The sequence below is a fragment of the Euprymna scolopes genome, chromosome 5 (genome assembly GCF_053919585.1).
Source record: "Euprymna scolopes isolate OS-2025 chromosome 5, ASM5391958v1, whole genome shotgun sequence".
Lineage (NCBI taxonomy): Eukaryota > Metazoa > Mollusca > Cephalopoda > Sepiida > Sepiolidae > Euprymna > Euprymna scolopes.
The window spans coordinates 131276850-131348938 of record NC_136486.1 but is presented as its reverse complement, the minus strand read 5'-3'; positions in this window follow the sequence as shown (position 1 = coordinate 131348938).

The window sequence follows — 72089 nt, the reverse complement described above, 5'->3', positions numbered from 1 at the left end:
TTATCAAGACAATAAGGATTTTGATTGGATAACGTACGGTTTTATTCAACAGAATTAAGGAGGTAATGGTGGCTCAGTGGTTAATGACACGGACTTAAAACCTAGTTGTACCAGGTTTGAATCCAGTTTGTCCCACAGAAGCACATATACCTAGAGATGTTGGAAATATTTTCAAGTCTCTCACGTAAGTACCCTATGTCTTTATAGAAAGAATTCTAACTAAAAAGATATCGGAAAAAGAAATGTCAACAAAATTATTTGATTCATACGAAATTAACAGATAATACACAATAAAAATACGTAAATAGCAGTATTTGAAACGGTCAAACAGTGTTTTTACTTTTCTCGCAACTCATCTTTAATCGAATTAGAACACAGGCATTAACTTCAATCTCTAATATTCTGAATGTAATGTATAAAAGTAGCTATTCGTTTGCCTTAATAATAGGTTTAAGGTGTTTAATATACAATGTATCAAGGTTGATCCAACGTGTCACATGTAGTCCTGTATAGAATAACGTTAATTACAAAGTGTTAGATATGCTAATGGACGATAAAATTGCACGTAAAGATAAAATAATATACATGTTATAAATAGTTTCTTTTTGCAAACAAAATTATTTTAGCTAATAAAGACTGAAAAAAGTTGCAGCACATCGAAACGCTGATTGGTCTAACAAGATGTCATTAGAGAGGTTAATTTATAACAGGTAACTATTAAGTTACGCAGTTGAAGGCAGTGTCAGTGACATGTAAAGGGGTATTGCCAGTAAGATGTAAGGGGATACTATCTCAGATCATGTCTAATAGGAGATTGTGGGGAGTTGAGTAGCGAGATGTCTGTTAATATTACATTTAAACTTCTGCATCGCAGTCAGTATAATCGGATCAGGAAATAAGGAAAAGTCCAAAGTCTAGCAATCCAACGGAGGAAACTTTTAGAGTAGAAGGCTTTTCGGCATCTACAAGCTTCAACAGTAAATGGCTTCGATTTTGCTGCTTATCGGCTTGGACACGACTATATCCGTCGAGGGAGTACAACTACTATGAGTCCATCAGCGCACATTCCATTAAAATACTTTTATTATGTCTAAAGTTTCCCTTTATTGTACATAGTCCCCAAAAGTCTCCAATTTAATAGATGTTGCACCGTAAAACACGCCTAAACACTAACGCTGTTGTTTCAATGTTGAATCCATGTGTTTGTTTTACAAGTACTTCAATGGAATGTGTTTCGACAAACTCGCAACACTAGCGACTCTTGACGTAAATACCAATGACTAGTCCGTGAAACAAAATAATCACACATATTTACTGCAAAGGTGTCGATGAAGAGGTGTAATAAAGTCTTTCTGCGAAATGATACACTTTGAAATTGCTAAATAACATGCAAAAGTTTAAATATAATATGAAAAAACATCTCGTTGCTCAACTTCCTATTAAGACTGTCCTGCAGGTACAGTCCCTATTTCACAAGAGCTTTCTTACGTCTCGCTAGCAATATGCCTTGTTTGGAGTGAACACGAATAAAAAGTAGGATTGAAACCACTATCTTCCGACAATACTGATCTGGAACCACACAGATTCAACGCCTCTATCCACCACGCCACGGACCCGAAAGGGGGATCAAGGTTGTTTTATTTTATCTTATAAATCCAATTTTTTTGTTCTTATCTGCTCTTCCATCGTCAGGTTCGGACCGACTTGTATTATATTGTGGTTTACAAGTGTATTAAGGAAAGGTACAAGGATATAGAAGAGAATAGTGGTAGTTGCAGGTATCAGTAAGATCTCATTCCCCAAGGTACAATATTCGGTGAGATCTCGCTCCACCGTACCAGCCTTAGGAACTGATCATATAGGATCTGGATGAGTCCATTATGGGATGAGATCCGGCCTCAAAACACTATTGCATATTCCTGAACATTCTAGAACCTTCTAAACATTTTACCATGGTAAACCGTCATAAAATTTTTGTAGAAATCTAATGAATTTGATATGTGTTGTAAACTTTTGCGGTGCTAATTATTGATTTTTCTTTTCGCGTTGTGTTAAATTGTTATTTTTCCCACTGTTCTTATTTTAGTTTCAATACATTTTCCATGTTTATAAAAAGTTTCATTACTATTTGGAAGCTAGAAATACAAAAAGTGACAGTTTCAAATGTGTATTGTAAACTTTTGCGGAGCACTGTATATATATATATATATATATATATATATATATATATATATATATATATAAAACTCCTGCTGATAATTCAATTCTTAAATAATAACTTGTAAATGTCAGTTGATCTCTTTTTTGCTTAAAATTTTTGGCGCCTTTAACGTTATCTTGTCTTGGTCATTTTGACATTGATTTTTTCTATCTTAAAATTATTCCAATCACAATGCAACTTTTTTCCCTCCCTTCTTTTTCATTCTTCTTCAGCCATTCAATCTTGCCTCGACAGCCGAGCTGTATATTTGTTCCATTTCTTTTTTACGCACATTTTATCTTTCTTTTAATAATATATTGGAATTCTTTCCCATTTCCTTGTACCTATTTGTGAATTATTCCACGGATTTCTGCCTTTTGGATTACTTTTGATCATCTTCTAATTACGTGGTTCCCTTGGATTTTACTTGTGCGAATGGAAATTTAACTAACCTTCTTGGATTCTGCATCTTTGAATTTTACCGTCATTGGAAATTTTACCCTTCACCAGACTTTCCATTCACGTGAAATCACTTTTTATTCATTCTATTCCCTCTGCTTCACTTTCTGTTATCAAGTAAGATCTATGACTTAGTTGTAGTTTCATTTAATACTTTTGCAAGCAAAATCCGATCCCGCATTTTGCTAAATCCTACCCTTTGATGAGAAGGAAAGTATTTCTTCGAAACTCCGCGGATTAAGGACTATCCATGTATTTAGTGTTTCCCTTTTAAAATTAAATATGTTTTAACTCTTTTTAAGGTGTTTAACATGTTTTATTAACTACTTGTTCTTATTATAAGCTCTATCTCCTATTTAGTTTTATCGAGCTTTTACAAACCGGTTGAGATTACTTTATAAATATTAATTCTTTAATATTTATAATTTACTTTAGTTTTGCCATCTTGGATTATTTTGGTAAACTTAATTGTAATTCTTATTTTATATATATATATATATATATATATATATATATATATATATATTATTGGAATAATTGAATTATTTGCATATTTATTATTTGCGCACTGTTATCCTCATCTTCATAGTTCTTGTTGTTTCTCCACGTTTCGGCAAACTATTCTACTAGCCTTTAATATATATATATATATATATATATATATATATATATATATATATATATATATATATATATAACGGTACTGATCCGATAATGGAAAACCAGATAAGAACGAAAAACTTGGATTTATAAAATCCAACCTTAATCGAACTTTGGAGGCCGTGGAGCAGTGATGGGAAGGTTGAATCTCTACGGTTCTAGGTGAGCATTGTCTGAAGATAGCGGTTTTAATCTTACCCAAAGAACACCAGAAAATTAGTTGGCTAAAACGTGGTAAGACAACAACTATGGAAGACAACAGTTACTGAGAATACAGTTAAGAAACTCAGTATTCCTATCTCATCGCGGTTAACCACCTGAAGAAGGCCAAAGGAATAGTTGGCCGAAATGTAGTGAAAAAACCCCAATAACTATTAAGATGGGGATAAGAGTCCACAGATAAATAAATAAATATACAAATTACTCATCCCAAACGATTTCAATAAAAATAATAAAATATTAAAATTTTGTTTCAAGTGTTTAGACGAGCGAACTTTGCATAGTAATAATGAGTTGGCCAAATCAACTTGCTCGCCATATTTTACATATTTGGAAACTCTTCTTGGACACTTCATAAGCACTTAATGTCTCATTATACACACTTTTAGACACCTAGATATTACTCGTATGCAGCCTACGTCGCAAAGGAGAACAAGGCAAACATAACTCGAACTCACTTTTTCGTGCAAAAACAACATTTATTTCGTTACGGCTAAGACGTCACCTACGTGATCGTTTTCTCTAACGTGCTCTTTCCTTACTGTGACATCATTTTGCTCACGACTCAGCATGTGCATATAGCCGTCCGCGCTAAGTAACAGTAAGTCTTTTACGTCAAAAAAGGTTAATCTTGCATTAAACTCTGCACGATAAATATAACAATAGATCACCCATGAGATACAAGAGAAAAAGATAATTTATTTTGATTTATTGATATCAGACCCGCTGGGACAAAGATTTCGTAGGCCATGAATTTGATCCTCGTAATTTATCGAATAACCTTTAATTTAGAACCAAATGACAAGTAGCAAACAATGATACATATATTAGTTCCGAGCGCTCTATAGGGATGCCCATCACTTAATGTCATTTCGATATATAATGACTTTAACATATTATCTATCAGCGTTGTCGCTATTACCCACATATTTACGTATTTACTTACATATCTATAAACATACGTAAAAGACGAGGATAAAGATGCTTAACAAACATATTCTTCACAAAGGTTCATGAAAAATCCAGTCAGATCGGCCCAATAGTCCGCGAAATCTTCCAGAGTAAATGCTGTATTATGGTGAATAATGCCTATTAAGTCCTAATTGGGTATCAAAGAAATACCATAATGTTTAGTTCGTTACACCTTGTAATAAAAAGTTCTATACACAATTTCATTCAAATTGTCCTCGTAGTTTCTGAGAAAACGTGGAACGGACAGAGAGAGAGAGTCGGACCAAAAGTAATATAATACAGATATGTTTTTATTCCATTTTCACCCCAAACAAGGCACAGTGCTACTTTGATGTAGGGGGCTACTATCGGGATTATAAGTTGCAGGGTTGCTATGTAGGGAGTTGAGAAGCAAGATATCTGTTCACATTATACTTGAACCTCTGCATGTCAGTACAGTTGAGAAAATAGGAACCCGGAAGAGCGTTCCAAAGTCTAGCAGTTCTGGGAAGGAAACTTTTAGAGTGGAAGGCTTTCTAACATCTAGGAATCTCTACTGTGCAGGGGTGGGATTTTGCTGCTTGTCGGGTTTGCCAAGGGTATTTACGCCGAGTGGATAATAGGGCTTGTAGTTCGTCGGAGCATCCACCATTAAAATATTTTAGAAAAGGCAGAGGGATGCAACATTTCGTTGATGAGACAGAGACTGAAGCCTACATAACAGTTCAGGACCTATCAGGTTGGCGACTCTCTTTTGAACCCTGTCCAGGAGTGAAAGACTAGTAGCGGGTGCGTCAGCCCAAATGTGACAACAATACTCCATACATGAGCGAATTGTGGCCTTGTAGAGGTATAGGATATTTTCAGGCGTTAGTAACTTTCTAGCACGAGAGAGAGAGAGAGAGAGAGAGAGAGAGAGAGAGAGAGAGAGAGAGAGAGAGAGAGAGAACGAACGAACGAACCCACCCACCCACTTCCCTCGCAGCAGCCTCGCAATGCTCTTAATGTATCTGTTCCAATTCATGTTCCTATGTTTTTATTTTTAATATTTATACCTCTACACCAGTGGTTCTCAATCTTTTTTTACTCATGGACCCCTTTTCCCTTCTTTTTATCTTGGTGAACCCCTTCATAACAATTGGTCATAAGACAATCTTCTATTTCTCACTAATTTAAATTTTGAGGTTTTAATAATCTAAGAAATATGATATAATTAAGCTTTATGTTTAAATGAAAATTAATTTAATGCAAATAAAGTATTCTACAACAACTATAATAATTATGATAATTTTGTTATAGTTTGCCTGTGGACCCCCAGAAATATTCCATGGACCCCGGTTGAGAACCACTGCTCTAGACACTAGTATTTCATAGTTATGCAATGTTCAGTAGTTCAGTATAGGAAGTTATAATTACTGAAGGACTCTAGAGTAACAAAGTCTTCTCTGCAATCTGGTTTAAAAATGCCAGGCTATTATCAGTTAACAATAAAAGGATTTATGGCCAATATTATGTTAAATTAGCTGACATATACGGCAAGCGTAGTCATAGAGTATTCAAGAGAACACCCCTTTAAAGGATTCACTTATACTAGTATTCTGAATGAGTTACTAAACTATAACGCATGGTCTAAATCCTGACAAGCAAGTGCTTTTGAGCGGTTCGTTGGTTTGAAAAAATGATTCCGCGAATACGACATGTTAAAAATAATATTTAAAACAGACGGGGTTACGCAATAATAACATTCTATCTGACACTTGACAGTGATATTTTCATAAGTCCTATGCAGAAGATATATATATATATATATATATATATGTATATATGTATGTATATCTATCTATATCTATATATATATATGCACATACACACACACACATATATATATATATGTATATATATATATATATATATATATATATATATATATAATATCTGGGTAGTTTTGTGTTTATATCCATTAGAAGCGTTGAGTGAAATTTAAAAATAAAAGTAAGATACGTATTGAACACGTTTGAAGCCAAATAACTGCAACGCGAAATTTTAAAAAAATGAACAAGTGTTTATTTTTAAGAACTATATTTCGGAGATATACTCCTTTGTCAATCTAGATATATATATTATTTTTTTCCACGTAACGTCTTTTTCTTAACGCTAAAAAAATGTAAATTTTGAAGTCAAATGAAAAAACTCACACCTTTCAATCAAGTTCTTTTTGTAACAACGTAAAATTCTCTTTTTGAGAAAAAACACAATGGATAGAAACTAAACAAGATTTCATATTTTAATAAAAAAAAAAAACATGGCTGTTCTGTATCAAACAGATTACCCGTTAAACAATCTTCTTTTTTTGTTTTTATATTTAAAAAACGCAACACTTCAGAATCTTGAAGAGTTCAGTGAAACTTTAAGAGTTGATCCCTAGTCCTTAAAACGTTTAGCAGTACCGACTCTGTGAATGATTCAGTGCTAGTTATTTTGAGACACTATCTTGCTCGGTCGAATATTTCATCGCAAAGTCGATGTTATTGAGGTGGGTCATTTGAATACCACATTGTTAGTTCTAATTCGCGATCGTTAGTTCTTGTGGCTCTAGAGAATGATTCGAACAAACGAGGTCAGTTAGAAAAGAATGTATTGTACAAGCAAGTGATTACAAAGAAAAGGTTAGCATTGTCACATGTTAGTTAGACAGTCTGTAGTCTAGCGTTGGATAGCGATAATTGTTTATGAGACTCGTTTTGTTTTAACTGAAAAAAAGGGCGTAAAGTACAAGTGCATAGGTAAATCTCGATAATACAAACTATACCATAAAATAAGGAGAAACCTTTTAATCGTAAGCTAATGTAATATTTAATATTTGTATCCATTGGTGAACGGGTATCCTACTAGTATATATATATATATATATATATATATATATATATATATATATATATAAATTTATAAAATATATATGGCGATTAAGCTACACTGAATATTCTGCGTTTCATTCACTATAGGATTCGTCAGGCTTATGCGGATCCTATAGTGGATGAAACGCAGAATATTCAGTGTAGCTTAATTGCCATATATATTTTATAAATTACTAACTAGCTCTACCTACGTATTGAGCACTTTTGAAGTAAATACTTAAAGTTTACGCATAAATCTATACTTTCGTATATTAAATTTATGTGAGTAAATGAAGTAGTTATATATATATATATATATACTCCTATAGATTTGGGTTATTTGTGTATTGATATTTATATCAAAAACCCTTTTGTCTATTTACAAAGAAAATACAACATTGTTATATATGGGTCGTGGAATTGATTTCATCTGCAAAGGATCGAGCTAATTTGCATGTTCTTTTAGACATTCATTTTAATTAATTCCCTATTAGTTCTTTCGGGGTTCTTATGGGACGATCATCTTTAGTTAACTATAACGTGTAATAATATTAATGCAGATATTCTACATGATTTATACTTTCATAAACGGTTATAGTAAACACAAACCTCCTTTTGTATATATTTATGCATATATATATATATATATATATATATATATATATATATATATGTTTAAAAAAAATTGCTTACCAAACGCCTCTGTTAGTTTTTGGTCTACAGATATGAAACTTAATATCTAGAGTTTTCGAACCTGTGTGAAACTTTATATTTAGGTTTTAGCTGAGGAAAATAGGTGCAAAGGTGTGAAAATTAAAGAAATTGCCAGCTTACGGCCGAACGAAGGTATTACAAATACGCATGCGTAGTGTAATAGCTATTGGTTCATGTTTAAATTTTTAGCCTTGCAGCAAACTTTCTTCATAGCTGAGACATTAACGTCAAAGACAAAAAGTAAATCGTAAAATAAGAGTTTTGGTTTCACTTTTCGGTGTTGGCGCACGAGTCATTTAAAAAAAAACTTTTTGAATCATTACTATGTATTGGGTCTAATATAATATAACAATAAATATGAAATCTGCATTTATCAAAATATCATATTTAAGCGTATTTTACGATCGGGCAATGCCGGGCGGCTTGTTAAGCCCCCCTTTTCTAGCCATATCATTCAATAGACAAATTATTTAATTTTCTAACTTCTTTTGGTTTTGTAAATGTTCTGAACAGGAAGACAGCCTTTTCATTTAGGATATCAGTACTTGCATTTCACTCTGTAACAAAAGTACATGTTTGTCTTGCAAATATCGCACACCATTTCAATGAATGCAGCGTTTCCAGAACGAGAAATACTCAAAGGCTTAATTCTTTATGTTTATTTTAGTAATGACATTTTAAAAATCTTTTTTCTTCCCTACCGCCTCATTCTATGATGTGCTTTAAAACGTGAAGGGGAAACCGTTTTACGACTAGTTATTTTTTTAATATACTTCATGAATGCGTTTTTAAAGAAAACAGAAAGTACAACGTTTGAGCTATACATAAAGACACACACACACACACACACACGGGCACACACACACAGGCGCACACACATACACACATGCACACACATACACACACACACACACACACACACACATATATATATATATATAGTAAATTATGAAAAAAAAATATATATGGAAATTAAGCGACACAGAATATTCCGCGTTTCAGTTCAGTGAGAATTCGTCACGACGAATTCTCACGAGAATGAAACGTGGAATATAATGTAGCTTAATTGCCATATATATTTTCATAACTTACTATCTAGCTCCACCTATGTATTGAGCACTCTTGAAGTAAATACTTAAAATTTTACTCATGAAAGTATATCTTCGTATATTAGTTTATGCAATTAAATGAAGTAAGCATATATATATATATATATATATATATATATATATATATATATATATATATATATACTAGTAGGGAGACCTGAGGATTCCCGGGATCGAATGAGGATAAACGAATGTTCTAGAGTTTTAACACTTTTATTCTCATCGAAATTAAGACATAATATTCGAAACTAATTGTTAGTGAACGATATAGTCCTCTTTAATTGGATGAATTTTAATCAGCTAAGTCTTGATTGATGTTGGATTCTTACTTTGCGATTGACTAGAGATACAGGATAAGTGGAGTGTTTGTTTCTACATAGTTCATCGCCATATACCGTAATTGTTATGCAGCTTCCACGGTTATGTTATTTACTTTCAAATACGCTCATCAAGAGAAAAACAAAATATGTTCCTTACTAAATTCAATTTATTTTACATTGAAAACAAATACAATTCGTTATTAAAAGGACATTTTCTTGCGTGCTGAGAAGCTCTTGTATATTCGGCTCTCACTTCTGTGGACGACCGTGGCTGGCGGCAGTTTGGGATAAAAAACACTATCAAATACAATCTATGGAATCTATGGATCTTGGACGGGATAAAACGTAATATAAGCGATTACTAAAAAGTTTTGTAGGACGTAAGTCAAAATCATAATGGAAACGCGCGATTGTCCCAGATTGCAAGTGTAACGTCACACATAAGCATGACCCTATCATGTCTCTAAACAAAACGACACACACACACACACACACACACACACACACACACACACACACACACACACACACACACACACACACACACATATATATAATTCAAACACTAATGTGTTTGAATATATGGTTAAGAGGCAGTTTTAGTAATTTAGAACTGCTTCACTGCTTCATTAATTTTCTGACCAAATTTCAAACATTTATTACAGTTTATATATCACCTTCTTAATTTTATTGTGAACAAAAACTATTTTCAATTTTCGTTCAGTAAAACAAAAGTTATGATGAATTTCATGTGTTTAAAATGGTAAAAACTGTAAGGAAGTGAGCGACATGTTTTATGACTTGTTTTCAGAGCAACTAAGTCGCTTCAGCGATTACTGTTGCTACTAATTCGAAAAGAGAAGTAAAAAATGAAACAGAGAGAAATAAAGCATGAAAGAGGGATAATTGGGTGGAATTTGATTGAAAGCAAACGAATGCAGTGCATAGTTATTAGATATGTGTTTATAGGGGCAAAAAATAAGACTGAAATTAAACAGAAAACAAGTGAATTTATTGGAAGCCTGGAAAAATCATGGATTGCAACATAAAATGCGAGCGTGAAAAGTAATATGGTTAAGCTTAAGCATTGCAAAGTAACAGACTTGTTGTTAAAACTGGAAAGAAAAAGGATATTACAACATTCAGATTTTTTTAAAAATTCACTTTATATAATATATAAATGTATTATATATATATATAATCAATTCTTAATGCTACAATATTTTAATTTATAAATTCATATTTTTACTAGAATATCTTATCCTATTCTTTTCCAATTTTAACAACTTTTCCAGTTTTAACAACTTAACCTTTACTTGTCTATGTTTAAGCTTAACCATATTACTTCTCATGCTCGCATTTTTCTATTGTAATATATATATATATATATATATATATATATATATATCAGAATAATAAGATGAATTATATCACAGATTAACAAACTTTGTGAAATCACGTCATACACAATATTTTGAGAAGGTAATATTTTATATAAGACACACCTAACCAAATGAAATTGCCCAACATACTGGATAGAGCAAATTTAATATTTACAGTTTTTTTCATATTTAAATTTAATCCAGAAAAATATAACTTAACAAAATATTATTTGAACAAAGAATACAATATTCAAAGCAATTCCTTTAATCTATGAATTTTCGATGTTGACTTACCTCCTAAGAGGAAAGTCATTAGCTAAATAATTAATATAAGTTTCCTATTCAGCACATACATAGAAAATATAATGAAGATGAAATCTTTTAAAGGGAAGGAAAGTAAAGGTTGAAACACAAAAAAAAAAAGGCTATGAGATTTTGGTATCCAAATAGAATAGCAATCCCTGAATAGAATGGGACGATGTTATTAGGTTTACAATTGGTTGAACATTTCTCCATTGAAGGTGAATTCAAATTCTTGTAAATAGATTATCCAGATTAACAGGTAATAATCCTTAAGGAATGGAGAATTTTAGATCTATTCTGCCTCATTTTTTAGGGGCGCAAGAACCGTAAAAAGACGTTCTCTTTTATAAAGTTAAATCAAACTGTTCAAAATGAATATTCCAATTAGTTAAAATAAATAAATAGATATCCAGATTAACAGGTAATAATCCTTAAGGAATGGAGAATTTTAGATCTATTCTGCCTCATTTTTTAGGGGCGCAAGAACCGTAAAAAGACGTTCTCTTTTATAAAGTAAAATCAAACTGTTCAAAATGAATATTCCAATTAGTTAAAATATCCATGATACAATCACGATAATTGGAATTTAAAACAAATTAAATCTGTAATTTTAAGAGTGGAATTTAAAATAAAGATAAAAGATAGAAACTTTAAAAATAAACGGTAAGTTAAAACTAAAAACTCTTGGACAAAGTTTTCGAGTATCTGATTAAATGAACAGAAAAAACATCGTCCCATTTTATTCAAGGATTACTATTCCATTCAGATACCAAAATCTCATATGCTTTTTTTTCGTTCTCTATATCCATTAAAAGACTTAATCTTTAATATGTATGTGCTGAATAGCAAAATTATATCTAACTAGATTTAATATTTTGCCAATGATTTTGGTACTTCTATAGTTTATCACCGAAAATGAATAGGAAAATTATATTTAATATTTTGCTAATGACTTTCCTTTGAAGAGATAATTCTACATCGAAAGTCCACGGATTAAAGGAATTACTCTGAATATTGTATTCTTTGTTTAAATAATAATTGTTTGTTTTTAAAATTATATTTTTCTGAATGGAATTTAAATGTAAAAACCGTAAATATATATATATCTGTGTAAAACTATATACATGCAACTTCGTGTGTGTATGTGTGTGTGAATTCATTCCTGATAGACTCTGAAACGGCTTAACAGATTTTCTTTAAAATTTATAGGACTTTGGTGTCATGTCTCAAAATACCCCCGATAATTAACGGTAATCGATAATCGAAATCGTTATTTTAATTTATCTATCATCGGTAGAGCCATTTTTTCCATGTCGCCGCTTACCAACAATTGTAGAACAACGGGCCGTGAAAATTCTATCATGGTTAAGTTGATAGCTTGTTTTTTTTGCATGACGTGGGCTGTAGGTTCAAAGTCTGCCCGTAAATTTCTTATTTTTTTCACATTAACCGCAAAAAATTTTATAAGACTTGAAAATTTACGTGTTTTTATTTTAATTTTTTTTTGCATGAAGTGGTCAATAGGATCAAACCCTGCACGTAAATTTCTGATTTAAAAAATGTTTCGTTAACTGGAAAGAAGTTTATATAAAATAACTTTATGAAAGAAACAGTAGGTTATCTAAAGTGCAATGTAGAATAACATATTTTTTTAAACTAAGTAACTGCATAGGGGCACATGAAGCTTCCTGCCGGGCGATTGCACGGATTTCGATGACAATAAAAGTATAGGAGTGTGAAATATTCGTGGTCATCATTCAATCTCGGGCAACGTCGCATTTCCCTGCTAGTATATATATATATATATATATATATATATATATATATATATATATATATATATATATAAGAAAACTCAGTTGTTTTATAATTATCTATGTGACGTCAGTTTGTTTTGGTTGTTTTGTTTCACAGGATACCAACTCTTTTATAAGTAATTTATGTTGAATCTAGTAGTTTTTAAAATAAAAATGTGTGGTTGTTTCTTTTAGAGGAAAAGTGTTGTTTTTGATTTCGACTTTGCAGAGCATTGTTGAGTTTTGCAAGTAGAAAAGAAAAGCAAAACAAAACAAAATCAATGTTTATTTTCTATTTTTCGTCAGGAAGCAAATATGCTGAGACAGACATATGGTCGTACCATACATTAGCAAGCATATGATGCTGATTATGTGCATATGTCGGGAAGCATGTGCATATGATAGCATTTACGAGCGTCAGACATTCTCCCACGCAAGCCGAAATCGGTCAATGGTGACATCTTCCAGCATCGAGCATGTGGGCAGTAATTGAAATGAACGAGAACGAAGCATAAAGAAGAAAAAGACAAACAATGAAACCTCGAAATAACAAAACACAAAGGAAAACTTGTGAACTCTTGTGCACAGAATTATTTACCCTGACGGGCGGAGGCACCTGACATTTGCTCTTGAAACTTGTTTATCTATATTTGATAAGCGCTGTTTGTTTTCATTTTCCTTTTGTCCAACTTGCACTTTTTGATCAGTTTTTAATGGTTTTTGACATTTACAAATGCGCTTTGTCATTCGTGGTTAACAAATACTTTAGCTAAGTCTTTGACCACAAAAATGTGCACATCTGTTAAGCCGTCTGAGTCTTATTCTTTGCTACGATTTCACTTACATTTCTTTTTAATGATTTAGTTGTTTGCATTCGTCGCCTTATCCGGTTTGGTGGCCGTGCCACTAAAGGATTTTTCAGCCATAACAAAGTTAACGCGCCAGTTCGAGTCAAAGAGTGCACTTTACTACATAGACACATGCACATACAACAGTTGATACAAGCACAAACAACTCTCTAAGACATACACGTACATATATATATATATGTATGTATATATATATATATATATGTATATATATATATATATATATATATATATGATTAAATAAAAAAGATGCGGTGTTTACCTGATATAATCAATGGTAAATTTCTAATCTAATATAAATACAGTATATTTTAATCCCAACCAAATAAAAAAGCTCAATACACACAATAGAGTATATATATAGTTGTTATATATATATTTATGTATATATATATATATATATATAGCAAGAAAAATGAGAAAGCTTTCACCTATGCATACACATCTATCTATCAATCTCTCTCTCTCTCTCTCTCTCTCTCTCTTTCTCTCTCTCTCTCTCTCTCTCTATATATATATATATATATACTCGAATCGAATCTTACAACTGACAGCAATTGTTACAATACACTAATGATTGCGTTAGCATGAAACACCAGTGACTGTTGGTAAAAATGAATGATTACTATTTAATTATAATTATCAAGGCTCTTTCAAGATATTTACGTATGGGCGCTCTCTGCATCTATACAACGTTCACGACTTCTACTTGTTCAAACACTCCTGATTATCTAATGTACTATCTCGAATACGGCGTTTAATAGTTCTTTATTCCCTTCATTCCCATATTAATTGTTTGGTGGCCCTGAGGTAGAGACTCACCAAATTGATTAAAGGTAGCTTCGTGGCTGGGTTCTAATCTCATGACCTACAGGAATTGTTACCTTACACTGATGATTGCGTAAGCATGAGTCACAAGTGTCTGTAGGTTAAAATGAATAATAATTATATATTCAGAATAAAATTTAGCAGTTTACAAGATCAAACGCAGGTGGCCATTATTGCGTAGATAGGGTGACAACATGATCATTTATGGTTGAAGTTGGGTAGGTCATACATTATTTTAGAGGACGGATTAATAGGAATTTATTCATATTAGATTTGAAGACGACGATGTCATAGTCAGTCAGTCGGGAAGCAGACACACGGCATTGTGTTCTAAAGAATCACTCCCTATAGAATTTTAAGAACCAATATGGTGTGAGGGAAGTTGATGGCAGTTGGTGCAGCCAAGGGAGTATTTTTTACAAACATTTTACATAGAGGAACTATACATGGGAGCTTAGCCGAGCACATACCATAAAAGTAATGATAGAGCAGAGACAGAATCGCAAGGTCAATTCTGTGAGAAAAAGGAAGTAGGAAGGCAAAATGGTCATTGCTCACCAAATTCCATAGACGATTTTGTACCCTGTCAAGGGAGGAAAGGGGACTCTTAGAAGCGTCACCCCAGCAGTGGCGGTAGTACTCTATGTTGGAATCTATTTGACTAATGCAGGTAGATTGTGTCAGGAGTGAGATACTTTCTGGAGTAGAAAAACGGTCCCATCATTTTTTCAGTGATTTTGGCAACGGGTCAGATGTAGGTCTTCCATTATAACTCAGGAATAAAGAACAATCACAAAAGTTTATCGAAGCAGTGTGACTCTTCAAAATGTGTGCCGTTCATTTTAACTGGGGTCAAATGGATACCAGAGCGCTGATGGTGAAAAGATAGAAGTTTTGTTTTGGATGCTTATTTCATTGCACCACTTGTTCAAGGCCGAAGGAGAGAGAATCAGAAAGATCTTGATCTTTGAGGCCTTAGATGTGCTGCTATAAATGGTGATATCATCTGCATAGATATCGGCGAATGAACGAAGAATGTGGTTTGGGAGATTGTTAATGGAGATGAGGAAGAGAGTTGGGCGCAGGATGAATCCTGAAGACACACCAGTATTCTGACCATCAACGACTACTTTAATAAACCTTTAGGAGAGAAATGATTTTATGATTGAGACGACACTTCTAGCTATGAACATTATATCATCTTATATATTTATTTCATTTACCTCCGTTCAATATGGTAAGGAATAAGGTGCAAGTATTTCTGTAGGGCGAACTAAATTCGAAGTTGGCACATCCAGGATTTCAGTCTGTGTCGTTAACAACTCACCAAGCGTCACCACCCCTATTATATTACATAATTCTATGTAGAAATTCACAAATAAACTATTTCGCTATATCACGACTCGTCAATGCAACTGAACTAGCACCCGCCATAAGCTAACATCGGAGCTACAATCATGTAATTTATTCTCGAATATTTTAACCACGGAACTACGAGCTGGACGCTGCTAGCAAGTATGATCTCAATGATTATGCATCAACATTTCAATTATCAAAATGTTCTGTTTGTTCATTCATAAAGACATTTGCATTGTGCTAATAGTAGTTGGCGATATCACTTAGCACAGTGTACAGCACAACAGGGAGACTATATAGTCATTCGTAGATAGACTGCATCATTTTTTTTCTTCTAAAAGTTCCATAAATATCAGCAAGAAACAAAGTTTTTATCAATATATGGATGGAAGCAAAAGATACCTACCCATATAACTTACATATGAGAAGAGAGATCGTGTTATTGAACTACGATTATAAAATGGAGTATTTCCTATGAAAATATTTCAAAATATATTTAGGTAAACATCGCATATAACACCTCTTATAACAAACTATACGTACGTGTCATAAATTGAATGGGATATTGATAAAATAGTAAAAACCTTCCAAATTTGTGCTTTTGTAGCGAAATTCTTACCATTAGACTTTCAACCGTAGCCTGAAACTGATACGCAGTGATTTAAACTACGCATAGATTTTAATATACCGTTTATAGGTTATTCACTCTGGTGTGACAGATAGCTATACAGACAAGGCTGAATTATTAAAATACAGAAGGTTTTGTGACTCAAAAGCAATTGTAAGTGTCAAAGGAACCCGATTCATTGGGCGGATAAAAAAACAAAACAATGGAAATTGCAAATGTCACGAGGCATAAAACTTCGTCAGCACCTTCAAAAGAGTTCTTGAAAACTCCAACAGTATGGTAAGAGAAGAAAAAGTAGGATATAACAATTTTGAGTGTTTAGAAATTAATAAACACTTCGAACGTAATCTCATGTACGCTGTTTACCACACACATATATTCTAAATTTGAATTAGTAAAAATTAGGATAATACAAATAAAGTTCAAATAGTATCAGTAGCCAAACCAAATATTTCAGTTCTGGTGATAAAATTTGGAAAAGACTGCAATATTAAAACATCAATGTACAGTGACGCAAAAAAGTAAGCTCGCACTTGTCATTTTTTCAAAAACCGCAAATTAAAGCTGAATTAAATGTCAAAATATGTCAAGGATGAACAGCTAAAATTATAAAATAAATCAAATATGAACATGGAAAAATTATAGAGGAATAAAAGGCTATAGGTTGTTTAAACAGTTACATTCAATTTAGTTTAAATTTGTGGTTTTTGAAAAAATGACAAGTGTGGACTTTCTTTTGGCGCCACTGTATATGATATGTTTTAAACACTAGAAGTACGGACATAGTCATCAGTTGAGGCCAAATTTACATGAAAATTTGTATGAAAAGAAAAATTGTTTGGCGTATTTTATATTTTCAAGATCCGATCCTAAGCAGTTATTTATTTATTAATTACGTATGAATCAGACGATTCTATTGTTGGCATCGCTTTCCACGTTTTATTTCTAGTTAGAATTTTATTGAAGAAGGCACCGAATACTGACAGGAGGGACCACGTGAAAATTGCTAATTTCCTAAGTGAGCATGTTTTTTGGAACGAATTGTATTCGATCTTGAGACACCCAACTTGTCAGTTCGTATTGTTAACCATTTAGCCATCGACACATACCGACGACTTTTTAAATTGTTGTTCTAAGACGGATTAGTTACAGAATAAGAACGCGCGAAAATATATTAATTCCCGAGGAAAATATCTTGGGTAAGGTGACAAATAAATCCATTATAATGTACCATTCCATATTGTATATAATCATTTACTTATTAAACTGAATAATCAGTTCCTAAGAATTCAAAATTACTGATTTGCTGACTGTTTTCATACTTTATGATTAGTCTTCTTAGCGATGAAGTATGAGTTCATCTCGGTTAATTTCATACTTGACCGGAGTGTCTATTCAAGCGAGCTGGTTGTCTTTTATTTTCAGTTGGTGTCATATTTTGTCGCAGTATAAAAAAGTAAATCGATACCATTATATCACAACAACCGCTACAACTATTTAGCGTAAAGACCTATTCGTATGTTTCTATTAATAAACCATTCATAGTAGAAAACAGACAAGAAAATCAAAGAATAGAATATGACATACATTTATGGTTAAATTAATTAAGTGAAATTATAACAAATATAAATAGTGGCTGAATTAGTAGATCATATAAGCATAATGATAAGACAGGAAAGAATCTACGTTGTATCATAGCACTAAAGTTAAATAACGTGATAATAAAGTAAATTCGCGAGATAATGGATAACTACTTTTAAAATAGCATAGGGGGGAAGAGATTTTATTATAAATCAAGAGTTGCGCAATCCTACACCACGCATATCTATTACTAGTTCTGTTTGAATCCAATTACAAAAAGAAGTTCAAAACAAATAGAAAAAAAATTCCGGTCTAAGCAGAGAGACATCGGCATACTGATATCCACTTTAGACCATGACCATGATCTATGTTGCTTAACTTCGGTGATCAATGGGATCTAATGTAAATATATATTTCCTCAATACGCTATGATAACGTTTAAATATTTTTGTAGTCATTTAAAATATAATGCAAAAATAAATAAAAAAATTCAAATCGTCTTAGAAACAATCGTACGTCAAATATTTATGCTGTCTAAATTCTTACAATTGACATCAATAATATGCTAATTATATTTATGTCAACCAACTTTCGTTATATATATGTATATACATATTTATACATACGCACACACAGACACACACACACACACATATATATTATATATACAAAGAAGGTAAGGATAATAAAAATCCTATTATCAGTTTCAATAATTAAAACAGGACAATATGCGAACCTTTCTGGCTGGATAATTGATATTTCCGACTTTCGATATAAACACACGTCCACCAATGATTGCACATTTTCGCTTTCTTTTCATTTCTTCTTCCTAAAGATAATGTATGTCCTGAAAATTTGAGAACTTAACGCCACATTACTATCCTGATGTGACAGACTAGGTTTTTAAATAAATTTATATCATAGGAAATGATTGAAACCTTTCAACATCAGTGTTGATGAGAGATGACGAAAACAAGTGTCGATTTACAAATCAATAAGTACATACATATATGTCTGTATATACATATATTTATTCAGTTGTATTAAATACAAATGTCTTACTTGTTATGTCTGTGACAATATCCATAATATATTTCGGAAAAAAATCCCTTTTCAAATGGTGGACGTGACAGATCGATTCAAAACATGCTAGATGATGGATCGGAAAATTAATTGAATGGCTGTGTGGAGCCTCGGAGCAGATTTTAAATTTTTAAATTTTTTATTTGCATACTTTGTGGACCAGGCGCTTACGCAGACCCCACACGTTTAATGAATCATCTTTATGCCAGATCAAACATACCCATTCCTGTGTCTCGATACATCTTCTATCATTATATGTGATCAGTTTTCTATAATAGTCAACCATATAGGAGCCTATTCGTGACCATACACACACAGACGTTCGGCTTTATATTATAGATATGTATATATATATTAGGGTGGTGCATGAATAATATCTTTTTAAGACGTTCAACTTCAGGTCTAAAAACGATATTATTTTTGCACCAACCTAATATATATATATATATATATATATATATATATATATATATATATATATATATATATATATATACCGTTCCAACAACCTCTGCAAGACTTCATGGATCTCCCTTTTCTGTGAGCGTGTCAGTGACCCTCATCATAACCTTTTCATTTCCTGAATTGTCTTATAACAACAGCTTCTAAGGTATCCCTTGAGCTTAGGTAATAACCAGGAGTCACAGAGAGCAAGGTCTAGACTATAGGAAGTGTGAGGAACTGTCTTGACGCCCATCTGGTCAAATAGTCTGTGACAAGGATGGAGTTGTGCATAGGTGCATTCACACAAATCTTTCGCATGTTCATTTCCTCGTGAATAATTGTGTGTATAGTTCCCACACTGACATCAAACTGTGCATTTATTATTTCTATAGACACACGACGGTCCTTATCCATGTTCTAACTTCCTTACATTTTCCATACCTCTCATCATTCCTTAATACTCTCTTGCATCCTGGAATCTGCTATGCCACTCCGAACCTGATGCTCAATTCATGCAAGATGGTCTAAAATAAATTCGAAACATTCCATACGTTTCTGTGGCATTTTATCCAAGTTTACAAAAGAATATTATTGCATATCGTTCTTCAACAGTGTCCTCACGTCCCGACTACGTTTTTGAAATCAACCAGCTGTGACAATCAGGCTTTAGTAAGGATATTCCAATTCCTGCTGTAGCTGCTCATTTCAACCCGAAATCATAAAAATTGGCCACACAGCTCATAAAATATATAGCAATAACGTACTTAATTTTCAAGAGTCTACGACAATTTTAAATGCCTGTACAAAAAAGTGTGGCAACTTATTGAAGGCACCTCGTATATATGTATCTACAGAGAGAGGGAGAGAGAGATAGAGAAAGAGATAGAGAGAGAGAGAGAGAGGGGGGAAGAAAGAGAGAGAGAGAGAGAGGGAAGAAATAGGAGAAATAGATGATGAAAATAAAAATGAATAAATTATCCAATAAATTATGATTCTTGCCCAAAAGTTTCTTATATATTTTAATATACTTTCAAAGTTATGTTAATCCAGCGATGCCCTTTTTTTTATTAATGCTTCAATATTTGCTCGAGTGGCTCGATTTATATATATATATATATATATATATATATATATATATATATATATATATATATATAATATATATATAATATATATATATAATATATATATATATATATATATATATATATATATATATATATATATATTTCAAGATACTCATACGTATGTACACTAACGTGGTCCGTTCCGCTAGATAAAGTATATACACATATAATTGCAAGTCAAGATTCAAGGTCAAGCAAGCTAAAGTAATTCTCAAGTGGGCTTTCCTTAAGTATTTGCAATATTACAACATATCCCAAGACCGATTATATATGCATCATATATATGAACTGTATATGTTTTTCTTGTTCTTATCTTCACTATTGTGGTTGCATGGGAGAAGGAAAACATAGTATTTACTTTCGTGAACAACTTCTTAATCCTCCAAAAGACATAGATATAAACATGTGCACACTCTTACTACATTAATGGGCTGATTACTGGAGTATTGGCAAGGTGTGTTGTCACTTGAAGTTTGGTAGCTTTCGTCAGTTTTTGCAGTTTATGCAAATAATCTAAAATAAGAATCAGAATAATAATAAAGTCAACATGTGGAAAGAAAGTGTGAGAGACAACGGCAGATGTTTTATAAAAGAACACATTTTCTTTGCATGCAAATATAAATAACAAAGAATAATATTCACGTTCTTTTAATAATCTTATTGCAAGTAAATGCAAAATAAAAAACGCACGTATTAACGTAACAGCTATATAGTACAGAGTATATGTTGCAAGTATATTTGAACCTTGGTGAAATCAAATGCTGTAGATAATGTTTGAGAGTAAAGGTAGCTTTTTGTTTTGTTTTTTCTGTGCATGGAAAGAGAGTAAATGCTAAGATAGTTACGGTTCTGTAAATTTGAAATGAGGATATTAAATTCGTATTATTTGTATTCTTCTGACAGCTGTTTTTCTCGTGAATGTTATCTGCATAACGTTTCCGTCGAAGAACCCTCCGAACTTCTTCAGATGTATCTTGTTAAACTAGGGAATATCTCCGCCGAGCTCGAGGATCTGCACGGAATTTGGAACATAGACCTTCATTAAATCCGCGAGGGTACCAAACTATTGCTCCGTAAGCCATGACATATATATATATATATATATATATATATATATATATATATATATATATATATATATATATATATATATGCACGTTTCATTAAATAGCACAGATAAATATTGCTTGTTTTTTTTTCTTGTAATCCTCCTTTTCTGGTTGTCGGACCATTTTTCGAACGTTTTTTTCCGAGTGAAAAAAGAACTTTCCCATAATTGCGAACGTTTTCGACCTCCATTGGTCATCATCAGGCGAGTAGTAAAAAATAAAAAAATGAAATTGAAAAATGAAAGTAGCGAGATGAAATTAAAAGACGATGAAAAGATTGTTAAAAGACTATTAAAATCGCTTAAAATCATTAAAATACTCAAAAGCACTTGAGCGTGTCCTCCGTTTCGTTTTGAGTCTGGTTAATCGTTGGTTTTTTAATGTGGATTAACAATGCCTCAAAGATCAGGAGACAGTTAAAATGGCCGTGTTATTTATTAATATGTCTCTAAACTCATTGTTAGGGGTGTGGAGTGCTATGAGATGCCGATAGATTGAACTATTCGTGGAAGACAGGTGACATGTTAAACGACGGGAGATGCTGGTTCGAGTCATGCCAATGTACGAATTATTTTTGGAGACGTATTCTCCTATGGGACATTTAAAGATGTACACGGCATTTCAAATTTTCAGCATACTGCCATCAGATGTAGGGTTATTTTTTTTTATTAGTAATTGGCTATTTTTAAATTTTTTGTAATAAATAATAAATCTTATATATATATATATATATATATATATATATTTATATATATATATATATATATATATATATATATATATATATATATATATATATATATATATATATATATATATGTTCCACATCTTGTGTTGAGCATACTTGGGAGTGCAATAACAATACCGCTAGCGTATAAAACAATGCTCTTTGCGTAAACAAATAGAGCTTCGGCGTTTAAGCAATGTTCGAACATTGCAATCCAATAGAAATCCTATTTCGCAATTTTTATTTTAAGCCGCGCGTACGTATGATTTGATCCATTATATATCCACTCTATTCAGTACGTCACGAGTCTTTGCAAGTACCCGTGTCGTATGTGATAGAATACATGGAAAAATACATTTATAAAATTTACATTCTCTTGGAGGTCGAAAGTTCAATCCTCAGTGACCCAAAATATAATTGCGAAATACTAATGACTTCTATCCAGTCATGGCTGATGGGACGACAGCTCATTACCCTCGTGCATTTAGAAAATGGTTCCGTTCGAAATTCAGTAAATTAGTAATCTAATAGAAGTCTATGTCTTTCGCAATTGTGTTTAAAGTCGTACGTACTGATGATTTGATCAATCATATATCCACTCTATCCAGTCCTTGCAAGTACCCATGCTGTATGTGATAAACTACATGGAAAATATAGTTCAATCCTCAGTGACCCAAAATATAATTGCGAAATACTAATGACTGCTACCCAGTCATGTTTGATTGGGACGACAGCTCATTACCCTCGTGCATTTAGAAAATGGTTCCGTTCGAAATTCAGTAAATTAGTAATCTAATAGAAGTCTATGTCTTTCGCAATTGTGTTTAAAGTCGTACGTACTGATCATTTGATCAATCATATATCCACTCTATCCAGTCCTTGCAAGTACCCATGCTGTATGTGATAAACTACATGGAAAATATAGTTCAATCCTCAGTGACCCAAAATATAATTGCGAAATACTAATGACTGCTACCCAGTCATGTTTGATTGGGATGACAGCTCATTACCCTGGTGGATTGAGAAAATGGTTCCGTTCTAAATTCATGCAGATTTTCAAGATCGAGAGGAAAATTCCCGAGTTCGACAAAATACAACTAAAGAAGGTCAGAGGTTTCATCATCCTAAATGTTGCGAAAATAACATCCAAGATGAGAATAGTAGTCAGAATAAAAATACTAAGCCATTATTAGAATCGAATTGCATTTATCGTGAGAAACTCGAGAGATGTTTACACGAAAATTTTGGCATTACTCAAAAATAGTATTTTGCAACTCAGAATGATCTGACCTGCAAGGTAGTTTGAAAGATCTGTAAAAAAAATCCTATATTTAAAATATTAAATGCATATAATGTAAGGCTTAAGCTTATAGGGTCTTTGTAAAAAAATATAGAATTCAAAACATATATGATTTTACTTGTGTCAAATAACCATGGATAAATTTCAATGCGACGGTACATTATAATAGTTGTGCATAAACTATGTCATTCTAAAACGTGTTAAAAAATTCCACAAAGAAACTTAGATTTGAGGAATATCCATTAATTTTTTTATTAATATCTATTATCAAATTTTCATAAAAGTTGGAGGTACCTGAATTTTAGAAAAAAGGGATTTAATACGTTATGCCCTCTTACCATAAAACTTAGTCAACTAAATATAGCTCAAATTTGAACCACTTATGCCTAGCAGCTATGTTCCAAAATATATAATGATAGCTCATAAGTTCAGGGGTAAATCTTGTATATACTAATATGTGTAAATATTTTCCGTATTTTATACTTGTGAGGATTCGTAAGACTATTGAATGGAGTCTATGTTGCTTTATGTTTTTATATATTACATATAATAATATTGGGTGTGCTAGTCATTCAATCAGATTCTAGACAATGGGTGCGCATATATCAGACAAAAGTTCACTTGACCTTTAATTCGCTTGTTTTTTATTGTTTTATTGTCGCAGATTCGTTTATGTTTTCATAGTATTGGGATGTGACGAAGTTTTAATATAGATGTTTTTCACTTACATTTTATTTTATACTAGCCTATTTGTTCATCTATTTATTTTTTATTATTATAATTATAATAATAGTTTTTGTTATTGTTGTTTTATTATTATTTATTGATGTCTTTATCCTTTGTTATCCCAAAGTAACTACACAATATAGTTAAAAATTAAACAATCAGCATTCTTAATCAATTATCGTTTTTGAATATATAAACTTTACTTTTGAGTCTACGTATAATAGTCTACTATTAAAAGTTATATATATATATATATATATATATATATATATATATATATATATATATAAAACCTTTTAATATATATACACCGTATAAACAAAACCAAGACTTCAAAAAAAGGTGTTGATAGCAACAGAAAGTGTATTTCATTTTAAGTTACAATTGTTTCCATACCAGTTCGACAATTTTAAGCATTATGGCGTTTGAAAATTTTCACAACCAGCATTTCTTCAGACTTATTGAATAAAAACACTCTTGACAATAGAACATTGTTTAAATAAAATTCCCTTAACGGAGAAGAAGCATGTGAAAACACATTTACCCTGGAGGCATCCTCCGTGAAAAAGCTTTTTTTTATTTTCCACTTAATTAACACGATAATTATTCTTTCACTATTTGTACACAACTAAAATCATACGTAACTAACCCTAACCCTAACTACCATTCCACGAAATCATGCTTACCTTTCAAAGATTTATATAAAACGTCAAATCGGATCATCAACATTTATAAAATTGAACGTTGAATACAAGACTTAAATTTTATATGCGTTTAACTTCTAATTTCATTTAAAGCGATAAAATGTATAAATTGATTAATAAAAGTCAAAATTATTAACTAATTAAATTTAAATAACATTCGTCAGTGGAAACATAGAACATACAAAAAATATTTTTTTCGTTTTGAAGATTAATTTATCTTCTTAAAATTGTCGTGCAATTAAGTAATATATATTAGAAGGTGTATTGTTTTTATATCAGTTATAAACATAAATTCTATTACGGGCTGAATTATGCGGGGGTTGATTTAGATTCTTTCCCCTGAATCTGGTTTACCTTGTCTGTTTCAGATCATAGAGTCAACTGCGAGCAATTTCTTAATCGCATATTGGCCTTTTCTTTAAATATCAAATATCGTGACTACCTGGCAGCAACAGATCTGTTTAACGTTATTGAACATAAAAATATCTCGATAAAAGAAAATATGTTATTAGGGCATAAATATTTAAAACATTAAAATATTTACAGGATGTTTATAATATAAACGATTTCGAATTTTAGTTCGGAAACAAAACAATGATACAGAAACAAAAAAAAATGTTATATGTCGTGATAGCCAACAAAAATAAAAAAAACGAGGTTATCATATAGTCACGAAAAACAGACAAGTTAGTCAGTAAGCTAGAGTTGATCAACGGACAAATGGTTGGTCGATACTATAATTATTTGCTTGGAAGAAATTTGTCACTGCGGTCCATGGAAGAATCCAGGCGACACACCTAGAAGATGTTGGAACCAAAAGATAAACATCTGCAAACTCCGAGAGAATAAAATTACATGTATATGAAGAAAGTATCTACAATTACAGGACTTCACGACAAAATATACTACCGGAAAAAAGAACTCTACAATAACATTTGTCTACCTTGTCTGGTAAACAGACTAGCATATGTATTCATCTAAATGTTAAAATGTATTTTTTCAGTTTTGTAGACTGTGTAACTGAATATATATATACCCTGTTATGCATATAATCTAGAAGAAATACTTGGTGTCTGTTTATATGTAATTTGATGTCCACCGTATATTTACCCATTTCACTAAGAATGAACATTACAAGTTATTTAAACAAACACTTCATATATACATAAGTATATCATAGAAAAAAATCGAACATGAAAAGTAATATGGTTACGCTTAAACATGGAAACGTAAAGGACTAGTTGTTAAAAATGGAAAAGAAAAGGACAAGATATAGTAAAAAATATAATAAATTTATAACTGAAAATATTGCAGCATTACGAATTGATTATATAATGTTATAAATTGAATTTATTAAAAAAAAATCTAACATGTAGTCCTTTAATTCTCCATAGCCTTACACTATTACTTTTCATGTCGGTATTTTTCTATAATCCAGGATTTTTTCAGGTTTTCAATAAATTCACTTGTTTTTTGTTTAATTTCAGTCATAATTTTTGCCCCTAACAACACATATGTAATAACGATGTACGGCACTCGTCTGCTTTCAATAAAATACCCCAAATTATCTCCCTTTAATGCTTTTATTCTATCTGTTTCCCGAGTTACTCCTCTTTTCGCGACAGTAGTCGCTGAAGCAACGATGTTGAAATAGAAACCAGCCATAAAAAGCGTTGCTCATCTCCTTACATATTTTTACGATTTTGAACACCAGAACATTCATCATAATTTTTTTTACTGAACGAAAATTGAATTTTTTTTTCGCAATATAACTGAGAATGTGATCTATAAACTGTAATAATTGTTTAAAATTTGGTCGAAAAATGAGTGAACGGTGAAGTTTTAAAGCAGTTCTAAATGACTAAAACTGCCATTTAATCATATATTCAGACACTACTGTGTTTGAATGATATCCACGTATTTGTTATCATTCAATCACTACCGTGTTTGAATGATAACAAATACCTTTTAAATTTTACATATACTACTAGACGACACAATCGACTATGCTACATACATGTTATATATGCAGATGAAATATAGACATCTATGCAACATATTCGATTTTAGATCATACATAAATCACAGAGACTGCTATATAACATTAATTAGTCGTATATTTACAGCAGGCAAGTTTGTCTGGAAACATGTTTTTTTTACAGAAGATATTAGTTCCCCGGTATTTCTTAATAGGCTAAATAATGGGAATCTAAAGGACTCCTAAGGCAATTTACAATATGAAATAAGACAAGACCTGGAATGTGAATCTCTTAAAGTTGCACAGGACAAGCATACGTCGTGAACATCACCAACATGTCCTCCCACAACACCAAAACCAGCATGATCGCCGCAATCCGCCGAGTATTCGCTGAGCTCCCGCTGGTGCTGTGGAAAATGCATTATATTATATTATTATACTGTAGTCAACAAGAAAAACATTTCTAAATTGGCATAGAATTTGTTGACTTTGGTACCGAGGGAAAAGATCCCTGGCTGATGTAGTACCAGGTAAACATTCAACGCTCGTTTATGGAAACATTTTCTTATTTGAAGAAGAGCTTATGATACAAGAGGGACATGTTTCCCGGTTTCCATTCTTGGAAACAGCGATCAACATTTCAAAATATCAACCTGTCCAGCTCAAATATAATTTAGTGATATCAATAGGTTAAAGACGACGATAAACTTCGTGCTTGACAATGACAGAAACTATATATTTATCGAACTGTTTATTACTGTTTTGTTTTGACTTTGACCAGGCCACGCTAATTACAGGCCGTTCACGTTTAGAATTGTTTTTTTTTTTCAGCTGGATTGCATTTTCTGCGTGTCTATTTTCGTAGAACGTAATAGGGGACACAAATACAAACAAAACAAACATAAACAGGCATATCAGTTTATATTTATGGCATTGTTATCGAGTATAAAAATGAATCTGGCAGGGAAGAAGAAACAGACGGCAGTAATTGACAATCATCAGTCTTGCTTTCTTCGCGTTCGGCTTTCGTCCTCTCCTCTACTCACGATTGCTGTTGTTTAGAGTATTTTGTTACAAATTGCATGTCACATGAAAGTCAATCAATAAAGAATGGGCGTGGTCGTGGGTGTATCGTGAACGGCGAGTTTCGCAAACCTACGCATACTCGTCCTGATTGTATTCCGCTTCCTGTGTCCACTTCCGGTTAAAGACAAAATGGATCCGTAAATTCAATTGTTTTATTAAACTACCACGCCGATTACTCGAATGTCATTCTTCTGCACGTCAAGCTAAACAGACAAACGTTTGTTCACTTTAAACAGAAATGAACATAAAAGTAACGCTTTTTAAACAATAAACGCCGAATAAAAACGTTTGGTACACTATAGGATAGGCGTCTAAGAATTTATCCTAATTTTAAACAACAAATTCCGCACTTTGCTCAGAAAAATACTCGGAAAATCTGATTTCTATCCGTTTTTCGGATAAAGAAGATCATCTGACACCTTATTTCTTTCATTCTTTTCATCCTTCCTCATATTCTCTTCTTCATCTTCCTTTCTACTACTACTACTACTACTACTACTACTACTACTACTACTACTACTACTACTACTACTACTACTACGAATCTATTTAATCTAAATCCTGAGCCGATGCTAAGTGAAAATACTTTTAGTAATTTCCCCCGAAAAATAAAAAAATAAATAAAGCATGAAATTGTATTGGTCTTTTATGTATATATGCACGTACATAACTATACCTAAATGTATATCTGCACCCACTTAATATATATATATATATATATATATGTGTGTGTGTGTGTGTGTGTGTGTGTATGTGTGTGTATGTGTGTGTGTGTGTGTGTGTGTGTGTGTATGGCTCATTCCATGTCAAATCAACAAATGGTTGAACCATGTCTGGCACGGATTTTTTTTCAAATTTGCTACACTTATAGATCTTCATGAAAGAAATTGAGTGGCATCTATTAAACTTCTCAAGGTGAAATGCTATGTAATGGATGGCTGGGACCATTCGATACATAACTGTGAAAATAAACTTCTTTAAAAAAAAAAGAAGAAAATATTTGAAAGGTGGGCATCGAATAATCGATTGTCCACCAGTCGAAGCGAAAAAAAATAATTACGTCATAAACAGAGAAATCAGACGACGATTATTTTGTTTACAAAAATGAAAGTTTGTGGGGGAGATGCATTTTTGGCTGAAACGTGACATTCCTTGCACTACAATGGAGGTTTGGAATGTCATATAAAGCTAGCACGAGGTTGTGGACTCACGTGTATAAACAAAGTCAATAGTCGGTCAGCTGAAGAGAAGTGAGTTACGATGTCTCTGGGTCAGATGCAGAAATGCATGTGTACAACGAAAACTGAGAAACGTGGCCAAGAAATGCGTGATACATTATCGATAACAGAGTGATCGACAGGTGGCGTGGAAAATTATCGAGCAAAAACACATGCTAATATAAAGAGGTGATTTTTGGAGTCCAGCAGTAGAGAAGAGAGGAGAGAAGAAGGAAAAAGGAGAGAGAGAGAGAGAGACGCCGATAGATGAGACGTGTGCTGTCGAGAGCATAACGTTTCCCCCCTCTCCATCACTGAAACAGAACAGTAAGCCGCACCGTTAAATTGTGAACTGTTAAAAATCTCTATGTACAGAACGAGAAAAATATTTCTAACACAAAATATATTTTTATATAAAAAGCCAGCGTGTCTTACGTCTTGATTGGTATGCTGAGTTACGTCTGATCTTTGTGTGCATGTTAATTTTCTTTCAGCCGGCAACATTGTTATGACAAGCGATTGGCAACTGACGGCAAGTAAGAGAGAAAAATGCACGGTCAAGGGGGAAATAACTCTGCTGTCTTGGCCGTTACCATAACAACCAGAAAACTAAACAAAATAGACGATCAATAAAAGACGGCTGCTTGGTTTTGTTGCAGTGGGAACTTACTAACTACGACCGTTCCCAACCTGGGGTCTTTGCGCAACGTAACAGAAAGAGTTTCTGAGATATAACCTTGAACTTTCTACGAAAATTGTCAAAAAATGTGAATAGTGACCAACTTTGAAAGACGATTTCTCAGTTGTATATCGCCCTACAAAGTTCGTTCATTTATCATTGTTTATAAAACCAACACAAAGTCAAGTATCTGCAGAATGTCTTCTTGGTTCCTCCTCTTCTCTTTTCTCTCTCCCAACAATCGAACACAGCATATAATAACAAAACTCTAAAGCACGTCTGACAGCACTGACTTCTGCCAACAGTCTGCCCCTCCTCTTAACAACACAGGCTTTTTATATCGCAAAATCGTTCACCTCTATTTGCATATTCTTCTAACTCACGTGATCACTACTCTATAAATAAGAGTCTTGACCATTTCTTTTCTTTCTTTTTATTTATTTTTGGTGACCGACCCGCACGTGGTCTATCCAGGTAAGTCACGCATTTCTCCACAGTTTAAGTACTTGGATAGATGTACAATTTTATTTCGGTATATTGTTTTAGAGGTCAAATAAAAAAGTTAGCCATGACCATGACCTTTTACCTGACTTATATCAATTAAAATTTTTTTTAATCTTGGGAAAAGATTTGTATCTTTGGACAGAATATATTCCAAATTTCATGATGCGCCTTCCACTAGAACTGTTGCTCCAGCGTTTTATAGAAGCAGGCAAAATTCAAAATGGCGGAATGTAGTACTTCCTCATTCATATAAAAAACATTTTACTATTTCACAATATCGTCAAGTTGTATATCTTTGTAAAGCTATTTTAATGCTGATTAATGTTGGCATACGTCATGGTCATGAAATCCAAAAATAAATTTCTGGTGATGAAACTGAATTTTCTTTATTTTTTATGCAACACAGACATTGTTGTGGAAAACAAATATAATAAAGAAAATATCCTGAAAAGTGTTATGGTTTAATTATAACATAAAAATATGTGACCTCAATGATGAACAAATTTTTTATGCTTGATATTCTAGAAAAAAAAAGCATTTTCTGTCGTTTATGGTTACTTTTTGCCAATAAAAAAACTTAAAATGAATGTAAAAATACAAAATTCTTTACATATTAAGATGTATATATATATATATATATATATATATATATATATATATATATATATATATATTCTGTATATATATATATATATATATATATATATATATATATATATGCATATATATGTAACATTTCTTGTCCATACAGTTTCGATCACCACGAAGATAGGAAGCGGAATTTTGCCTCCTGAGTTTAAATTAAGCTCTCTTCTCTCTTTCTTTCCCCTTTTACCTCTCTCTCTCTCCTTTTCTCTTTCTCTTTCTGAAGTTGTGTTTCTCATTTAATTCTTACCGATGTCTAAACATTGTTGATATTTTTGTTTTGTATTTATCGCTAAAACAAAAACAAAGGTGTGGTTTCCAGAGAGAGTCACATTATGCCAGCTCACATCTTCGAAATCAGCTTTAAAGTCAACACCTGAATGTGCTTAAGAGTGTGGTAATTTTCTGGTGAAGCAACACCGTAGAAGCAGGACTCGGTGCCGCATCAGGACTCGGCGGTGGCCCACAAGTCCAAAGAGATTAACGGTTGGCTTCAGAAGGAGTGCTACGACTTTTACCCTTCTCTTACTGACACCTTCTCCCTCGACCTGAATCCGCTGGACTACTTCAGCAACATGATCTTCCTCATCACCAAAGCCAACCTGATTGCCCTCATCCGCCGAGTATTCAGCGAAGCTCCCGCCAGCGCTGTGGAAAATACATGCTCCCAGTTCCGGACCCGTATCGAGGCGGTGATTGATGTTAAAGGCGGCTAAATTGAATAGATGTCAGCTCCATTGCATAATCAAGATACCTGAATTCAGTTTTCAATAAAAGGTTAAAAATTAAGCTGTAGTGTTGTTTTGTTTAGGGCAACACTTTTACCGTTTCAGCCTGTATTATCGATACGCGACCGAATTCAATTTTAAAATAAAGAGTAGTGTTGTTTTCTTTATGGCGACAATTTTATTATTTCTCCATGTATATATATATATAAAGCTGAATATCTGTGTGTGTGTGTGTGTGTCTGGTCACGAATAGGCTCCTATATGGTTGACTATTTAAAAAAAAAAAACTGATTCCATATAATGATAGAATATGTATCGAGGCACAGGAATTGGTATGTTTGATCCTGCAGAACGGTGGTTCATTAAAATTGTGGGATCTGTGTTCGCGCCTGGTCCATAAAGAAATAAAAAATTTAAAAATTAAAAGAAAACGTTTACAAGTGTTTTTTTTATATAGATGTACATAAGAACACTTTGATAAGTATGTTTTAATGGTCGGGATGGAATAATAAAATTGTGGGGTCTGCGTTCGCCCTGACCTCCATAGAATGGAAATAGGCACAAACTTTAATAAAGACTTTTCATATCTATCTGCGTAAGTATACTTTGATAGTTATGTTTCAGTTGGAAGAAATATGGTATAATAAAATTATGGGGTGTTCGTTCGCACCTGACCTCCATAGAATGGAAATATGTCACAAAGTTTAACAAGGTTTGTTTATATAGATCTACAGAATATTGTAATAAGTGTTTCAGTGTGAACAGGTATGGTATAATAAATTATGGGGTTTATCTATTTTATTTTTATTTTCATCATATTTTGCTTTGGTTTTGATGCCCCCGAATTCGAAGCTATCTCTTTACAACCCTTCCTTTTCATAACCTCTCATACTTTAATAAATCAGAGTCCATTTTATGTAGGCTATTTTTGAACCCAGTCAACAACGGATACTTTTGCTAGTATATATATGTATGTATATATATATATATATATATATATAATGAATAAATGACAAAAGTCTATATTCCAAATTTCGTGATGTTGACCATTTTACAATTTATTTCTTTAAGTCAGTTGACATTTGCACTTCCTAGCAGTATCTGTTTCGTAGCACAAAATCATTCACTTAATTATTATATCAATCAAGGAATCTTTTTACCTTTAACTCATCAGAAGAAATAACAACTATTAACTATTATATATATATATATATATATATATATATATATATATATGTTAGAGGCCAAAATGCTCTTCCTCCTCTAGGGCGCTGTATCACCAATCTCATATTCCGACTGTCGTGCCGTGTTATCCCGCCATAAAATTAATACCTTTTCATTGTACTATTAAATTTTATTTTTTAAGGGTTGATATTTTAAAATTTTAATCTTTGTGTGTGAGAATAAAAATCCTCATAATTCAATACTTTTACCATAAACCGTTCTTGATATAAGGAAATGTTTTTATACTACTACTACTACTACTACTACTACTACTACTACTACTACTACTACTAAAATAATAATAGTAATAATAATAATAATAATAATAATAATAATAATAATAATAATAATAATACAAATAATAATACTGATGAAACTGTTAATCGGACAGGGATTTATTGTTAAGTTATTCTTTCCGCTTGACTCCCCAATTTTTATTTCTTCATTCAAGATTATTTATTTCTTCATAATCATAAAAAGTAAAGAAATAAATACGTTTCCTCTTAACTATGGATTCCAATACAATACTAACATTTATTATTAAATCAAGCGCAAATATTGAATCGATTAGAAGTAGTTTTCGGTTGATACGCCGTAAAATTAACAAAAATAAAGTACTCAGAAACAAGTAAATCCAATAACTAAAAGTCGCAAAACATTAAATTAATTTAAAACGATTAAGATGTAGAAAGAAATAAAATGGTAAAAAACAGTGCAACAAAAACTAAAGTTTTATGTCTAAAAAGCGAATGCGTTCGAAAATGTCAGGTGATTGTTGAAGGCAAAATGATTGGTATTTGCATGAATTGCTTCATATCAAGAGGAACGCCGCCATTTTCAATTCCCCTCTATGATTGAAGAGAGAGAGAGAGAGAGAGAGAGAGAGAGAGAGAGAGAGAGAGAGAGAGGGGGAGAGAGAGATTCAGATAGGAAAAATAAATGAATAAATAAAAATAAATAAATAAAATAAAAAATAAATAAAAAATGGAAACGCTAAAATTATATATTTAGAGGAAAACCATTTGAATTATTTCTTTAAAAAGTGAGATCGGGCCTCTATAGGATGATGACTGTTTTATTAATATATTTAATAATTATTAATATATATTATTTATAATAATTTATTAATATATTCTACTATGATTATAACTAGTAGAACCAGCAGAACCTCAACAATTGCTTACCAACTGTCCCCCTTTTTTACAAGAGAGTCACCGCTTATCAATGCTTGAAAGCCACTCAAGGATAAGGATTTATGTGTATACTGTTGTGACTGGGCCGACAGTGTCGCAATCGTTGACGGTGAAAATTGGGTATAATTTCATTAGTTAAGTTGACGTCTCAACAAAAATTTGTTTACCGTAAACATACTTTGTTAGCGTAAATATAATTTTCAGCTATACTTTTTTTAATGTTTTACTAACGCCAGTTTGAACAAATCGCTCACTGTCATGAGCATTCTCATGGCAGTTTTCTAAGCCTTACTACTTCCGTGCTAGCTTATGGAAGCAAGTTTTTTTGTTTGTTTGTGACATCATCGCTAGAACATTATTTCACTGGGCTACCCGGTTTGGTTTCTTAGAGTTTTCTTTTTCTTGCCTCCAATACGGCTAAGTAGCTCCATCTATTAGCTGTATGATAACCTTCTATAATAGCAGAAAGCGGCTAACAGATGCTACGCATTGCTTAGAAGTACAGAAAAGGATATAGAAATAGAAATCCTGTGCCCAATACCGTGGCTGTGACTGTCACCAATGACTGCAGGTATAACGATATTAGCTTCCTTTCCATCGCAAAAAATGTAACATAGGGCTCGAAGATGGGTAGAAGCAAGCTAATGCTTCTAAATATAGTCAACTCTGCCCCCCTCAATATAGCTTGGTCAGTCTCCTCGGCATTCCCCGATCAGAGCATCTTAGACCGAAACCCCCCCCCCCCCAATAAAGTAGCTCCTCCTCAAAGAGGAGAAAGAAGGCCTATGAGAGACCTTCTAATACTACATAGGATGAATACTTCTCGATTGATTAAAGACCACCGAAATGGCCCAGTTTCTCCTGCCCTGATTTTATAGATTAATTTCCACACAGAACCTCAAATGACCACTGCTATGACGGTATTAACTTCTTTCCATCGCAATCAGAAGGCCAGAATGTGGGTAGAATGCAGGCAGCACCCTTAAAATAGGGTACTCGGGTCTCCTAAAATCAACCTGGTCAACGCCAACGGCATTGCCTAATCGAACATCCTCAGGCAGTTATCAACGTTGAATATTTTCTCTAGGTTAAATTAATGAGCACGTGATTAACAAAATGTAATTGACACAGGCACTTATCGAGCCAGTTAATCACCCAGTTAATTAATATAGACACGCAGTTGAAAGAGATACCGATGGAAACTACATTTCGTAAGAGACGTGGCTTTCATGACGGCATAGGCAAGATCCCGGAATGTGTACCCAATACTGTGGACGCGTGGGTGTTCGAAAATCGTATATACACTAACGCAAATGGAAATTGAACAAAAACCAAGCAAATTCGAGAGATCAACTTTATCAAATCCTACATTTACTCACCCTGTACGCTTCGTAGCAACTAAGCAATTAGTCCTCGCGCGAAAGAGCAGGACACAAAATGTCTTAAATAATAATAATAATAATAATAATAATAATAATAATAATAATAATAATAATAATAATAGAATAACAATAGAAAAGACTTTCGATGGCGAGGACTACTATTGACCGTAACCAGTTATACATTCCTTTTGAAATTTTCATCTCTATTTTTCTCGTCATGTACTGAATATATGTCAATGAAACCTATATGAAATATGTTCCTTATTAAATTTTAAAGATTTTCTATTCCCAAAGAAGTTAAAAAATTGAATCTAAAAAAGTTATTTTAAAGTGTTTGTTATAAAAAAATCAGATTTTCTCATTATTCAGACCTGTATTACAAAGAGTGGGTTGCAAACAATGAGTTGTGGTGTGAGAAGAAATGCAAACTGAAACAGAAAATATTCTGACCTGTAATAATACAAAGAGGGTGTTGCAAAAATGAGTTGTGGTGTGAAGAGAAATTCAAACTGAAATAGAGAGAAGGAGAGTTTTAAAATATACTATTAAAAAGATAAGATACAAGTTAGAAAAGCATTTCATCCAAGGCATGAAAATTGTTAAACAAAATGTTTTTACTATAGGCTTTAAAAATAAAGGTACAAGATTCAATTTGAAATTCATTTATCTTCAATGTGCACTTTTATAAATTTTATAAAGTAAGGTATAAACATGTAATTTAAATTGAATCAATAAAGTACTTTGGATTTTAATTATGTAATGTACATTTTGGTACACTTTAAAAACATTATCTTTCATCTAGCAATTAATGATATAGATATAAAATTTTCAATCATTTTTTTAAAGTGCAACAGAATGTATATTACATAAAATAAATCCAAGGTAATTTTTTTGATTCAATTTAAATCAAATTTTCATACCTTAATTTGTAAAATTTATAAAAGTGCACTTTGAAGATAAATAAATTTCAAATTGAATCTTGTACCTTTATTTTTAAAGTATATAGTAAAAACATTTTCTTTAACAATTTTCATACCTTGGACGAAATACTTTTCTAACTTGTAAAATGATACCGTTATATTTTTATGCATCAGTTTTTGTCGTCATGATTTTAAACACATTACTAGTACAGCATTACTAGTACAGCATTACTAGTACAATATCTATCGGCTTTGTCAAGATCTATTGCATTCGGTTGCTTTGACAAGTCTGTTTTACCCATAACTGGAAGACAAGTGTCATTTTGTGCCTTACTCAAATATATTACTGCGTAGTTTTGCAACATAGACCCGATAGGGTTTAAACATGTCTCAGTCAATTCCACACTCATTTTTGCTTGTTAATACCTATTTTTAAAAATAATTTGTTGTTTTTTTAAAGCGTAAGCAGAACTTAATCTCAGTTCTTGCGTAGCTGTGATGTCACGGGGCGAGAATATTGTAGTCGCTTTCCAGGTATCTGTCGGTCAAAATAAAACCTATAAAAGGAAGGCGCCACATATGCATTTCCTATCTGAGGCGAAATGATGGATTAAAATGATGAAATAACCAGTGGTTAAGTGTAGAATATAACCATTATTGTTGTTGTTTACGATCTTTCTAACCGATGCAACTCAATGGTAATATACAAAAGATGACTTTATAATGAACATGATGGGCGAATGAAGAAGGTAGCTAGAAGAGGCCTACATCAGATTATTAGAAATAATCATTATTGACTTACTAACAAATAGAATTTCTTGTCGAAAAAGTGCGTTTTCTTAATCAGTGATTAATATATATTAGTTCACGTTAAATATCAAGTCTAATATCCAGTTTGACATGCATCACAATTTGATAATATTTTAATAAGGCGTAGTTCTTGTGTAGACTATTCTTAGCGGTGGAGTGTTTTTGTTGGCGATGGCATATCTGGAGTCATTGATCGAGAGGGACCTTAAGGTCAAATAAAGAGTAATAAAGAGTATTTTATGTGGTGATTAGTTATTTAAATATGTAAATAGTTATAAATATTTTTATCTGGAATTAGTTGATGCGACGTTTTTGGCTTAGCTACGCAAGCAGGTCTCTGACAAATAAGAACGGTAAGACGCTACGTTTTCATCTCCTGCTCCAGATATATGATATCTCACTCTTGAGAAAATTATCAAGAGAACATCTTAAGAAAAGATCCACAAAAACGTAGATAAGAACTAGCATTACGTATCAGTTATGCCGAATTTTTAACTGTGACTGCGTTATAAATAATGCGTTACAGAGTTGTAGTCAAATCGTTTTTCAAAGTAATTCCTTATGAGATGTATCTGTAATCATAGTGCGGATTTTATACAAAATTGCTTTAAGTTGATTTAAGACTACGACGTTCTGTTTATTATAAAAGATACAAGTCTTATTTAATGGTCATGTTCTGTCAGCGTTGGAGTTGTATACTGAGTCGCAGCTATAAAAAACATAGCTTAGTCGTCGAGATACTACACATTCACCCATAAAAACATTTTACGTCCTGCTTTATACCCCATTGAAAGCTTAATGGAGACGTTGTCATAAGTGAAGCTTTTATGACATTCGTTATAAATCTTTGGACAAATAAAAAACACACGCGCTAATAATGGTCTTCAGCTTAACGTATATTAAAAGTAGAATAGAGTTTGTCTTTTCGATTATAAGATCATTAGACGTAAAAAGTTATAATTTATTAAGTTGATTGTCATAGGAACTCACACACACACACGCACCCCCCCCACACATATATGTATATATATATATATATATATATATATATATAGTAAAACAATTAATAATTGTGAATTATCAATCAGTTTCAAATAGAAAAAAAAAATCATTGTTGATTTTGTTTACATATACCTACAGTACTATGGGCATTGTTCTATTAAAAGTTTTAATACATTTATTAATACATTAATATAGACTTTGCTCTTTAGACTCCAGGTCTAATTCCCTCTATAAAATATAGAAAACACACACACACTCATATATATATATTGTTGGAGACACCCCTCCATCCATGGGATTAATGGATTATCTCATGGCGTCACTTCCTCTGGTGACGCCACGTCCGGTATCGAGTACCGGTGCCCAGAGTCAGAGATTGGCACGCAACCAAGGAGGTCGTGTGCAACGCCCTACCGTTGAGGAATGGTATTGCTCAACTAGCTTTACCTGTAATACATGTCTTTTCCTTAAATTCATGTTCTGTTCGTTTATCGTTTATTACCATTAAACCGCATAACATATATATATATATATATATATATATAGAAATTCTGTATAGCTTAATTGTCATAAATATTTTCAAGACCTCCCTTACGTATCAAGCACTGTCAAAGTAAATTCTGAAAATAGATACATGAAATTTATCTAGATACATACATATATATATATATATATATATATATATGTATATATATACGTATATATATACGTATATATATACGTATACATATATATATTGTTTACTAATATAATTATATATAATCCAGGAGTATGTGACGCTATGCACTAGTGACAATTGAATCGGTTTTAGCTTTACTCCCAGATTCAAATCGAGGTTAACATGTGTAACATCTAGGCGATTTATGAAGTGAAAAAAGCTAAAGGCGAGAAGATTCAACATAAATAACAAACAGAGCATCTTATAGAACATTAGATTTATCCGTATTGAATGGACGGATGTAGTTAATAATCATGCTTTGGATATAATAGGATTCCCACAAGAACTGAACAATTTTTACAGACAACCAAGCATATAGGACCAATCTCTTTTTCATATATAAATGCACAATAAAAATGCACAATATTCGGATAAAAACGTACTGAAATAAAAATAGTGGTTACTGAGTTGCGTGGAATCCTCTGTCTCCGTTAAACTGAAGCCAAGGCATGGCGATGATGATGGGTCATGTGGACCCATTGGTTCCTTTTAGATCAATGTTAAGTGAGTTTAAGCTTGGTCAGTACGTAATTGGTAACCACTTGGAGATACCAGTCGCTGTATCAGAGAGGACAGTGACCCTCTCTGCAAAGAACTAACGTTACAATGAGTGATTCTAATATCGTCACATATTGTAATAACAAAGAGCAGAGAATGTCTACACCGAATCAGGGCGTTTTGCATTAAAAATTATACACTATAAACTTCTCTTACATAAAACACGTGATTAATATAGGCAGCACACTAAATTTACCTTAATCTTTTAGAAAGTGCATCTTCAAAGATCGGAGCTCGACCTAAACTTCTCAGCATAATCTGATCTTTCAACAAACACAGAAAAAAGCATTGTCGTTATTGATATGATGTCTTTTTAAGACACTAGTTGAAGTGAAAACGAGTTGCATTATGTATTTCTACGCACTTCATATTTGTCTAATAATAGTTCGTTTCCTTATTGAATTAGAAAGTGAGCTTAAGTTAGCTTAAGCCATATATATATATATATATATATATATATATATATATATATATATATATATATATATATATATATATGGCTTAATTGTGTGTTGAGATTTTAAAATCTCAATAGAAGAGGAACATATAAAAACGATAAACGACCGCAGAATTCGCGCATAAGCATAGGAAGTCCTAGATTGGATGAAACGTGGAATATTAAGTGTAGCTTAATCGCCATATATATTTTATAAATTACTAACTAGCTCTACCTACGTATTGAGCACTTTTGAAGTAAATACTTAAAGTTTACGCATAAATCTATACTTTCGTATATTAATTTTATGTGAGTAAATTAAGTAGTTATATATATATATATATATATATATATATATATATATATATATATATATATATATATATATATACATAAACTTTCACAATTGAGTTTTCATTCGTCGACCACTTAATACACAATTGCTGAGGAACGGAATTTTACCTCCGATAATTAGAATTTATCAATCTTTCCGAAAAATAATGAATATTTAATTGATACATTATGCAAGATAGTTGATTGATAGTAATTTAAACCACGAATTAAAAGAAATCGAAAAATTAGGCTATTTATAATTTGATCTTAACAGCTAACACGATGCCATAGATTTTTTCTGATTTCCTATTTTCTTTTGTGTCTATTCGTTTAAACTTAATTTCATATTGCATTCAGCTTAATTACACATTTCCGTCGCCTTTTCCTTCCATTCTTTTTTGTTCCTGCCCGTTTTGTCTTGTTCTATTTCTTACCTTCCAAAATTCGTTGCGTTTTAAACTTTCTAATCGTTTCAAGTTTTGAACTGTCACTGGCAAATGTTCAAAACGAAATATTATTTATCCATATGCTTATTTATCCATTTAATTTGCTTTACGTGCGTTAACTTGGTTGTATTACTTTTTCATATGTTATCTGCGCTTTTTGGATATTTTCTCAGATTATTCTAAAGTATTTTTTCTGTAAATTTCACCCGTGAATTCGATTAATATTAAATTATTATCTTAGAAATTGAATTTCTTTCAATTAAACGAACCCGATCAAAATGTAGAATTTACGTCACTGCAATAATTAAGTCTAAATTAATATTTTCTTTGTCCTTTTTAACCATATTTTATCATATACTTCTATTATATGCTGAGATTTTATGTGGGCAAAACGTTAAAACTGAATTGATATCTGTCTTAGTTTGATTAAATGCATGAAAATTATGTTTAGTTAAATAAGGAAACTGAACATTGTATTCCCACATAGTTTAGAGCTTTGGCAGAGGACAAAATATAAAACACAACAAATTGAAAAGTACACTTACCTGATAGTTTAGTTACAGGTAATTTTCTTTTCTTTACAAAATATGTTGCATCATTTTTCGGGTCTGCTTAGTAGTTGACTTCTTGTTAAAGTGGTAGTTGAGGTATGTTTCATGAAGATTATTAATTATCCTTTGGCACGAAGAGCTGTTTTTTTAATCCAATGATCAATTAATAACTCAGATGCACCCGATGAGGTTGTAAGTAACAAAAAATCAACCATCTTTGTTGACTGAAAAGACGATATTACGTCAAAAAATAAATACCTAACTTATAAGGGTAACTTGTCTGAAAAAATACCATCATAATTTGGGCGGAGAAAGCCCTTAAATGAATTAAGAAAAATAAAATGAGTGCGACATTTTAAAAGTATATTTTTTACAGACGTGATTTTCAGTTATAAAGGCCCGCAACTCTTACGTGTAAAAATTTGAATTACACTAATAAAAAATTACTATTTTAAAACTATGTATTGAACTAATCAACCAATGAGGAGACGATTCAGTTTACATAATTTCTCACAAAACACGAATATATTGTAGTCGTGGGAATGCGTAACTCGTCCTGACGACGTAAGGATGTGCTAAAGTCTTTTCTGGGTTTTACTTTTCTATATTGTTTAAGGTATTCTTGAAATTATGCGATATGAACGTTAATAATTCAAAGAATATTATGGTATATTATTTTTATTGGAACTCTTTGAGATGAATAATGTGTGTATTTATTTATTTATTTATTCAGTTATTTATTTATTAATTTATTTATTTAGTTATTCATTCATTTAGTTATTTATTCATTTATTCATTTAATTATTCATTTATTTATTTATTTATTCATTTATCTATTTATTCATTTATCAATTTATTCATTTATTTATTTATTCATTTATTTATTCATTTATTTATTCATTTATTTATTTACTCATTTATTTATTTATTCATCTATTTATTCGTTTATTTATTTATTCATTTATCTATTTATTCATTTATTTATTTTATTTATTTATTTATTTATTCATTTATTTATTTCATTTATCTATTAATTTATTTATTTATTCATTTATTTATTTATTCATTTATTTATTTATTCATCTATTTATGCATTTATTTATTTATTCATTTATTTATTCATTTATTTATTCATTCATTCATTTATTTATTCATTTATTTATTTATTCATTTATTTATTTATTAATTTATTTATTCATTTATTTATTCATTTATTTATTTATTTATTTATTCATTAATTTATTTATTCATTTATTTATTCATTTATTCATTTATTCATTCATTTATTTATTTATTTATTTATTCATTTATTTATTCATTTATTTATTTATTCATTTATTTATTCATTTATTTATTTATTTATTTATTTATTTATTCATTAATTTATTTATTCATTTATTTATTCATTCATTCATTTATTTATTCATTTATTTATTTATTCATTTATTTATTTATTCATTTATTTATTTATTAATTTATTTATTTATTTATTCATTTATTTATTCATTTATTTATTTATTCATTTATGTATTTATTCATTTATTTATTTATTCATTTATTTATTTGCGAACTGTTATCCCCATCCTTATAGTTGTTGTTTTTTTCACCGCGTTTCGGCCAACTTATCCTGTAGCCCTCTCCAGGCGATTAACCGCGACGGTTAGGAAAGCTGCATCTTGTAACTTTATCGCCAGTAATTCTTATGTCTTCCTTAGTTGCTGTCGAAGAGAGTAATTATTGGGGATACAGTTACGGAACTCAGCATTTCTATCTCGTCGCGGTTAATCACTATGATTGAAAATAAATCATACGATTTTATAGTTAACTAGCAGTTATGCGTCCAACATTGTCGTTCGTAAAATTAATATAACTTAATTAATATGGATTTCTATGTATTGTTATAGAACCAATTATCTATTGAATATATATATATATATATATATATATATATATATATATATATATATATATATACCCATGCATACATACATGTGTGTGTGTGTGTGTTTTGTACTGATTTCAAAAGTTCAAAAGAAATGACTTGGGTACCATCAGCTAGAATCTAAACCAAAACATTTAGCGTTCCAAAGCTAAGATTAACTTGCCGACTTTCGTACGCGTTATTCATCCGTCAAAACAAAGATCTTACAAGATGTATGATTAGTATATCCTGTGATTTTCAGTGTTATGTGCTCAGTAGTTTAAAAGTTTAGACACACATACATAATCTAATATTTATATTTATATCAGTTTAACATACTATATTGATGATGTCAGGGATAATTATTACTTTCGTTTTTTTTATATTTAGTTTGTTTGTTTTTTTACTCTCCTATTTGTTTTCTTTTGAACAAATATTTTTTATCTGCCCCTCAGTGTTGAATATAATAATTATTACGGTATCGTTTGATCATTAAACTATTAATTTGAACTAAATTTTCATCCAAGAATAACTATATTCATGTTATGTTGTTTATATATCAATTAATAGAATTAGCGGGACCTGTGAAAATTCCACAGGAGACTCATTCATAGGTAACAGATTGATGTTTATATTCTGTAGATGTTGAGCATAAATGGAGACACTCTGATATTATTGTAGCTCTTTTGTTAAAACTGCAAAATTATTATTCTAAGCTAGCAGGAACGCCCGGAGTAGTTTGGTCATAAATATGATATTTTAGATTTTGCAGTTTTCGTATATATTATTATAATGTTCGATTTTTATGTATTATGAAGTTGCGATTTCAAAAATAAAACAAATATCCATATCACTTGGGTGCATCAGTAGCAGTGTCAGAAATTTCGTGAAAATAGTGAATAATTCCACCCCATCTTTCCAAGCTTATAACTCCTCGAAAAATGTAATTCAAGCCCTAATTTTTTTTCAATTAAAGGAGCAAGGACCAAGGTTTTATTAAAAAAAAACAAACAATGTGTTTTTAAAAAAAAAAAAGAAGGTTTTAAACTTCGGACTTTACAGGTAAATTTCTAAAAAAGGGATTTTTTTTTTGTTTTAAATTTGAATATATTATTTATTGACCTTTTCTCTTCAATTTGTGATATATAAAACTATTAAACATAAATTAATCATTTACTTTTTAAGAGAAACTTGAAAATGTGTGACACTTACACAAATGGGGGGGCGTGAATTAAAAAAAAAACGTTTGTCTAAAATATTATATTCGGTTTATTGGAAAGACATAAAGTTTCACATTGACCCTGAAAATATCGTAAAAATAGAATCAATAGAAAAATTTTGATAGATTTTTAAAGTTTAAAAATTGAAAAATATTGAGTTCGGAAAATTCATTACTGTTTAAAAAGAAATATTTCTATTACTTTTAAAACAACTGTAATGGTTTATTTTGGAAGTATAATCCATAAAGAAAATAAATAACCCACTTTTAACCGAGAAATTACGAGATTTTTATATTTTATTCGCAGTTTCGTGTTAGGGGTGTCAAAAATTCCTACAAAAATTCTGATACACCTAGTGCATCAGCTATAATCGAAACCGAAACCAACATTTATATATATATATATATATATATATATATATATATATATATATATATATATATGTATATATATATAGTTTTAAATATAATGGGCGGAAGTCTCTCGAGAGCTCTTTCAGCTATCATCTGATGATTTGGATGAAAATTTAGTTCAAATTAATAGTTTAATGATCAAACGATACCTTAATAATTATTATATTCAACACCGAGAGGCAGATAAAAATATTTGTTCAAAAGAAAACAAATAGGAGAGTAAAAAATAAACAAACTAAAAACAAAACAAAAAAAATAAAAAAAACAAAAGTAATAATTATCCCTGACATCATCAATATAGTACGTTTAACTTATATAAATATAAATATTAGATTATGTATGCGTGTCTAAACTTTTAAACTACTGGTCACATAACACTGAAAATCACAGGAAATAGTAATCATACATCTAGGATGGTTTATAACAAGTAAGATCTTTGTTTTGACTGTGAATAACGCGTATGTAATCTTAGCTTTTGAACGCTAAATGTTTTGGTTTAGATTCTGGCTGATGGTACCCAAGTCATTTCTTTTGAACTTTTAAAATCAGTACAACACACACACACACACACACACACACACACACACACACACACACACACACACACACACACACACACACACACACACACACACACACACACACACGCATACACACATATGTATGTATGTATGTATGTATGTATGTGTATGTATATATATATATATTCAATAGAGAATTGGTTCTATAATAATAGGTAGAAATCTACATTAATTAAGTTATATTATATTAAGTTTACGACCGACAATGTTGGACCCATAATTGCTAATTAACTATAAAATCGTATGATTTATTTTATTTCATACATTTGACTGGTTGGCTGATTTAGTCGGCATATCAAAACAACTATTTCGTTGAATATCTGTATGTGTTCAAATAAAATAAGTTATTGTCAAACCTGAATGAGGTTGTGGAAACCAGATTGTCGTTCATTTATTTATTCATTTTGTATGCATTAGATAATTCTGCTGCTGACATTGGTTTCTCAATATGTTTCTAGTAAGAATTCTTTCTAGAATAACATCAAGTACTAAGGAGAAGGGCGACATAAAGTTGAAATTATTCCAAGACAATATGTTTCTGCTAAATGAACTGGAATCAGATTCAGTACACCCAGGTTATCAATCTGTGTCATTAACGTCTTAATTAGCATCACCACCTTCCAGGTTGTCCATAAGGGGATATATTAGGTTGAGAAGAAAGTTCTTGCGGCATTTTTAATTTTCATTTTAAATTATGTATTTTTAAATAAGTTTTCGCAATAATACCTTTACTTTATATATAATTTTAAAGAGCGTTTTACGCTCTATTTAATCGCTTAAATTACAATCATTTTAAAACAATCGTATCTTATTTTCAGATTGTTGAATACAATATTGAAAACAAAAAACAAATTCGCACAATTTTCTTATTTCAATTCAAGCTAGGCCGAAAAGCTCGCGATATCAACGAAGGAACTCTTATTGAACACACAGCACAATGGTCATTAAATAAATTTTGTGGCGGCGACGAGAGTCTTGAAGATGGTGAGCGTAGTGGTCGGCCATTAAATGTTAACAATGACTAATTAAGAGACTTAGTCTAAGCCAAACGAAGCACAACTATACGTAATGTCCTATACGGTGATTTCCATTAACTTGAGAGCATTGAAAAGATAAAAAACTTGATAAATGGGTGCCTAATGAACTGAACAAAAAGCAAAAGAAACGCCGTTATGAAGTGCAATCTTTCCTTCTTTTACGCAACAAGAACGATCCGTTTCTCGACCGGATTGTGACTTGCGATGAAAATTGGATCTTTTTGACAACCGGCGTGCTAAGCCCAGTGGTTAGACGCAGAAGAAGTTCTATCATACTTCCCGAATATACAGGTATATATATTTACCGTGTTTTGAATTTAATATAATTTAACCTATAATTCATTTACAGAGAACTAGTTTTTACCTGCTTCTTGAGCGATGTTAATATAGCATCCAAGAATGTTAATTTCCATTTTATAACTAGTCAGAAAAAAACGGGTTCCGTTTGAGTTATAAAATATATTTATGCAATGTTTTATGTTATTTTGTTATTAATTACATGATTTTAAATGTATAAAACACATATTCAGTTAATAAAACTATTAAACTTACATGCGATTCGAACCTGGTGTGAACAAACTGGAAAAGGAAAAATAATTACTTTCCAATTGTTGGACGATTTAGCCTCGTAAAAGCAACTACCTTAGTAATGTAATCACTGCGTATTTCTTTTTATTCAACCAATGCTAACGGACTAACTTAAAAAATCACTAGATAAATAGTATTTTTAATAAACAAACTAACTTAAAAACACAATATAAATGGTATTTAAAATAAACGGATAGACTTCAAACATCACTATATAAATAGCATTTTACATAAACAAACTAACTAAAAAACAAACAATATATGGATAGTATCTTAAATAAACAAACTAAATGAAAAAACGCAATATAAAAAGCATCTTAAATAACAGATAAACTTCAAACATCAGTATATTAATAATATTAAAAAACTAATTTCAAAAATCACTATAGAAATAATATTTTAAATAAACAGAAAAATCACTACATAAATAGTATTTTAAATAAACAAACTAACTTGAAAAAGCACAATATCAATAGTATTTTAAATAAACAGACTAACTTGAAAATTCACTATACGAATATGATTTTGAATAAACAGATCAAATTAAAAAATCACCATGTAAATAGTAGACAAAAATTAACAGACTAACTTAAAAAATAATAATATAAATAGTATTAAAATAAACAGATGAACTTCAAACACCACTATATAAATAGTATTTTTAATAAACAGAATAACTTAAAAAAAAATCACTATATAAATAGTTTTTTAATAAGTAGACTAACTTTAAAAAATCACTCTAAAAATGGTATTTTAAAATGCTGAAATTTGAATTTCGTTGTCTCTAATCTTATATTGAGGATTTCCCATAGACTGAGTTAATGACAACTACGTTCGGAATAAGTATTTTTAAATGGTGAAAGTATTTGATTTTCGTTATCTCTAACCATTTTGTTTAAAAATCCTTCTAGACTAGGGTAGTACTCCTAAACTGAGGTAATTGTTAATTTGATTGAATTCAGTGGCTCTCATAATTTTTTCAGCCTACCAAATAATAGAAAGAAGAAACTAGTACCCTGTTTACATTATAGATGCCTTAAAACAACGTTCCTATGCCGTAAGCATTTGTAAAGCACATATGTTCATGTGTAAATAAAAATCATAAAAATTATCTGATTGTCAGAATTTAATGAGTTTTTCGATATTTATTCAGAATTGGATGAATCTATATATCTATAAAAGTAAACGTGTCTGTCTGCCTGTCTGTCTGTGTGTCTGTGTACATTTCCCTACACAATAACTCTGTCAACTTTAAATCTACAGACTCGAAATTTGATATACAGGGTAGTGAGATTTGGGGAAATGTTTGTAATCCGTTTTCGGTCAGAAATTTGGTTGTTAAGAGGTCAAAGTTCAACGATTTGACCTTTGAGAAATCTACAAATTTCATAGGGGTCATAATAGGGGTCAAAGTTACAAAAAATTGACCTCTGCGGTCTCTACCAAATTACTCAGACAATATCTGGTCTAAACATTTTAAATTTTAGATAAAGGGCAAGCTTTTTAATCGGTTTGGGTCGAAAATTTGAGCTATCAATATATAAATGTATGTATGTATGTATGTTTGCATGTCTGCCTAAAACCTTCGACACGGATTTTCACAAGATCTTTTTGAAGCTCGATCCTTCATACGACAAATACCGAAAAATTGGCTAAAAACATTAATTTCTTCACCCTCAACTGGACACCTTTTTTTTATTTTTGCTCAAAATACACCCCAAACACCCGGGCGACACCGGGCTGAAATGTTAGTTTGGATGGATTTATCGTTAAAAAGTAAGGTTTCTTAAAATATACGTAACAAACAAAGAACTAAGTATAATATAATTCTATGTTAATATTTTAGCAAGCTGACATAAGCAACCAGTTCTTGTGTGGTTTGGTCCTGGATATGACCTAAAACTATATCCGATGGTGAGGCCCCACCTTGCGGGCCTTGGGGAGTGTGGAGCCACCCTTTAATTGCCATGGCTCCCAGGTCCACTCTGACCCGGAGTGGTAGTACCGGTTAGAGTCCCAACTATGGGTTAAATAGAATCTGACTTAAAAAAAATATACACCATTAAAAATCGTTCCTCAAAATAACTAGATTCGGCATTAAATAACCTGAAAAAGGTTGATATGCTGTAAAACAAAAGCAATCAACCTTGTGTGGTTTACCGTGAAGTTGTAAAAAAAATGTAATGAATATATATTTATTAATTGTTTGGGAAGAAAATAAAAAAAAAAAACTCCAAAGTATATACGACAATCAATATAATAGCCAAGAATAATACCTACAAAATAATTTATAACAGAAGAATAAATCAAAATCATGTTCTGCCTCTGTTTTAACTTGGAAGCAACGTCTCTTTGCGAGTGTTTCGTGAAAACACCTTGAGCCTGCTGTTGGTCTGTTGTTGGCTCGCCAAGCCTGCAAGCCATTCAATTAAATTCCCTCCATGAGCATATTAGTTCCAGAAAAGGACGTGTTATTGATTAATTATGATTTGCTTCCACATTTCTCTTCTCAATTTATCATTATTTTTTAGTAGACACATTCGGCATAATGGTGAGAGTGTTACCTAATGGGCTGAGGGACTGGAGTTTAATTCTCAGTCGAGTTATGCGAACGATTAAAAATTGTAGACACACTCAACATTAAGGGGGATAAAGGGATGAATGAAGTAATTAATAAAATTTAGTGTCCCCCCTCATATCTGTGTGCATTAGCTTATAAAAACGGAGATTTCAGGTTGCCCTTAACTATAGTCGGTCGCTTAGCTTATTATGTAGTTTTATACTAATATATATATATATATATATATATATATATATATATATATATATCAAATAAGAGACGTGTTACATTTAATGGATAAACCTACCCAGACTATATATATATATATATATATATATATATATATATATATATATGTGTGTGTGTGTGTGTGTGTGTGTGTGTGTATTGTAATATAATTAAATATCTTTTGAATTAATATTTTCTGATTAGCCATCAATCTATTGAGATTGCAACAATACTATCGAATATATTGTGTTCACCTACCAGTTTCATTGGATAATATGTAAACTCATAATCCCTCATATAATCTTATAATATGCATCATTTTTAATAGGCCTTTCGTTTCGGTATTATATAACTAAAATGTATTATATCATCCGTAAAGCCAACAAACCACATGAAACCAACATTGTAACTACAATAAAAAAGTATCTCGATTAGATGCATTAATGATATGAAGCGTTGAATGGAATTTTCAAAACTGAATGTTTTGTATTAATCCATCTTAAACTGACCTGCATCTTTGCACAGGCATAATGCTTGGGTGGTTCTTTCTTTTTTAACTGCATTTGAAGCGTGTTGAAAAGAGCGAAGCAGCGGACACGTTTTGTCTTTACGAGGCTTGATGTTTTGCGAATCGAAAGCGATTTAATCATTCCGCTTAAAGAAGCACATTGCAATTGGTCGGACTGTCTTTTACGTTTAGGAATAAAAAACAAGACAATGGATCAGATCTGACGGGAGGAAAACATAGCAGAATAATTCAAAGAGACGGCAAAAACAGAAATAGCAAACAAAAAGCCAAAAGCAGGAAGTGGGTAAGAAATCAAGTTTAAGTTGAAGGAATACCAAAGAGAGACTAATAGAGAAAGAGAGAGAGAGAGAGAGAGAGAGAAAAGGAGAGACAGAGAGACAGAGATAGAAGCACAGAAAAGATAAGTATGATAAAAGGGAGAAACAAGGTAACCGATTACTTAAAAAAGAGAAACGAAGACAAACATAACAAGGAAAGATGATTAATACGGTTTAGAATATTCTAAGTTATATCCTATAATTGACAAAAGGAAAGCACAATACACGTTATTCTTCGGAAGGCAAAACCTTTTATTGTTATGACCAGAAATGAGTTTAAACTATTTAAAGACCTCAAAATTACTTTCCAACACAAAATGTGTTCCTGAGATAATTGATTGCACTAAATATTTACATTTTATGGGAAGTAAAAATCATAGTATTTTATACAATCAAATCAAATACCATGCGATACATTATTATTTTCAACTATAAGACCAAGCAGAACAGAATTTCGCTCATAGAGTGTCCCATCTGTTAAACAAAATCCCACGAAGCTGTTTTCCAGTGGACTACAACGTGTGCGCCTTCAAGTCTAATGTAAATAAGTACTTGTTGCCAAGTGTTCTTGAATAAATAATTCCTCTCAAAATTTCTATAGCTCATTTGTCCGCTTGTTTACAATATTTGCGCGGTGGCTTACACTGCCCAATCGAAGATTCCTTTAAGCCTTATCATCTGGTGGACCAAATAAGATACACCAATGTAATATGTAAATTCTATTTTGAACAACCATGACAGAACGACGAGAATGATATTATAAACTGAGGTAATGCATGCGGACCTTCTCACCGACCGATAGACAGAACATCATACGGGAACTCGTAGGCGTATTGAATACACAAAAAAGGAGAGAACAAAAGAATAGAAAGTAGAACAGAAAGGAAGAAAACGATGTTGTTTTTTTATTTTTCAAATGTCAAACACCTTTAATCGAGACAGGCATTCGAAGGAGATGAATGGTATTGACGTAATCGATAAGAAAACATCTGGTTTGATCAGATCACGTAACTGTCGACAGGGTGAGGTGAAACACTTCCCTTTAGTCAAGTTTGTCGGTATGTATGTAAATATGCATGCATTATGTATATATCTATCTCAACCCATTCTTTGATTTCTAAACCGTTTTTTAATAAACTATTCTGTTATCATATAATGTGGGAGGTGGCTGTGGTCTTGTGGTAAACGACACGGATAGACAACCTGACTTTCCCATGTTCAATTCCAGTTCGTTCCACATTAGAATGTTGGTGACCTTAACGTGATCTCTCCTATAATAACCGATGCCTTTCAAGAAAGAATTCTGACCAGAAAAATATCAGGGAAACGAATATCAACAATATAATCTTCGGATTATATATTTCATTTTCTCTGGCTATCCAATAGTCTATTTATCGATTTATCTCTCTACTCATATATATCTATATGTGGACACATTTACCTCTCACCATCTGTTTATCTAGTCACGCCTGTGTATGTTTTTAAAGTAAACGTTGGTTTTAAAAGAAATTGCGTTTTGTATAGACAAATACACGTATAATAATATATACAGGTCTAAAATATATAATGCTAGGAATGGAAAAAAGAGGAACAATACAAGAAAAGCAGGTGATAGTTTATCAGCCGACCAAAGTGTAGTAATTTAGGTGAATAGAAAGACAATGAGAAGGTAGTTCACCAACGGTGCACTGACTCATTTGAAAGTTCTATTCACCTAAATTTCGAGGCAAAAATGCAAAGATGTCTACTTGCATTATTTAAAAAGAAGGTTTGTTTGCAAGGACGTCTATGACAGGATTAGACCCTCTGGTTCACAACGTCCTAGACTGTATGGTCTCCCCAAAATCCACAAGCAAGGTGTTCCGCTGAGACCTATTTTATCAATGGTTGGTTCGGCACAACGTTCTTTGGCTCAGTGGCTTGTGGAAATTCTGCCACCTATGCGCGAGTTATATACCACGCACTGTATCCCTGGTTCTTTTCAGTTTGTTGATTATGTACGTGGGTTGGATTCTAATGCAGAGACATCTTTTATGTGCTCTTTTGATGTCTCTAGTCTCTTTAACAACATACCGTTGGATGAGACTATACGTATTGTACTGACGCGCTTTACGATGGGCGCCTGATTGCTCAACGTTTTTCTAAAGAGATTCTTATTGAACTCATTTTAATGTGCACAAAATCTGTGGAGTTTAGTTTTTGTAATATTATGTACTGTCAGGTCGACGGGGTTTCAATGGGGAGTCCGTTGGCCCCAACTTTAGCGGATATTTTCGTTGGGTACAATGAATCCGTTCTGTTTAACTCTATAACATAACCCACTGCATATTTCAGATATGGTGACGACACCTTTGTTGTTTTTCCATCGCAAAGTGAAGCGTCGGCATTTTTTGATAGGTTGAATTCTTTGTATGGAGCTCTAAAGTTCACTATGGAAAGTGAGAAGGACAATTCGCTTCCCTTCTTGGATGTTCTTGTCGAACGTTCAGGGGGGGGGGCTTTCTCACTACAATTTATAGGAAGCCGACATTAACTGGCCTATATGTGAACTGGTTGTCTTTTGTACCAAAATCACGTAAGGTCGACTCAATTAATACTTTGGTACATAGAGCCCTGATGATTTGTTCACCTAACAGATTGGACGCCGAACTCGATAAGATCAGGGAAATATTCATCAATAATGGTTATCCTGTTGACCTTATTGACGACTGTATTTTCAAAAAGGTTGCGGATTTTAAATTCTCTAAAAGGTTTGGAACTTTGAAATGCCCGGTTTATTTAAAAGTACCGTGGATTGAAGAAAAGAGTAACAGACTTTCCAAACAGATTCGCAGAATATTTATGATTGCTTTTATTCTGTGTACTTGCGTTTTGTATATACTACGAGACCTGCATTTACTTCTTTTCGCAAGGATAATTTGCCTTACATCCAAAATAGCAATATTGTATATCAATTCAAATGCCAGTGCGATGCTGGTTATGTTGAGCGAACATCCTTGCATCTTTTGACTCGTATAAACCAGCATGTTCCATCGAAGATCAGACAAGGGACCATGGGGTCTGGTAGTCTCCCTCCTTCTGCAGCTTTGGACTCTGCTATTGGCCAGCATTTGGTTGACAACCCGTGCTGTGCCGATAGATATAAAATAGAATGGTTCGAGGTGCTACATAGAGCGGACTCCAGAAACCATTTAAAGATTTTGGAGTCTGTCTCTATTGCGGTGCGGAAACCTTCTTTGTACCGACAGAAAGAAACATCTAACGCATTGTTTCTCTTTGGGGAATTTTGAATCTTTTCTCCCATTTTTTCCCCTCGTTGTGCCAATATTTTAATCGTTTTTTTTAACGTTAATATTCTTTATTTTAGTGTCCCCGTATTTTGGCACATTCAATAGTTCCCCATCAGAACTCTTTACTTTCGACATAGTATTATTATTTTACGCTATCGATTTTCTCCTGATGAGATGATAGCTGAAAGAGCTCTCGAGAGACTTCCGCCCATTATATTTAAAACAATATATATATATATATATATATATATATATATATATATATATATATATGTATACTAGCAAACGTACCAGTTGTTGATTGGGTTCAAAAACAGCCTACAGAAAATGGACTCTGATTTATGAAAGTATGATAGGTAATGAAAAGGAAGGGTTGTAAAGAGATAGCTTCGAATTTAGGGGTATCAAAAACCAAAGCAAAATATAATGAAAGTAAAAATAAAATAGATAAACCCCATAATTTATTATACCATACCTGTTCACACTGAAACACTTATCACAATATTATGTGGATCTATATTAAAAAACCTTATTACACTTTGTGACATATTTCCATTCTATGAAGGTCAGGCGCGAACGAACACCCGATAATTTTATTATACCATATTTCTTCAAACTGAAACATAATTATCAAAGTATACTTACGCAGATAGATATGAGAAGTTTTTATTAAAGTTTGTGCCTATTCTATGGAGGTTAGGCGCGAACGCAGACCCCACAATTTTATTATACCATCCCTATTTAAGTTAAAACATACTTATCAAAGTAATCTTATGTACATCTATATCAAAAACCCTTGTAAACGTTTTTATTTTTTTAATTTTTACATTTTTTATTTTCATACTTTGTGGACCAGGCGCGTACACAGACCCCACAATTTTAATGAATCATCATTATGCCAGATCAAGCATACCAATTCCTGTGTCTCGATAATCTTCTATCATTATATATGATCAGTTTTCTATAATAGTCAACCATATAGGAGCCTATTCGTGATCAGACACACACAGACGTTCAGCTATATATATATATATATATATATATATATATATATATATATATATATGGAAAAATGAAGCTCGATGTAACTACAGAGCATATACAAATAAATGACAATAGTCTTTATTCGAAATTTCTTAAAGTACTTTGGCATGCACAATTCTTGACAACATCTGTTTCGTAGCACAGAATATTTCATGTAATGATTATGCCAACTATTAAATTTATTTTACCCTTAACTGATCAGGAGAGAAAAGCACTTATTAAATTTAAAAGGAAATGAAGGCATTTAGGCGTGATTCAAAAATCCTAAAGTGGAAATAGAAGTAGCAATTATTTTTTAGTTTGTTACGCGCTCTTTGAATTTTGGAATTCAAATATATATATATATATATATATATATATATATATATATATATATATATATATATATATATATATATATATGAACAAATGATTAATAAAACATGTTAAAAGACATCTTGAAAAAGAGTTAAAAACATTTAATTTTAAAAAAGGAAGCACAAGATGGTTGAGATTACTTTACTTGTAAATATTAACTCTTTAATATTTATAATATATTTTAAGTTTTCCATTTTGATTACCTTGGTAAACTTATTGTAATTTATATATATATATATATATATATATATATATATATATATATATATATATATATATATATATATTAGTTTGATATGCATTAATTTGCATATCTATGAATTAGCGACATTAAAAAGAACGAATTCGGGAGAAGAGAGCGTCGACTGTTCGATATCAGAGAGGACAAAAACTAAGGCCAATAGGCATTTAATGTTTTTGAGATAATTGTCTTTTTTTTGTAATCTCGTTACATCAAATGATTTCATGTTTTTTCTGGAGCGATTTCCCTTCAACAAAAAACTTCAACAGACGTCTGAAGAGCACAGTGGTTTATAGAACACAGTCGCAAAAGAGGAAATCCTTACCAAGTTTGACAAATCATGATTGTCCTAGAATGTTAAAAGGTATTGCTTCTTCAGTTTGCAGTAGTATTCCGTATATAGTACCCATAAATCTTCTAAGAATTCCTTATTAAAGCAAGTGAAAACATTATAAAGAACGATTAGAAATATCGCGTACAAGTCGGGTAAAATGTTTGAGTGGAGAAGTCCTCGACGATAAAACTAACACCTTGCATTTTGTACTGTTGTGAATAATTCTCATGTCAGTAAATGTAATATAGCAAGCCGAAAAAAGCTGATCTGACATCATATTAAGTGCTAAAAGTAAGTTCAAGCTAAGTGAAAGAGGACTTATGCCTAACGCATATTGGGGAAAAAGCTAATAGCAAAGCAAGGTTTGGCTATTTACTCTTTGTTCAAATCAACAATTTAAAAAGTAAATCTAAATTCTAGCTTATTGAGGAGGAAGTGTAAACGAGTAAAGAGATTAAATATAATACAGAATGGCCAGTATAAATGAATAAGTTGAAGTTAATGGGCGAAACGAAAGGAGTTGCAAAGAAAATAATTTCCCGATCTAATAAACGGTGTTAGAATTTCAACGAGTTTCAGTTTTTTTGTCCATTTGATCTAGTATATCTTGCAAAGCCTATCCAATATATATTAATATTAGAAAAGGCAGAACGTACAGTTGCCACGTGTGCAAGAAATACACTACAGAATGCATTAATGGCAGCCCTTACGGTTTGGATAATGATTGTTATTCGTTAGCAACATAATCATGTGCTAAAAAGCAATTACTGATAAAGTGTTTAAAGCAACAGGGAGACCGTAAATTGTAATCTAATTACCGTAAAACCCGGGGCGAGAGTACAGGCAAGCACAAAGCATGACAAATCGGTTATCATCAGCGGTCGATCTACAGTTGATAGAGAGTATAAAGCCACAACTAAAATTCCTTCGACACTTAGCTGTAATATTACTAAGACCAGATTTAATTCTATTCTCTGCGAGCACGAAGCATTTGAGGTTGGGCACGTGACAAGTGAGGAATACATGACACCAGCGAATGGAAAAAAGAAAACCAAGAAATGTTGACGACAATAGGGATGACTCAATAGTAATGCATTGTAGAATCTCTTGCAAAATTGGAACAGTGAAAGTAGGGTAAGCAAAATTTTATGCTGTTTTATTCGATTTATTGAATTTTTATTCGCGACTATTATTGGAAGATCAAAATAAAGCGAATATTCGGGTGAAAAACATTATAACATCCTAACACATTTAGGAGTCTCCTGTAGATTATGACTGAATGAGTAATATGAAATACTATACTTTAAAGACCTTCAAAATGTATTAAACTATGAGAGTGAAATAGCAAACAATTGTACATGCAGGATAAATAATACATAAAAATAAAATAATTAAATAAAACTAAGCCAACTAAACCAAACCAACACCTAAAAATAGAAATAAAAGTGATCCAAGCACTAAAGTACTAAGATAAAGCAACTTGTTAATTCGATACATTCACAAAAAGTGTGAGTTACCCCTACACAATGTCACCATATATTATTTTCGTCTCAGTTGACATTTTATATCATAAAACAGTACAATATCTAATTATATAATTCTCGTTTAATATGATATATATAAACTAATAATAATAAAATGATATTTGCCTACTGTTGTTGCTAAGAAATGTATTTATTTAAAAGCACTTACTGGATATGCGTGCTTTAGCTTCAAATAACGATTTCTTTAGCAGCCAGTGTTTACACCGTGGTGTCCAAAATGAAATGACTACACTCGTTTGAGTGCACATCCTCTGCGCATACACTGCCCAGAATAAAAACAAATGATTATATTTTGCACCAATCAGAGAACTTTCTAGGATTATTCGAAATGACTTTCTGGGAGCCACTTGGATCTCCTAAAAAGCCAGATTTTTCTACAATAAACCTCTTGAGCCGAAATACACTTATCGGCATCATGGACGCTCCTCCCTCCCTCCTGCTGGCATGTCAACTCACGCATACTCATACTTACAAAGCACGACTTCTTGAATTACTGATCAATTGCAGTATTTCCAACTTTTCTCACTGAACCTCCTTTCTAATATGATAAACAAAGAACATTGACTCTTATCAACGACATTTAATGAAATACAATTTAATTGGGCAGAGAAGTTTTGATTACGGTTTTCCGATTCCTGTAACTCTTCAACTCTAGACTCTCGACTCTAACCTCTTTCGATATCTCAACTAATGAATCTTCCTTATTAATTTATTTTTATTTCGGACTATTAGTCTCATCTTTATTAGTTGTTGTTTTTTTGATCTTTTATTGATTTTTGTTTATTCACAACGTTTCGGCCAACTATTCCTCTGGCCTTCGTCAAGTGGTAACCGCGACGGATAGGAACTTCGAATTTCCTAACTGCATTCTCAACCAGCACTGCCATCCGTAGTTGTTGTCGTCTCACCACATTTTGACCATTGGAATTCATTTTTGAGATGAGCATTATATATTAATTTATTTTTATTTCGGACTATGGAAGATCAGATAATAAATAAACGTGGATTTATAAGATCAAAGAATCCAACCTTGATCGCCTTTCGGGGCCCGTGGCGCAGTTGATAGAGCCGTTGAATCTCTACAGTTCCAGATGAACTTTGTCTGAAGATTGCGGTTTCAATCCCACCCAAAGCGTGCCAGAGGTTAATTAGTCAAAGTTTAGGCACAGATAAAGAGTGGAGAAAATTATTGACAGTAGTTTTTGCTAGACGAGTGTTTTTCCTAAGGATAATACTAAAAATCTTTTTCACTGAAACTATTTCTTCGATACTGACTCTTGCTAAATTAAATAACCCCTCAAAACCTTTTCCCTTACATTGGTGACCTCCGTAACAAAAAAAACTATCCTCCTATGGTAATAAATAGGAGGAAAACAGTTGTCAGAAAGATACTTCTGGAAAACAGTTAATAGAAAAGGATGTTTTATTTGAATGAGATCACAAAACAGCGAATTGATGGAGACTATAATATCAACGAGTCCAAAATTTATACATTAATAGATTGATATATAAAAGCTTCAGAAACAACTATATTGGATTTAAATTCTAACGCAATGATACAAGAAACGGTTCAAATAATAAAATCTTACTCAAGTACTTATACATTTACAAGTGGACACACGTTGCACGGAAGACATTAAACTAACTTAGCATAGAATGGCTGAGAAGGTACCTTGAAGAATTGCAAAATGTACGTTTATTTGTGACTAAGCGGCAGGAAAAGTTCTTTCTGAAAATAGAGATAGATACTTTTGAGAAAGTAGTTATGAGTAAGTAGCAGAAATCAATAATTACGGAAGCAGAATATGGAATAGGAAAGATTAGTTCGAATGTACGTATCTCTATTTACCAGTTTACTTACTAAGGTTGGCAAAAATAAACAAAAACACTTCAGTTTCTTAGGAAATATACTTGTTCAATTCGTATTTAACATGCGCAATAAGGTAATTCAATATTTATTAATGTTTTATGCAATTATATCATTTATTAAAATTTATTTAAAATCATTTATTTAAATTTATTAAAATCATTTATTAAAATCATTTAGGATAAGCCTCGGAAAATGTGACGTAGGTTTGATGACAGACATACAAAAAATTACCATATAATAAGGAACTGATAGCTGAAGGACAATATATAACTCAGATAAAATACCACGTGGTAACTTTCAAGGAGGGGAGGTTTAGTTCTCTCCCACTGCAAGATCTTAGATACCAGGGTCGGAAAGTGGGATTGAGAAGTCAGCGCCCCCAAGGAGGGGCATTTTTACCTGTAAAACGTGGCTTGGCAGCCCATTCAGTATTCCCCAGTAAGGAGATCTCAGGCGATTAGTAATAAACTAACACTTTATCAAAGAGATAAGGCAAGGCCCGGAAATGTCGACTTTCTAGAACTGCACAAAACCAAACTCTTACCGCAAAATAAACAGAGACCGGATCATTTCCGGAATGGTATAATCGCTATTGACATTTGAGGGCTGGGTGGGCTGGGTGTAATGATAGCGCTGCTCTTTCGTTTCAGTAACTTTTATATATACTCTTTCGTTCCGGTTTCGTGATCTAAATTTTGTATGCACTCACGCATGCGCATAGCAATTAACCAATAAAGCGGGGCGCCATTATTCAGTTCCCTTCTTACCAACCAAAAACACGTGTTCCAATCTTATTCTTACACATCCATGCACAACACAGCATGACATGGTGGCAAGCGGTATTATCATACAACACACAATCTTATGACGTCACAGACAATTTAAAAAAAGAAATGTATAACAGCGAGTAAAAAAACAAAACAAAAAAAAACGATTTTTTAATCTCTCGCACGTTGAATGAATTTTTTTTTAACCTCCCACACCATACAAATTGTCTGTACCTTTTTTCTTCACACTTTCTTATCGTAATGGCCGCAATTTCATTACAAGCTCCTAGTTTTGATTGGGGCTCGACATGTATTGCCGAATCATTCAAACTATTTCGACAACGAATGGAACTTTACTTCACCGTCAAAGCGACGAACCACGAGGATAAAGTCCCTCTAATACTTCTCGCGACCGGCGAAGGTTTACGCCGGTATAAATGTCGGATGATGATCGCAAGGATCCACAAATAATATTTGCTGCATTTTTGGAGCAGCTAGAACCGGCAACAAATCACCACGTTTGTAGACTGGAACTCGGAAAATACCAGCAGAGACCAAATGAAACAACAGACATCTTCATCAACAGATGTCGACTGTTGGAAAAGAAATGTGATTTCAGTGCCGACGAGTTAAACGAACGCCTCGTCGAGTTACTAATTGCCAGCACACCAATACCCGAACTGCAAAAGGAACTATTAAACAAACCGAAGGGTTACAGAAACGAGGAAGCTGTTAGATTAGCCCGTTCACACGAGGCTTCAGCAGTTTATGTCAACCAGCTCCACCAGTTACAGGAATCACCACAGATAGCCGCAATAAGCCGTGGTACACATGAGTGGCAAGGGATTGACCGAAAACGCGGAAAACCTGCAAAAATTGTGGACACTAAGTCTGGGTACTGGTCTATAAAGCTCGACCCTTAAAGTCAGCCACTAACAACTTTCCAAACACCATTTGGAAGGTATTGTTTTGGACGACTGCCATTCGGTTTGTGTGTCAGTCAGGACATCTACCAACTCGAGATGGACAGAATACTCGGGAAATGCACCGGTGCTTGTGGTATAGCTAACGATATCACCATATATGGGTCGACAGAGCAGGAACATGACGAAAACCTAAGACGTCTCATGGAGGTCGCTACCGAAGAAGGCCTTACCTTGAACTCGGAGAAATGCAAGATCAACTGCCGTGAAATATCCTTTTTTGGAAACCTGTACACACACACCGGACTAAAATCAGACCCGGTGAAGGTACGTGACCTACAGAAAATGCCTGAACCACATAACAAGACGGAACTACAACAATTCTTGGGTATGATGACATACCTGTCTCGTTTTGTCAAAGATTCAGTTCCAAGACAGTAGTGTTGCTTGACCTATTACACAAGGACTCTGCTTTCCAGTGGGAACCACACTATCAGGAAGCTTTCAAAAAGATAAAAAGTGAAGTATCTGAAACGTCCCTGCTCCACTATTTTGACCCTAGAAAACCGATATACATGCACTGTGATGCGAGTTTACATGGAATCGGTGCAGCTCTGCTATAACCAGATGAGGAGGGCAATCTATCGCCTGTCACATATGCTAGCAAGAGCCTCACAAAGACAGAACAGAGATACGCATGTATCGAACGTGAGCTACTGGCCATAGTATTTGGCACACAAAGGTTCCACACATACCTCTATGGCCACCATTTCCAAGTCGTCACTGACCACAAATCCCTCACTATGATCATCGACAAACCGCTCACCTCAGCCCCGACACGTCTGCAAAGAATGCTAATAAAATTCCAAGGAATCAACTTTAGGCTCATATATAACAAGGGATCTGACAACATCTTGGCTGATGGATTATCGCGCTTACAACCACCTTGTAATGCGGACCCTATCGAACTTGATGTCCGGGTTGATACAGTTCGTGTTCCCACTAATTACATCGAACAGCTAAGACAGTGTACGACAGTGGATCTTCTGCTTAACCAGCTGAGAGAGACCATCATCACGGGATGGCCAGAGACAATCAAGCAGCTGCCCACTGAGATTAGAGTGTTCTGGGACCTAAGAGATCAGCTCTCAATTGATAGTGGTCTTATCCTCAAAGGACAACAAATCGTCATCCCACAGACACTTAAAAAAGACATATTAGAACAACTACATGCTGCTCATTAAGGACAAGACAGAACAAAACTCCTTGCCAAGGACACTGTTCATTAGATAAACATAAACAAAGACATTGAACAGTTCACAAAATCATGCAGTATCTGTCAACAGCATCAGCCCTCCCAAATGCAAGAGCCGCTAATGCAACATGACATCCCAACAAAGCCATGGGACGTAGTTGGCACAGACCTGTTTGATCTCCACGGAAGTCAATGGTGGATCATAGATGACTATTATTCAAAGTATCCTATAGTCAAACGCCTACCTGATCATTCACCAAGCAGTGTCATAGTGAACATCACACACCAAATCTTCTCAGAGTTTGGCATACCATCCAAGATAACGGAACACACTTTTCAAGTCATCTCTACCGCGAATTCGCCAAAGCATGGGGCTTCCATCATGAGACCACGTCACCTCGGAGACCACAAGGGAATGGCTTCATAGAACGTCAAATAAGGACTATCAAGAATATTCTCAAGAAAGCCAAACAGTCGGGAGCAACTCCTGAGCACACTGCTGTACTGGCGCTGCACCCCAATTTCAAGTGTCATACCAAGCCCTGCACAACTACTCATAGGTAGACGAATTCAATCTCCACTAATCACTAAAATCAGAAACGACAACCAGGACCAGGATCAGATATACAGCGCATTCCAACAACGCCAGCAGAACCAAAAGAGGTATTTTGACCGACATGCACTTAAGGAAGATCTACCACCCCTATACCATGATCAACGGATAAGAGTACATAATCTTGTGTCTGGAAGCTGTGACCTAGCGACTATAGTATCCCAGGTAGATGGTCACCGCTCCTATCTCCTGGAGAATGTCAGTGAGTATGTGCTGCGAAGAAACCGACAGCACATAAGAAGTATTCCAGTGACGCTTGCCCCACAAATGTCGCAAGACCTCCCCAATACAGCTCCACAAAATGTGCGACGTCTGTGGATCCACTTGTGTGTGCATCCCCAAACATACCAAATCACACTCAAAAACGTACCCGTAGTGGTAGGGTGGTTGACCACCATCAAAAATGAACTCATGATGAGCCAACACTCATAACCTCTCAGCAAGCATCTCATGGGGCAGAATAATCCCCTGCTTCGCTGTAGCTGTTCAGGCAGTCTACCCTGAACCAGCTTTTCCATTTTCTTTGTTTTGTTTTACATACCTAAATCATCTTTGTTTTCAGAGAAAGGGAGATGTAATGATAGCGCTGCTCTTTCGTTTCAGTAACTTTTATATAGACTCTTTCGTTCCGGTTTCGTGATCTAAATTTTGTATGCACTCACGCATGCGCATAGCAATTAATCAATAAAGCGGGGCGCCATTATTCAGTTCCCTTCTTACCAACCAAACACACGTGTTCCAATCTTATTCTTACACATCCATGCACAACACAGCATGACGCTTGGGATTTTCTACATTACAGTTTACAATAGCTATACTTATATACCAAGGAAATGTCAGATATACGTTTACAAGCGATATTAGCAGTTAAGCCCGGTTTCGCTCGAGCCTTATGTACTGTGCATAACTTGCACTACGTGTGAATACACTTAATGTAAGATTTCAAATGTTTAGACCAAAAATTGTCTGAGTAATTTCGTAGAGACCGCAGAGGTAAATTTGTTAAACTTTAACCCCAATTTTAATCCCTTAAGATTTAATATTTTGGTCTTAAATCAAAATACAAATTTGACCCATGTCCAAGTTACTTACATCTTTAATTTCAAATGTTTTCAAGGAATTTGGTAGAATATGCAAAGATCAACTCTTTCAACTTTGACCTTTTGGCAGTCAAATTTACGCCCCCAAACTGATTAAAATGCTTACCGCATGTGTGAATACCCGTTACGTATAAATTCCAAATGTTTAGACTCAAAATTATCTTAGTAGTTTGCTAGACACCGCAAAGGTCAAATTTTTTGAACTTTGACCCATTGGCAGGTTCAATTTTCGACTCAAACCGATTAAAAAGCTTGCCGTATATCTGAATACATTTTATGTAAACTTTTAAATGTTTGAACCAGAAACTGGCTGAGTAATGTAATAGAGACCGCAGAGGTCAGTCTATTTTGTAACTTTGAACCCCAATTTTGATCTTTTAGCATTTATTTTTTAGGCTCAAATTAAATTAAAAGTTTGATGCATGTCCAAGTAACCTATATTTAAAATTTCAAGTGTTTCGATCAAAAATTGGTAGAGGAGTTTGGTAGAGTTTTCAAAGGTCAATTCGTTGAACTTTGACACCTTGACAGCCAAATATCTGCCTAAAACCGATTCAAAAGATTTTATCAAATCTCAATATTCCTTATGTCAAATCTCGAGTGTCTAGACTGAAAATTGACAAATCAAATTATAAAGTTAGATCCATGTCAAAGTAACCCATATCTAAAATGTCAAGTTTTTAGACCCAAAATGACGGAGGAGTTTTGTAGTGTTCTCAAAGATCAAATCGTTGAACTTTGACCCCTTAACAGCCAATTTTTAAGCCGAACCCCCGATTAAAATGATTTTCCCAAATCTCAATGCTTGACACAGTTATTTGGTAGGGAAGTGTACATAGACAGACATTTTCACTTATATATATATATATATATATATATATATATATATATATATATATATATAATATATTTGTAGTCATCGACATACAGTCCTTTTTCGTTGTATCACAACTCATCAGTGCCGCTAGACTAGAATCTCTCCCAAGCCAAGGATTGAACCTAGAACCGTCGTGTTGACGGTCGGCGGTTCTCCCACTCGACCATGGAATTGACGCCCGTGAATAACTCGTCGGAATGTCTATTTAAATAGACACCCGCCACCACCTTTATAGTGCTCAAATCGTCTGTTCGTAAACAAACAAACAACGAGCTTCGCATTTTCAGCCAATTAAGTAGCGGGTGAGATTATTTACAACAGTGCTCTACCCAAAGAGGGGGGGCTTTTTAATATATATATATATATATATATATATATATATATATATATATATATATATATACATGTATATATATAGCGAAACAGTACTGTATGGGGATGACTATAATACTCCTTATATTGAGTTGAGCATATTACCTTTAGCGTATAAGCGATGCTCTTTGTGTAAACAAATCGAGCAGAGGTAGATGTCAAAACATCGCTAAACTCACGACTCACGCAGCAGCCGCCAATAGCGTAGTGGATAGGAGCCTTGACTCTCGTACAAACGATCGGCTTGAGATAGTTGCCTGTCTAGCCGCACAGATGAGCTGTGAAACAGCGAAACAGTACTGTATGTGGATGACTATATATATATATATATATATATATATATATATATTAGTCTGGGTGCCCCGCGTTGCCCGGGCTTTCAAGGTGTGTGTTGACAAGGAAATATAAAATAAAAAAGTGTTGCAGGCAGGCCCGAACCAGTACTGCGAAGGAGGAAAAGAACGCCCCCCAAACGCGACGTCTTTGCCGTTTTGTCCATCGCTAAACTGGAAGTTGCAAAGTTTTAAATTAAGGCCAGTGAATCGAAAAAAGGATATGATTTTCAAACATATTGGCGTAAAATCGACACCTCCCTGTAGAAAAGTGCTTAGTTGAGGGTGAAGGAATTAATTTTATTGGCCAATTTTTCGATATTTGACGTCCGCAGCGTCGCGCTTTAAAACGATACCGATTTCCTTAAAATCCGTCGCCTCTGTCGAATGTTTAAGGCATACATACATACATACATACATACATATATTTAAAAAGACAGGTGATACTTATATTATAGACTAGCCTGGGTGCACGGCGTTGCCCGGGTGTGTTTGGAGGTGTGTTCTGAGCCGAAAAAAAGTGGTAGTAGACAGGTAGACTCGAACCCGTGACGTGAAGGCGAAAAAGAAAGTGAAAGAAAATCTGACATCTTACCGCCACGCTATAAGGCGACAGGAAGAGAAAAACGTTCAAATTTAGCGATTTAGCTCTGGCAGCGTCCAAATAAATAGCAATTGTCTGATATAACACCCTGCCGTTTTGTACGTCCGCCCGCAGTTGACACAGGTTAACTCTGGCAACTCCAGACTGCTTTGTGGCCCACTACGCCGATGAGTAGTCTGGTGACTCATCAGCCCAGCTCTGCTCAGACATATTCTTCCGCACACCTCATACTCCAGACACATATGGCGCCTGCCATCCACGGCCTCTTTCACCCACCCTTTCCGGATATCGCGCTTCAGCCGCTCATACTGGGTTCGATCCGCCCCAAACTTGCCCACACCTCTCTGCAAGGTTCTTCTCCACCCTCCGTGATCCAAAGCAAGACTCTCTCAGGTTGTTTCATCTATCTCATATTTTTTTAAGGTGGACCTTAAACAATTCTTGAATCTCAATATAGGCTTTTCAGGTTGATGGTCAGGACTAATGCGCTGCAGGCAACCGCAAAAGCGTCCACAAAATGCTGCATATCAGTCACCGTATGAGCCACCAGCTCACAGTCATCCGCATAGAGCAAGTCATGAATCCTGTTGGTGAATACCTTTGTACTTGCATTGAAGTACCTAATGTTGAGCAACCCCCAGTAGTTCGGTAACGAATATAGACACCATCAGAGTACCCCCGCAAATGTCATCCGAAAGACCATGGTGAAATACAACGCAAAGAGTGTGGGTGCTGGAATGTCTCCCTGCTTAACACCATTTTCTACTGAGATAGGATCAGCCAGCTTTCCCCCAATGTTGATCACAGCCTTCATATTATCGTGGAAGAGCTTTAAGATGGCTACCTACTTCTCAGGACAGGGAAGCTTTTTCGGAATCTACCACACGCATCCCTATTGACTGTATCAAAGGCTTTAGTTAAATCGACGAACACCTGATACAGTCCGTTTTGCTGTTCTATACATCTCTCCTGTAGTTGTCTGGCTGTAAAAATACATACATACATACATACATACATACATACATACATACATACATACATACATTTAAACACACAGGTCATATTTATATTATAAACTAGCTTGAGTGCCTGATGTTGCCCAGGTGTTTGGAGGTGTGTGTTGAGCAAAAAAACAAAAAACAAAAAAAAACAAGAAAAGAAAAGTGGAAGTAGGCAGGCAGGCTCGAACCCGTATCGCGAAGAACGAAAATAACGTGTAAAAAAGATCTGACGGAAGCGACGTAGGCTTAAATTAACGCTAGTCTATCGAAAAGAGGGGATTCGTTTTAAAAAAATAGGCGAAAAAAGCAACCCATCCCTGTAGAAAAGTATGCATGCGTGTTTGGCTAAATTGTTATGAAGGAACGATTTTTGGCTACCCTCCCTGTAAGAAAGTGCCCAGTTGAGGGTGAAGGAATTAATCTTTTTTAGCCGATCTTTTCGATATTTGACGTCTGAAGAGTCACACTTAAAACGATAGCAATATCGTGTAAATTTGTCGCCTCTGTCGAAAGTTTTAGGCATACATACATAATACATACATACATACATACATACATACATACATACATACATGGGAGCAGCAAATTCGCTTTCGAACATTGCCAGCACTCGATATAGCACAAAAAAGGGCATATAGAAACACGAAAACATTCAGTCATGAGCTACACGAATGTGACTTTTAAGCCCTGCTAAATTCCGGCATAACTCTTACATTCCTTAGCACACATTGTACAGACATGTGCACCACTAGCAGCACGTTCTTGCTGTTCTTTTTTATGCAGGATCAAATGCCGTTTCAAACCGCCTGTCGTTTTGTATGTCCGCCTGCAGTTGACACAGGTTAACTCTGGCAACTCAAGACTGCTTTGTGGCCCGCTACGCCGATGAGTAGATTGGTGACTCATCAGCCCAGCTCTGCTAATTCATATTCTTCCGCACACCTCACACTCAAGACCAATTTGGCTCCCTCTCCCATCCACGGCTCCTTTCACTCTCCCTTTCCGGATATCGCGCTTCAGCCGCTCATACTGGGTTCGATCCGCCTCAAACTTGCTCACACCTCCCTGCAAGGTTCTTCTCCACCCTCCGTGATCCAAAGCAAGACTCTCCCAGGTTGTTTCATCAATCTCACATTTTTTAAAGGGTTTTTTTTTACACAGTGATCACCACTTATTAAGGCCCGGAAGCCACTCAGGGATAAGTGTTATTGCAAGTACATTACGTTAGTGTGGAGATTTGATGAAGTGTTTACTTAAGGGGGCGGTTCATTAGGAATTTGTTAACATTGGACTTGAAGATATCCAAGTTGTAGTTCGGAGGGAAGCAGGCAGACGGAACAGAGTTCCACAGGTGTGCAGTTTTAAGAAAGAAGCTTTGTTCATGGAATCCGCGTTTTGATTTAGGCACAGATATAGAGTGGGGGAAATTTTTCACAGTGGATTCAGCTAGACGGGTGTTTTTCGTGAAAGATTGGCGAGGGGGACCAGAGATTGGAGTTCAGACGAGTACCTGCCATGGAAATAACGATAAAACAAGGATAGGCTCGCAACATCTCTTCTGTGGGAGAGAGGTTGCAGGGTAGAGAAAAGGGCATCCCCCACTAAGCCACGAAGTCTATTTTGTACTGTGTCAAGGCAGGATAGGCTGTTTTTAGCAGCTCCTGCCCAGATATAGCAACAGTATTCCATCCTTGGTCGTACTTGGCTTTTATATAGATAGAGAATTGCATCAGTAGTGAGATATCTTCTGGAGCGGTAGAAGGATCCCACCATCTTTCCAGCGACCTTGGCAACAGACTTGATGTACATGTTCCATTTCAGATCAGGAGTAAAGGTCAAACCTAGAAGCTTGTCAAAACACGGGGCCTCACCCAGACGAGAGCCATCCATCACAATTGCCAGCTGGGGATCAGAGCGTTGGTGATGTAAGGATAGGAGTTTGGTTTTGGTTGCATTAAAGGTAACCAGCCACATCTTCCCCCATTGAACCACGCGCTCGAGATCAGAGGAGAGAGAATCAGAGAGAACTTTGTCATTTACAGCCTTTGATGTGTTGCCGTAGATGGTCGTGTCATCAGCATAGATGTCAACGAATGATTTAAGTATGTGTTTAGGGAGGTCATTGATGTAGATCAGGAAGAGAGTTGGGCCCAGGATTGACCCCTGAGGGACTCCAGCATTTATATTGCAGGCCTCCAATTTTTGTCCATCTACCACTACTCTCATGAGCCTATCGGAGGGAAATGATTTAATGATTGAGAAAACATTTCCAGTTATAACGTAGCTGGAAATCTTCTGAAGTAGACTCCTATGACATACCTTGTCGAAGGCCTTTGATATGTCAAGAGCAATTGCCCTAGAAAGGAAGCCTTTGTCAAGAGATTCACTAATCCTGTGGGACATAACCGTCAGCATGTCTGCGGTAGATCTAGCAGAGCGGAAACCATATTGTGTGTCACTAAGAAGGTTATTCCTGTTGAGGTGATTGACTATTTCTCTATTTAATATGGATTCCAGCAACTTACTCATAACACACAGGAGACTTATAGGTCTGTACTGAGAGGGAGATGACTTATCACCTGAATTCTTAAATACAAGGCAAACTGATGAGGTCTTCCAGGGAGTCGGAAAGCACTTCTCCTTAAGGCAGCGCTTAGTTTCGTAAGTATGGGAGCAAGTTCTGGTTGAAACTTTTTTAACACTATAATTGGGATGCCATCAGGGCCAGTTGCTTTACTGGAATCTAGGTTCTAGATTAGCTTGGCGACCTCATGCACGGATATTTGTATGTTACCTTGCTTATTCTGTGTTATAGGAGGAAATATGGGGAGTTGATGGCCTTCGTCGCATAGGGTAGAATTAGCTGCAAAGTTCTTTGCAAATAGTTTGGCCTTGTCTGACGCTGACGAGATGACTTCTGGTCCATTGATAATGGTTGGGATAGAACGCACACTTCTGTTCAGGATTCTATTTGTTATTTGCCAAAACTGGTGGGATCCAAGCCGCTGATCAGCTACCTTGGATTTAACAGACTGGGCATATAGCTCTCTTGCATTTTTTATTGCTCTTTTACAGTGGTTGCTGGCGTTCCTGAAAGCAGCTTTAGTCTCAGTGCATCTATTACGTTGGTAGCTATGGAAAAAGTGATTTCTGTGCGCGATAGCAGCAGCACATTCTGGGGAGAACCACGGCTGGCTGTTAGGTTTTTGTTGGAAATTTTTAGATGGTATGAATTGGTCTATGCCTACAATTAACCATTCGGTCAGATCTGATACTATAGGGGACACTTGCTTTTTAAACATGGAGTGCAGAGGTAAATAAGATATGAATGTACGGAAGCTTTCCCAGTCATCCATAGAGTATCGGTAAACAGTACGGTGGAGGGGTACGTCTGGGGGCTTCTTACATTTCGTTTTTATCTTAACTGATACGACGGAGTGGTCGGAGGATCCTAGAGGAGAATGAACGGAACATGAACATAGCTCAGGGGAAGTTGAGAGAAAAAGGTCTAGGAGGCTTGCATATTGACCGGGTGTATCGGGCACACGGGTGGGTTCGCGAACAATCTGAGTGAGGTCATAAGCAATGGCAAAATAATGACAAAACCTCCCCTCATCATCTCTCTTATTTGAATGGGTCAGCGATTCCACGTTATGGACGTTGAAGATACCACAGATGTGGATGTTAGCCGAGGGATGTGAAGACAGTATGTGGTCTATTTTCTAAGATATGCTCTTAAAGATAGTAACTCCGCTGTTGTGGGGCCTATAGTGGACAAATATAAATGCAGTGGTGTTAGCAAGTGCAACCCTGAAGCACATATAGGGTAAATTAGGATCTTCTCTAGAGATATCCCTGCCACACGGGAAGCCATCCTTAATGTAGGCACATATTCCATGCCCATGGCGATCTTGGGTGTCAGATTTAGCTGTTAAATTAGAGTATCTGTTAATTATGAATTCATCTAGGGAAGTGGTCGGCCCTATTCCAGTTTCACTTAGAAATAATATGTCCTGTTTCGTCTCCTGTAATTGGGTTTCAACCTCTGGAAGGTTGGAACGTAGACCCCTGATGTTGGAGAAGGAGACCTGGTAGTCGGGGTCTACGTTGGAAGATGGGGTTCTAGGTTTAATCGAGTTTTTATTCTGGAGATATTTCATGTTGAGGTTTTGGGATCTGTGGAATAGGTCGGCATACTTGGTTAGAGCAGTACAGAGAGGGAAAGTAAGAGAGAAAAAGACAGGAAAATCTTTTTTGTAGCACACGAAAAGG